We start from the raw sequence: 72,089 nt of genomic DNA, 5'->3' as shown, positions 1-72,089 counted from the left end.
TAATTTTCAACTTCTAATAAATATTTTTAAAAAAATTAAGAGATTTTGAAATCATAAAATAATTTAATACTTCACACTATTTTAGTAAAAAAAAAGTATAATTATTTACTACTTCGTCGGTAGAAGTCGTATGATATTCTATTACTTATTCTTATTTAAATATTAATTTAAAATTTATCCTCATTTTGATAAATTAAAAAAAAAAAATTAGCCCCTTTTGATAACTTTCCCTCGGCTACATCGAGGGCAATCCTATGCTTTTTTCAAATTGAAACAAATCCAAACCGTGAAAAGGGGTTGTATATAATGTTTTAAATTCTGATTACAGTTGTTGTGCCTTAGAAAACTTTTATATCGTGGGAAAATGCGACTCATGCGGCCGCAACTGCGGTTAGGATATTTTGACCTTACAGCTGCAATTGTAATTGTGAAACCCTATTTAAAATCATGAAGGTATCACACCCACAACGCTCAAGTCAACAAGGCAAAGAGAGACAATTAAGCAGGTTTGGTTAATTTTGGTCTCAAAGCGGGAAAACAGTACACATTTGTAGACAACTTTGTCTTTTGTTCTTTCCCCAACACAACCAAAGAAGAACAAAGTGATGAAAAAACTAAAGCACATACATTCCAATCAGCCTGAAGGGGTTCAGAAATCAGAAACAATTAAAAGCTTAAAATATTTCTCGTTAAATTGGTCAAACAATTAATTAAAACAAACCCCTTCGTCTGCCTTCCGGGTGCAACGGGAAAAGCTCCAGAGTTCTATGTTCCTCCTCTCTTTGGTCTTCCAAGTACTCAAATGCCCAGCTCCTACACTTCTTCAACGGGCTATCTTCCTCCTCTCTTTCTACTATTTCACCCTGCCCATTAATCAAAACATTAAAAACCATGTCATATAACATATATATACTACAATAATACATCCATGAACTAATTTTTCTTAATATTAATCTTCCAAACTCATGTACAATGATGATAATGAAATTTGAACCAAACAATTCTTGCAAACTACTTGATTCCTAGGCCAAACCTAGTAGTTTATATAATTGAATAGCGAGCTTTTTTTTTTAAGGTGTATTCAGGTATCTAGTTGAGAATTAAGGACTAATTAATCCCACAATAGGAGATTTATTTAAAGAGTTCATCATTAATTTCTCCTAAAAGATGTTATTTCATACACACAATACCCAGAGATCAAACCTTTTGATTACATATTTAAGAAACATAATTATCTGTCAATTATATCACAGTGTAATTGAATAGCTAGCTTGAGCCTAGAGTTTCGTTACACATTATGACAAGCTAAGACGTATATATATATACACACACATACCCGTTTTGTCGTGTCGAGAGTGGTTATTACACTACAACTAAAGGGGTGTGACACTATTGTGGTGGGAGTAGTACGAAGACTATGAGCAAGGCCTAGGTTGTTACGCTTCTGCTTCTGTCTCTCGCGTGCTTTGTGGTTTTGGAACCAGTAGAACACGTTCTTCCCTTCGATCTTGCCGTACTTGCTAAGCTGTGCCGTGATCTGCTCTATTTGTTGAGCATTCGGAGTTCGCATACCTCCTCTATACAGCATCTCCAATATCCCTATCTGTTCTTGCGTCGGATTCCACCGTGTCCCTCCTGGAATATGAGTTTCCACCTGTATCATGTAAAATTTATAATTAAACCTTTTTTTTTTGTTGTCCAGACCACAGGTTTCCTAAAAATAATATACTTTTGTATCATATATACGTGCACGTGAATTAATTGCCACCGGTATACTATTATATATAACATGGTGTATGAATATATATTATTTTAATTTGTAGGAATCCAAGATAAGTAGTGAGTGTTTATAATAATTTACGGATTCTACTCAACCAATTCAACTAAACTCCTTAGATATGTGATATATTATGGAACAAATTAAATTAAAGGGAATATCAATTTCTCATTAAGTAATTAGAATATAGAAGAGATTATTAATGGACCTGCCCATGAGGTGAAGATGGGTCTCTCTTATTATTATTATTATTATCATCGGAGGAGGATCCAATTCCAAGTTTTCTGGAGGCACTTTGAGGTTTGATGAAGCTCTTGAGGTCTAAGGTTGTAACAGGATGATGATGAGGTGGAGAAATGGTGTCGTCGGTGTTGGAAAGCTTGGGGGCAAGGGGGCGTAAGCGTTTGCATCCAAGTGTGAGGGAGGGTTCGTGCTCCCAGAATCCACGTGCGAACTGATGCACCTTCATGCTTAATTAATTAGTTACTTACTGTACTATATCATATATATGGTGGAGAACTTGATGATAGGTTGCTCGATGATTTTATAGAGAGGAATGATGATGATGATGGTGATGAAGGTAGTACAAGTAGAACAAACAGTGATTAAAGTGGACAAAGTGGGAAATGAGGTGTTGCCTGCAACAACCAAGACCAAATCATGAGGTGCAGTTGACTTGGGAATTTCCTACTGTATAATATTAAACTAAAAGGTGATTCAATTCTAATCAAAAGTAGAATTATTATTATTATTCTTTTTTTAAAAAAGGTAACTCACAGTAGGATTCATTTAGAGTTATAAAAAAAAATGTAGTATAATATGTGATGAATTTTAACTTAGAATTACTTGCTAATTAAGCTAGACTGATCAAATAATTCTGCATCAACTTATTCACATGTTTATGGATAATTATTTATGAATTTTATACGTACATATAATTTAGAGGGTGAATTCTGATACAACAGTACAGTTATGTCTTAGTGGCTAGTTAATCATGATCTCATGAATTTTTCGATTTAAATTCTGAAGCAGACATTTTACATATATAAGAGTAAGATTATATATAATTTTTTTGGGTCGATAGTAAGACTATATACAATATTAATGACCCCCTCTATATACCTTTGCATAACTAGAGCTTTTGGATATTGGGTATGTTAGGTTTTTTTTATACATATAACTTAAAAAAATATATTACAAAATTAAAGTAACAACTTTTGTTAGCTTCATTTTGTGTTCAAAGGAGATTTTCTATTTGATTATGAATGGAATGTCATATGAGAGAGGGCGTGTGTGTGGGGACATGAAACTGTGGATGGATATCATGGGGTGTGTACGTGGTATATATGATGTGAGTGTATGGTGTATGTTGGTGTGTGTTGGCCCGTCAAATCGGGTCATTTTTTTTTTCTTGCTTTCATGATAATTAAGGTGTCCTTTGCTTTTCGGTGGCTTCTGTGCCCCTCTCTCTTTCAAGGCGTTTGCTCATCAATTAAAGTGAGTGAGGAATGCAAAAAGATTCCTCCAATCCCAAAACTTGAAAATGAAAGTCCCCTTTGATCTCTCTCTGCTTTTCACGATGTATATAAATGGACCGGTGAGAGGTCGATTTGGATATGGACATTTATATATATGGTGAAGTGAACTGAATGCCGTCTCTGTCTCTTTGGAGTGGTGAACTAAAGAATGTTCAACACTCCAAGGAAACAAACTCATTCAACCGTATTTGAATTCTGAATGGCGATATTATCATTTAGGAAAGAAAAATATTTCTTCAATATAAAAATGAGTTAATAAAAATATTTCTTTATATTTTTTTATAACCAGAGGCTAGGGGTATATAGGATTTTATTAATTTGACATTCAATTAATTTCTCTCTCGTAGTTAATAACCATTTGATATATACTACATAAAATGGTATATACTTTGGATCGCGACTCCATTCCTAAGTTAGATATTGAATCCTAGCAAATTCTTACTTAAGGCCAAGGGATACAAATGCGAAACGGCTTATCCACTTTTGGGTTTCTTTATATTTTGAAATGATATATATCCGCTCCTTTCCTTTTGCTCCGATTCCCAATTACTACTATTTCATACTTCACATATATTCATGAATATATACCATATATAATATATAGGCCATGCAATGCATCCATATTTCGGCCTTAATATTTTTGCTTTCTTCAACTTTTTACCCTAATGTTGATTCTGTTGGTGTATTGTTATATTTTACATGTAGACTCTAGTGAAGTCAGTAATATTGCATGTTGCTGTTATAATAATAGGCAAGCAAAATACGTTGATGTGGGGCATGCATATGAACATTTACGGACATATATATTGTATAAGTTAAACATTTGAGGAGTGTGCAGTAATTATCTTTCCGTACGTGTAGGCTGTAGCTTATGATTGAGTCTTGAGCGCAGCTAGCAATTTGGCTATCACATAATATTTCTTTAAACCAAACGGAGATCGTGTGCGTCGGTAAATATTCTTCAGGTAATTCAGGTTACGTTCGAATATTATTACATTTGAATCCTTTATGATAAGTGTGAACAGAAATGGAGTAAAGTGAAAGAGTTCGATTAATAGGGTATAACATTTTATAACTCTATATAGAAGTTTTTTATACTGTTAATTAATAAAAATAACATTTTTAGTTTTTTTTTTTTTTTTTTGAATCAAGAAATGAATTAATTCAAAAAAAACGATAAACACAAGGCGATCGCAACCGATCCAGCCCCAACAAGTCAAGAAAACAAAAAGATCAAGGAATTGGTTCTAAACTAAACCAAAACCCCAAAAAAGAAACTATGTCATCAACTCAGCAATATACATCCTATACCTCTTTCTATCCCACACTCTATAGATTATCGTATTGATAATCGAATCCTCAACTTTCCTGTTATTTACATTTCCACCAAAAACCCTATGGTTTCTATAAGCCCAAATATGATATATTGTTTCAGTAAAAGCACATTTGAGTAACATAGCACGCCATCCCTTTCCTTTACACTTCCTAGTAATCCAATTCAATTCTTCTGACCAAGTACTTGGCATATGAATTATCTGCAACCAATTAAGAACCGCAGTCCAAATAGTCTTCAACTCAATACAACCAAAAAAGAGATGTTCATGGGATTCCATAGAGGAACAAAAAGCACAGTTAGCATCAACATTCAAACCAAATTTTATCAGGCGATCTTTGCTAGCAAGCCTGAAGTGACACGCCTGCCACAAACAAAAAAGAGCCCGCGGTCTGGCCAGATTGTTGCACATTAGAGTCCTCCAACTCATTTTCTCACTTTCCTCAAACAGAGCCAAATAAATTTTTTTCATTTTAAAAACATCCTGCATTCTGGACTGATATTGCAGCAAAAGGGGCCTCAACTTCATCATGCTACTCATAATCCAAGAGTGACTCTTCTTCAAAACCATACTCCAAATTGATTGACCTTGAATATAGTACGTGTGCAACCATTTAATCCAAAGATTATCAGATTTATTACAGACATTCCAAAGTAATTTCAGGATACTGATTTTATTCCATATAGCTAAGTTGATGATGTTCAAGCCACCATTAATCTTTGGACTGCAGACTTTTTCCCAAGCAATTGGAGACTTCCTAGAAATGTTGCTATTACCTATCCACAGAAAACTCCTACAAATAGCATTTATTCTCATGATCACAAATTTTGGCAGGGGCAGACATTGCATCCAAAAATTGATTGTAGCAAAGATGACACTTTGAATAAGTTGCACTCTACCAGCATAAGAGAGAAGACCAGCACTCCAATGAGTAATCCGACCAACAATTTTATCTATAAGAACTTGATAATGCTTTATGTTGAGTTTCTTGCTGGATAAAGGAATACCAAGATACCTAAAGGGCATTTTTCCTTCTTTAAAACCAGAAATCAACAATAATTGCTCTTTGACATTAATATCAACAGATCCGCAGTATATGTTGCACTTTGAAGGATTCACATGAAGGCCCATAGAACGAAGGAAAGTGTTGAACTTGTCAAGCATAATCTGCACTGAACCGATATCACCCCTGGAAAAAAGGAGAAGGTCATCCGCAAAACACAAATTAGTTATTTTCATCTTCTCACATTTAGAATGATAATTAAAGTTAGGAATTTTATCCAGTTGGCTTAGAATTCTGTTGAGATACTCCATAACCAGGATGAACAGCAAGGGGGAGATAGGATCCCCTTGTCTAATTCCTCTCCTAGCCTCTAATCTTCTAGTGAACCTGCCATTGATATTAAAGACATAGGTGACAGATCTGACTGCGATCATGATCCACTTGATAAACTGATCAGGAAAACCAAGCTCTCTCAAGATATGCTCCAAAGCATCCTAATGCACCGTATCATACGCCTTTTGAAAATCAATCTGCAACATACATTTAGGAGTACCATGTTTCCTCTCATAGCCCCTAAGAAGCTCAAAAGCCAGCAGAACATGATCATGAAGTTGCTGACCTGGAACAAAGGCAGCTTGATTCTTTCCCACTAAAGTGTCAATAACTTTACTCAATCTATTAGTTAACACTTTAGAAATAATCTTGTAAACAGTAGAACAGCAAGAAATAGGCCTAAAATCTTTAATCATCTTAGCTTCCTTATGCTTGGGAATAAGAGCCACCACAGAACTATTGAAACCTTTATGAAGCCTATTACGAAGGAAAAAGTCTAGGATAGCTTCTCTCACATCACTACCAACTATGCTCCAAGCATCTTTGAAAAAACCCACACCATAGCCATCAATTCCTGGAGTTTTATTCACATCCATACCTTTTATAGCTGTATCAATCTCAGCATTCGAAACAGGGCCAATGAGCATATCTCTTTGAAATTGATTTAGAGTATTGCCATTCCTAATGGCAGGAATGTTCAGACCAGCCAGATTGCTCTCACGAGAACCCAAAAGAGCACTGTAGAACTTTAAAACTTCTTCCTCGATATCCTCATGAGAAGTTATGCAGCTCCCATCCTCTTTAATCAGAGATCTGATAGCATTATGCTTATATCTACCTTTGATAGTAGCATGAAAGTAGCTGTTATTACCATCCCCCTGACGAATCCAATTAATTTTAGCCTTTTGTCTCAAATCACTGTCCTCCAACTCATTGAGTTGAAGAAGCTCAGAAGTCCTGTCCTTTACCCTGTTAATGTTATCCACATTGAATCTATCTCTGCATAGATCTTCATGAGCTTGCTGCAAGTTTCTTCTAGCTTCATCAATTTTCTCCCTTAGGCCATTTAGAGGACTGCTGAGGTTTTTCATAACAGATTGAAGTCTACTGAGCTTAGTCCAAAGTTTATACATAGGATTACCATGTACACCCAAGTTCCAATTCTTCTTAACTTCATCATGGAAACCATTCAACCTAGCCAGACTATTTCTGTACTTAAATCTACCCCTGAGCCTGCTACTTTGATCTTTACAACTGAGAAACATAAGGGCATGGTCTGAAATACTAGGAGCCAAAATTTGTAAAGTGGAATCAATATGCATTTGCAGCCAATTGAGATTACCCAAAAATCTGTCAATCCTAGAGTATATGGTATTATCAGCTTGTTTATTGGTCCAAGTAAAGAAATCTCCACAAGTATCCATTTCATACAAACCAACTCTAGACATCAGCTCTCTCAAATCAACATATTCAGACTCAGTTACATCTCTGCCACCAATTCTATCTTCAGCCTTTAGAACATTGTTGAAATCGCCCAAAAGACACCAAGGATCAGCCTGCTGAACTCTGAGATCTTCGATATCTTTCCAAAGCTTCCTTCTATCATCTAAGTGATTAAGAGCATAAATAGCCGTGTACCAATGCAAGAAATCACCATTGGGATTATAGACACCACAGTGAATCAGCTGAGAAGTACTACAAATGTGCTTGATCATAACTTTGCTATCATCCCAAATAAACCAGATTCTCCCATTTTCATGCTTATCATAGTTATCCAGATACTTCATATTCAGATTGAGTTTATTTCTAAAAGTAAGAGCTTTATTCTTTCTTACTCGAGTTTCAAGAAGAACAATAATAGTGGGGTTGAGACTCTTGAGACGGGAACTGATCTCTATCGTCTTACCAACCTTATTTAGTCCCCTAATGTTCCAAGAAATCATCCTGGCACTTCCTCCTGCACCACTAGAGAGTCATTCACAACTCCTAGTAGGCCAAATCCATTAGAGCAATTCAATTCAGAGGTACCTGTATCAGTAATTATCTTCTTTCCAGCTTTCTGCATTGTACCTGTATCAGTAACTGTCTTTTTTCCTGCCTTCTATACTGTAGTCCACTCTGAAACCAGGTCCTCAGTATTAGTAGTGTTGATCATCTGTGTCTCCTTATTGCTAGGCCCCCCTTCCTCTTGCTCATTACTTTTCAGAGTAGGTTTTGGTACCCAAACTTTCTCTTTTCTGACTTTAGGTTTTTCACACACATGTCCAAACTTTTTACACTTTCCACAGTACTTCGGTTTCCATTCATACTCCACAGCTTGAATTAACTCATGCCCTTCATTATCAGCAATAGTGATTTCCTTTGGCATTTCTTGGGTGATATCAATCTCCACTAACATTCTAGCATAAGAGATTCTCAGCCTTTGAGCTGTGCATTCATCTGTAACTATCGGTTTTCCCAGTATACTACCAATTTTCCCCATGGTTTTCGCACCCCAAAGGTATAAAGGTAATTGAGGAAGCTTAATCCAGATAGGGATTGTTCTCAACATTTTTAGTTTTGCTTTTAATTAAGTTAGTTATATATATATATATATATATATATATATATATATATATATTAATTATAAAAGTAAGGAAAACTTAGTTGTTGATTAATAACAATAACAATGAATAGGGAGAAAAAAGTAAGAACAAACAAATACACAATTTTATAATATAAAAATAAAAACACAAGTTACTTTCTTTTATTTATTTTCTAAGTTGGAACGGAAGAAAAAAGTGACGATGTATGGTTGAATTTTTGGTAAAGACGGGTAAGTGTGTTAGATTTTATCTTAAAACAAATTGGTATTAAGTGAAGTTGCCCAACAGATAAAAAAGCTGTATTTATTGGGCTTGGTGCGTGAACGGTCCCAAGGTCTATCATGTTAGATTTCATCTTAAAATCAATTGGCATTAAGTGAAGTTGTCCAATAAAGTGGTGGACTAAATTAATGTAATTTAATTAATTTGTTTTAATCTTCTTCATTTTAGGATCTTCTTCCATCAATTAACACAAGCTGAAAAACGAATGATAATAACGCGACACTCAAAAATCAAAATAGGCGCACGAGAGGCACATTCACCGCACACGTGTTTTAGTCAAAATACATGATCACCAATCATCACAATCATGCACCTGCAAGAGAAGCGTGAATTATTCCTTTTTCACTCCAATGGTTATGATCATGAATGCTCTTGTGCTACTTGTTTGCCACTTACCAAGCCAGTGAAGCCAGTGAAAGTACTTCACTGACCAAACAGAAACTTTCCTCTTCCGGGCAATACTATCGTGTATATAGTAATTAACATTTTTGTATATATTTTACTCAAGTCCTCACATGCTTTAACTTCAAAAACAAAGATTCAAACACCATTCATAACTGTAATAATCACTTAAAACTAAATTTATAGCTGTCTTATGAAAGCCATTCTAGCAAAATTATTCACAAGCGAAACATATCATTTGCATTTTGAATGAAGAAAGTAATTAAAATAACACCCATTTGCAAAGATACCACTTGTAGGTATTTTGGTGATTAGGGTTATTTTGGTGATTGGCCTAAAGATAATCAAAAATAGATTTTGTCTCTTTTAATAAAGTTGTATTCATTCACATGATTTCAAGAGAATTGAATTCCTTTATATATATATATATATATAAAGAACTCAATTATCTAACCACTATGTTGAACTTTTGTTGATTTGATTATTAAGGTCATAAAGACTGACCTTATTCAAAACAAAGACCATTAGATGTAAGAAACATTGGAAATTAATGCTTAACAATTTTCTTATGGAAGAATCCTTAATAACTGAAGAATCTCTTGAATGTTATTTTGTTTTAAACTACAATTTGGTCCCTTCGATTTTTTTGTTTCATCAATACAGTCTCTTAAATTTTAAAATTTTACTTTAATTTTTAAATTATATTAGACTAAGTTGGTCATTATATCAGCTTCACGCACCAACTTAATTAATTTAGTAAACAATTGTCTGAAAGGTTAATTGGTCTAAATGAGAAATTTTAAGGACAAATTTTTAATTTTTTAAATTTAAGAGACTAAATTGAAAAAAAAAGGTCAGATGAGAGAACAATTTTGTAATATAACCTACTATTTTTCTTATGAATAAATCAAAGTTGCCAAAAATGCTTACTATTTTGTGCTTTGAAGTTTCGGAATCTATTCATTTATTTTATTTTTAAAAAATTTTATACAACCTTCGTTAGATAGAGTATTAATTTGTTGAGTCTTTTATAAACTACCAATCGTGCAATTTTGGCCATCAAGTTAATTAGAGGGAAAAAATAGATTTTAAAAAAAGTTAACTTTTTCTTAGTTATCGTGTTTTTTTAGAGGCAAATCAAAACAATATTAATAAGCAAGCTAGTTGCTTATTTATATCGTGTTCAAACCTGCATTTTGATAATTTGAGAAGATATAAAGAAATATTGAAAGCAAGGGAGGCACTGACTAAAAATGTAGTCAACTTATCAGTAGATTACATATATAGGATGTGTTAGAACGTACATTGAACTTAATTGTAGGATGATTTATGTAGCTTGGCTAGACTGGTAAAAGGGTATAGAAGGTTGGGGTTTGTATTTTCACGTTAATTACTAGTTAATAGAAAAAGAGTAAGATGGGGAAAAACTTAACCACCAGTAACTTTAATCTTTTTACCTTTATTTCTTTAGAAGGGTGTATATGATTAGACAAGAAGTTATCCTTGCAGAAACTGGCTTTGATAAAAAAAAAAAAAAAGTTTAGATAGATGGTTCCCTTTCAAATATCAGATCCACGTTAAACCCAAATTTTGAAGGTGACGAAAAAGGAGATTCCGAAAGCACACGATGCCAATATAATGTGACTTTCATGTATATCTGATTGTCATAAATTTTTAGCGTTGTTCAAGAATAGTGACTTAATGAAAATAATGTTATGGTGACGTTAAATAGTTTTTTCTAAATATATACGATATAGTTTTTTTAGTAGAATATATGATATTTTTTCTTTACATAATCCTACTAGTTAAAATAAGTTTGATAAGGCTTTTTTGGCATTAGTTTGGTAAGGCTATTGTATAACTTAAATTGGTTTCTACTAGGTTTAACAGTACCATTTATAAGTACAAAAGATAAATACTAATACAAAATTATAAAAAATAATGAAATAGATATAAACAGTCACAAATTTATTATTTATTATTTATTATTTGTAACAAAAATTAATAAATTGAATAATTATTAAGCCACTTTCTAATATTTAATACGGTATTGTTAATTCGTAAGAATATATACACTTCTAATTTTATTTTAAGAACACAATCTTTCCCCACTTTAATTCTATTTCCTTACAATTGAATTTGAGCTCAAAAATTTTGAAAAAATTATATGATTGTATAATAATTTTTTCTATATTACTTTTTACAACTAAATTAAGATCATTGTTTTATTTTGTTTTTTTATTCAAATTAATTAAGATATAACATTTGATTAAAAAGAATTATTATGTTGGTTGTTTTTTGAATGCATTGCCTTTATATGTACACATTGAATGAATTTTACTACCCAATTTATTTTATTTTTCATTTTCCATCATTTTGGTAGCAAAATGATGTTGTTTGGCAAAAAATTATAACTTTGGGTCATAAAATTAGTGAAAACAAAACCTGAATGGTAAAAGTTCGCAAAAAAAAAAAAGATGATAAAATATGAAATTAAGCCTTATGATTGTATATTACCTTGAATAATTTTGTTAAATTTTAGAAAAATTAAACATCAATAAAAAGGTGATCTTATCATTCATATTTTAGTATATCTTGAAAAATATATATTATATAAATTTTGATTTTATACGAATGAGGTATTAACTAATTTTTTATTAATATAAAATTTGATAAATATAACATCATACCACATGTTTAACACATACTTTTACTTGTAGATTATTATCTAGTATTATAATATATATAAAACAATAAATTGATAAAACTAAAAAAGAATTTAACAAAAAATAAAAAATAAAAAATTAGAAATTAGTTAAACAAACAAAGCTCAATCTTAAATTTTTTAAATCAAGTCAAACTCACTCTTATTAGAATTGTTTAAATAAATGACTGAAGTTTGAGTCATCCAACTTTTTTAACAAGCTAAACCTAAATTTATAGTGTCCCACTCGATTAGGGTCATTACACCCCATTGGTATCTTCTGAATATATATTTTTCATATTGTACACAATATTTCTCTTTTTTTTTAGTGTCTACACTAACCTCCTCAATTAATTGTTTGAAAAGTATTGCTCTAATGTCCCTTATTTATTACACTATCCATCCTTAACTTTTTGAACCATAAAGGAGGCTATTGTAAACACTAGGGTCAAATATATGTTTTGTCCATATACTTTCAGTCAAATTTGATTTTAATTTCTGTAGTTTTAAATTGATACTTTAAAAATTAAGTGGATTCAGTTTCTATTTGGTCTTTCAGTAGTCATCGTATAGGGATTAAATACAACTATTCTTTTAAAGTATAGGAACCAAAAATCAATTTAAAAGTATAGGAATTAAAATTAAGTTTAACTTAAAGTATAAGAACTCAAAACATAATTTATCCTAAACATTAAAATAAGTAGAATTATTATGTGCAATAAAACCTTAAGGAATGTGATTTTTTTTAATTGTGTTTACTCCTTTACAGATATGATTTTTTTATTGGCTAAAATATATTTTTAGTCATTTATATTTTAGATTAAACCCATTTTAATCATTTATGCTTTTAAAGTGAACTAAAATTTGAAACAACAATCATTTTTTATTTCACAATACCATCTTAAATCCTATTGTGACTAATTTGAAAGGTGAAACTTATCACTTAAATTCATGTAAATAAAAACTATAAAAACAACTAATGTTGGAATAAAAAAAGAAAATAAATGTACTAAAAATTGTTTGAAAAGTAAATCTAATATTAAATTATTGTCTAATTACTCGAGACTCATTTTTTTTCGATTTTTGTCACACTTAAATTTTCTTTTATTCAAATATCAGTTGAGTTTTATAGTTTTTATGTAAGTAAATCTAGTTTATGGGACTAGTTTTGCATCTCTAATTAGTCAAAAAATGTTCAAAGTCGTATTCCAAAATAAAAATATATTATTATTTTGGTATAATCATTTTGATCCACTTTATAAAAATAAATGATTAAATTAAACTTTTTAAAATATAAACGACTAAATCAAACATAATTTAAAACATAAATGAGTAAAAGTATATTTAATTTTAGCCTATTTAATTTGAGATGTTTTTATTTTTATTTTAAAGTCAAAATATATACATGAATGTTTTCTTGATATAACTCAACTCTGATCTCAATTCTCTCCTAGATTGTGATCCTTGTTAATCCATAGTTCCCCACTTGGAGTTTTAATACTATTCCGTTTTGTAGTTTTCCAACTTTTTATTATTATTTTATTATAGAGTCTACGTTGTTCTTTGTTAGATTTTCAGTGTTTCAAGTCGTTTATTTGCACCAAAATATCTGCTGTTATTAATTATTATCTTTATCTCATTTTTATTTTAACTACATTGTCACTTTTAGAGAGAAATTTTATTTTTTATCTATCTGTTATTTTAAAAATTTATGGTGATATTATTATTACTACTTGGGTCATGTTACTAATTATAGAGATATAACTTTGGTTTCGCCCCTTCTTTTTATCTTATGACAGATGTCCAATTTTGAGCGTCAAAAATCGTCCCATAATGATATCAAAGTTGACAATTAATTAAGTGGATTATGAGATTGAGGCGATATTTTTTGGCCTCACATAATACAGATCTGGCTTCTGATTGCACCACAATAATGTCATTTAATTTCCCTTGAATCACGACAACACAAGATTTTCTTTCTCCCGTCTACCTATGCAAAAATGTCATACCATTTGACTGAGGTATGTTTTCGGATCGATATTCCAATGTCATGCCTATTTGTTTACGTACATATAAAAATAGGCCATCATGATTTTGTTCCTATTTTTCATTTTTTTTTAGGCAAATTTATAATTTGGTCACTTATTTATCTCAAAATTCAATTTTGATTCCCGTATTATTTAATTCACGAATTTAGTGTCTCATTTTTTGTAATTCTATTATTTCAATCCATAATCCCAAAATTGAATGTTTACTGGCCAACGTTGATCGCAACATATTGCATTTTTATTAAATATTGACCATCACGTATCACATGTTTATTGGACACTAATTTCGTACACTTAATTAATGTTAACTTCCAATAAAATTGCAACACGTGACATGATGATTAAGATAAATAATTAATCGTCAATGTCTAATTTCAGAATTAAAGACTGAAATAACGAGATTGAAAAAATTTCGAGATTAAATTCATAAATTAAATTATAAAAAGATTAAAATCAAATTTTAAAATAAATAAGAGACGAAATTTATAATTCTGTTTTTTAAGGCCGGTGGTGTTTCAATTCTAGGTAGCCCCTGTGACAGCAAATCTGTTATATACAACTAAACTTTTAACCCATTATAGTCCATGTCATCATATCACTTCTGTTCATGATTATTCAATTATTATTTTTTTTCCAAACTAAATAAATAAGAGATAAATAGTGAAGAAAATTGCTTATACCAAATCATAGACCATCTCACACCTCAGGCTCTTGACAAGCTAAACTACTTAACCTAATATCTACTTGTTGTGTTAATTTACACGCCGAGTAATTTACTGTATTTGTGACGATGGAACTCTCTGCATTAATAGAGTAAAGAGGAAGAAGAATAATATATTTTCATTTCTTGATTAAAATGTTGAGTGTACAATCTTTTTTATTTATAGAGACTAATACAAAACAGATTTAAAAGAAGAAATAGAAAAATAAATAATTATCAACTAATGTAGATTTTTTTTATAAAAAAAGAAGACAAGTAACTAATTATCAACTGAATGAACTGACGTAACTAACAAGTTTATATATATTCTAACACTCCCCTCAAGAATCAAGATGAAAAAATATGTTTAGAACACTGAACCTTGGACATATGGCACTAATTAACAACAGTGGCTGAAACAAGTTTGGTAAACAAATTTGCTAAACAAAATTTATCAGCAAATCAAAACGAATCTATATTAACAAGAAACAAGCACCAGGGGTTCAACCCTTACAATAGGGCAATAGGCTATAGAAGCATAGTATATATAGTGAGCTATGAACTACTCATACACTATATATACAAAACTGCATAATTATGCAGACCCAAAATCCAACCTTTCATATTAACAGTAGCCCAAAATATACCCCAAAGTGCATGTCCAGGTGCCCCAAATTTGCTCATTGATGTGCAGATTTTTTTGTAATATGTCGAATATATAGAACTATTCGCCATCTTTTTTCTTACAAATTCACAGTCAATCTTTTTTTTATTTTTATGATTACGATACTTATTTCTTGATGGGAGGACTAAAAATAATGACAAAAAATAATTGAGAGATCAAAATCGATAAAAGAAAGTTAAAAGATTAAAAGTAAATTTCATAAAAAAAGATAAAAGATTAAAAATACTATTTATTACATTAAAAAATTAAAACATTTTACATGTGACTATCATGTTAATATAATAATCGATCTATGTAACAAGTCATATGATTATCAACATAATTATGGCATCTTTATTTAATGATAATACTTCATAACAAAAAACCAAAACGTAAAAAAAAACAACTAATTTTTGTGTATATATGAACTAAACGAACTTCATCAGAAATTGAGTAACAACTTTCACATTTAGCCCCCAAACAAAAATAACGAAAGAATGCACATGAAGGACACTTGGTGATGAACATGTAGCCATTTGGTTGTGGGCCTGGTTGTCGTTGCGCCGGGAAGATTTGTCGTTTAGGAAAATTCTTAGAGGTTAGAAATGTTGATGCTTTGGTTTTGAAACTAGGGCATGCTTTTGTCGGTCAAAGATAAAGGTTAAGGAATCGGGCATTGTGATTGGTGAAGTTGGGTCGCATGATAGGACGTGGATCCCACACAGTGGAAGAAGCGGTGGAAAATACCATCATTACTACTGCAAGACAACGCCATCATTTGCACGTGTCCATGGACCATACATTATATACATTACAATCCTACGCAAACTAATTAACATTGCATCAATGAGATTTTATCATGATATATTTGTGAATAAAGAGAAAAAAAATACTGTATGTTACTGTGAGAAATGAATTGGATATCTATTCTGGTGAATCACTTTTTACCGTGCTTGCTGAAAGAATTTTTTTTATTAGTTCTGTATCGAAGTCTTAGTGCATGACTGTTCGAAAGTGTGAGAAAGATACCTATAAATAATATTCTAATGTTCAAGTAAGGGTTATTTTTCTAATCATGTTTAGGTACCTCTTATTCATTGATTATTTTTAAGTAAATTTAGTGATGATAATTCCAACAAAGTGATGTTTGTTACTCGCATATGTTGAAAGATAAAACATAATGTTTGACATATATGAATATGTGATTGAGAAATATATTCTATTTGAATGTGTTAGGTGTCCTCTCAACTTAAGTATACTGTATAAGAAGATAGATACGTAATTGACTAGCTAACATGATTATATTTGGAAATTGGATGCAATTGCGTTGCGGTTGTTTCTGAACAGGTTACACAAAATACTATATGTAAATTTTAATTAAAAGTTGTCTGGTATATCTTTACACAATTATTGCGAACTCCAATGACTTTGTTTAAAGGAATCCGGATCTTCAAAGACTTCAGTATTCAAATACTTTGTCTAATAAAAAAAGTATATACACATTTAATTTAACAACCATCATGGCTAGAGAATGATCATCAGTTTGATGTGTTAAGGTTAGCAGTGTGTTAAATTGTTATTTAATTACCAAAACAATGAGTTGTTTAATTATATTTATCTCTGCTCATAATTTGTTATATAAGGTGTTTTTGCATGAATATTGATGCAGATTTTATCTGAAAAAGAAAGAAAAAGGAATCGAATCACTTTCACTGGGTATCAGACAATCAGTCGCGGCCTCGCAGGGGCACATGTGCGCACATTCGTTGTTCAAACTATAATTTTTTCAAAATAATTTATTATTACTATTATTATTATTATTATATATTTTTCCTTTTGTTTCTAGTTCATATAAATAACATTTTGTTTTCTTTGACCGTTGCTTCAAACTGGATTAGTTATGTAAAAAGTCAAACACTGAAGTATGTTCGTTAATAATTTAACAACTTATAATCTACTAAAATAATTTAATGTTTAAAATTTAATAATGCCGATACAAATCAAAATCTCTTACATTAATTGATATATATCTTTTATGGATGAATATTTTATAATACCCACTATTAGATTACAACTATACATTGTGCACATATCATACTCATAAAATAAACATAGCAACATTTTAAAATAAATAAAAACATTCACCATTTAATGACATACCCGAGATTATTGAAATAAATTTGAAATTGAATATGAATAGACGACAAATAGTGGTCCAAACTCCAAACTTAATTAATGGTCTCGTATTAAAAAGTATAATAACATATGCACCCAAAAAATGGTGACTCGAGTAGTATCTAAGGTTTAGCTTAGTAATAGAAAAAAGAACCATTGACAAGAGGCAAAGTTGTGGCTACTAGTATTTGTTGGGGAAGTAGCTTTTGATCTCTATAAGCTCCTAGTGTTCATTTTGTTTGGAAACCTTTTAGCTTGGAATTTGATGGAAAGTGATTGTCGATATGCTCAAATATATATCACACTGCTGTTTTTGCTTTAACGTATAATGCCAAATAAAGTGAAATGCCGGCAGCATCATTTTTTGGATTGAAATATATTCCCGAATAGATCTGAATGGGACATCTTTATATACACTTAACTCATGACTTTATGTACTACAGTGTCAATTTCCCTTTTCCTTTTTTCTCGAGAAAGAGAAAGTGAGTGAAGAAGAGGAATTAAGGGCATGAAATACTTGTCATTTCATGTAATGGAAAGTGGAAACAAATGCAAGGGAAAGGGATTTTGTTTTTGGGAGTAAGGTGTACGTGAATGGATGACAGTCCAAAGACACTTATTTGAGGTGATAGCAATGAATGATCCTTTCACTGTAAAATCTTTTCTCCTTTCTTTCCTTTCTTTACATCCCTTTGCCTATTCTTCTTCCTTTTTTTCTTTCTTGTTATCATTATTACGTTTCTTTTTTAAGGTTTTCCTCCTAGGGTTTACACAAACTCCAAGAGTTAAACTTCTGACTATTTTCCCTAACCCTAGCTAGTTCTTCATCGGCTCATGTTAATTTTTCTTTTCTTTTAGGGTAAAATAAATAATAAAGGTTCAGTTTTAAAAAAAAAAAATTGAAACGAGTAGTGAGGGTCAACATCATAGATTAGAAATAGACTAAATTTAAGCCACTCACAAAAACTTAACCTTAAAATGAGTAAAGTTTTTCTTTTAGCATATGTTTATTGTGAGGAAGAAAAGTAGAAAAAATAATAATTAAAGAGTAAAATAATTATGCTATTTGGTAAAATAATGAAAAAGAAATTGAACATCTTTCAGCTATGTGTTTCCCGTGTTGCGTGATGGCTCAAGTGTCTTGCACCTATAAAATAAGCAATTCTGCGACCATTTTTGAGGATTTCGTAATTCTTTTGATTGGTTCAGATTTTCTCTGTTTTTGTTAGTTTTTAGTACGAGAAAAAGTTGAGTTTGGATTCCTAAGATTCTCTAGTTGAGCTGTTCCCTAAGAATGGATGTGGAACTTCATGAATTGCATTCATGGATCTTCCGCATTCTCCTACTTGTGCTAAGTTCTTGATTTCGTTTTTAAGTCTTTTTGTAATTATCGACACAATGAGACTCTATTCTAAACTTCGCGAAACACGTTATGAAATTCTTAGCCGAACTTAGCTTTATCGAAAAAATTGGTTGATCTATGTGATCTACCCTACAATGGGCTAGGTGAATCTACTAACCGACTTCTTTTTTTTATAACTATTAAGAATCTACTGACAAATAAAAAGAACCTTATTTGTATTGATAAATTGTTTATGAAGCTAAATTTATATATTAAAAAAATATGCATGCTGAGCTCCATCACTTATAAATATGTTTGAATATTTGATTTATTAAAAATTTATTTATTACTATGAGATAAAGAAGATAATGTTGTAGAAAAAGTATAAAAAAAACAAGATCATAATAAAAGAGGGGGGCGGGGGGGAGGAGTGGTTCGTGTGTGTTGTTTAGTTTGCCTTCAAAAAGCTAATTGGGTTAGCAGCCCATTAACCCATTTCTTCAGAAAAATACCAAACCAAATCCACTAACGACCCACATACTTCCCAACTCATAAAATCCCTATCATGTATTAGGCTGTTGTTTCCTGTACCCCCAAGTTGCTTTCTGCACTCCTTTTTTGCCTTCTGAAATGATTAATCCGGAATATAAAATTACATTTCGGATTAATTACAGATATTAGCTTCCGGAACTGTCAATTCAGAAGGTAAAGAAATATTACCGAAAGAATGCAGGAAACAACTTGGAGGTGCAAGAAGCCACAACCTGTATTATATAATAATAATCGAAGTATGATCCAACCATTGACCCCAGCCATCAAAATCCAACTCAAATCCAAAACCCCCTCACTTATATCAATACAACCTTACTCATTATCCATTATGCTACCCAACTTTCACTCTCACTGTTTGCAGTCCACTGCTACAGAAACACTAAATTTGGAGCCTCAAGGTCAGCAAATTAACAAGGCGTGAGGTTCCCTTTCTGGGTTGTTAGAAAGTGTTGCATAGACTGCCTCAATTCTTCAAGTACAACATATATACTTCATAGCAATTGGTTTTACAAGGAAATCTAATATAAATATCTGAACTTATAGCTCATCTCCATATATAACCTATGGAGGCGTATAAACTTATATATATATATACCTTAGTGTTTGTGTGCATAACAAGGAGTCCAAATTCTTAGAATTTAGTTTCAACAGATTTTAAGGGTTTATATTATCAAGATGATAGAGCTGTTGATTTCCTCTTTCTTCTGTACATTTCAATATTGTAGATCAGTCCTTATCCTTCTTTTCTTTTTTATATATTTATATAAATAGTCCTTATGCCCTTGTATCTTGTAAATCAGCCAATACATATATAGCAAAGCAATGAAATATTTATATATTCACAAATAAATTCATTTTGTCTGTGTCCACGAAAGCAATGTCACTCATTGCAAGCTTTTACAAAGAGGAAGGGAGAGGGACCAATACGAAAGGAGATATTAGAGAAGGAGAGAGCATGGCGAGAGGATGAACAGAAGGACAAATAGAGGGTTCAACAAGATAGAGGAGAAGAGAGCAAAGCTTTAATATCTTTGAAAACATTTCTCTTGTTTTGGGTTTATGGTTCGGAGAGTATTTTGTAAAAATTGAGAGGAAAGTTTGAATTGAAAACTGATTTCAAGATTTAGAAAGAAGTCAGTTTGCATTTAGATTTGTGTATTGTAAGGTAATCTAGCTCATCGATATTTGTCCTATATTATATATTAAAGAACTTGATTGAAAACAATGTATCGTGACTATTCATACGATGTTCTTAATTTTTTTTTTCTTCATATTTGTTTGTAATATGGATTGAACAGAGTGTGAGTAATTTTTGTTTCACTTTGATTTAGAATACTCACTGTAGTTGCCGATCATTTGTTTGAAATAGTATCAGTTAATTCAACGAACAAAAATGGCCATAAGCACAATTAGTAATCCTCAAGACTTGGTTACGGTTGTGAAAAATAAATTAGTTAAATAATCATTATGTCTGTAATTGATTATTGTTATAAATAATTAATGAAATTTTCGGTTTTGTTGTTGATGTTGTAGGGGGTTATTAGCTTCATAATTTTCATCTGAGACAAGCTAATTGCTCTGTAGATTTTTACCTGAAAGATGCATCCTTCTCATAAATCATGGATTGGGATGATAACAGTATTGGAACCATGAAACTCAAAGAAAATGATAGAATCATAAAAACTAGTTTAATATCATTCAACTTAATTGAAATGATTACAATCTAGTTCTTGTCATTTATATTATGGTTACAATGAATTTAGCTACAAATGAAGCCAAACAAAATACTTGTTTAGGAGTCCATGACAAAATGAATTGGCATGATTCTCTCTCTATCGGTTTTCAAAAAGCAATTGCACTGTGATTATAACCTTGTAGTCATATATAGATGTGGGACATTATTCACGTGATTGACCAAGACTTCAGGCCTTCAACACATAAATAAAGCCCGTCTTCACCACCAAGCAAGTGGATCAACTAACATGGATTTGTTCCTGCTTAATTAGAGGTTTTGAGTTCGAATCATAGGTAAGTAGATGTGTTAAATACTTGGAGAAAGAGCTTTGTCGTCCATAATGATCTTGTCTAGCTTGAACATGATTGTTTCCAATGAAAGATAAGTGTGGTTTAGAAGATAAAAAAATATAAAAAAAAACCTCATGTCTTCTTCTCAGTGAATTTCTACTCCATGTGATTGACCAAGACTTGGAACCAGCGACATGCTTGAAAATTCATGTTGCATAGCATGCACGGCATCTGTATCTTGTATGATATGCTCAATTATCAAACCCACTAGGGTCAATCAGCTAGCTTCTCTGGTTCTGAACACAAACCTTGCTTGCTAGAGAAAGAACACATTACACAGTGCCCATGCTCATAATAAAGATTCGGAGTTGGCTACTAGAGCCAAAGGTATGGAGTTTTGTGTGCTTTGTTTCATCTGTTGTTGGGTTGCTCTGTTACGCTCTCAGCACCTCTTTCAACCATTTATTTGGAAAGTGGACTTGGTGGAAGACATTACTTTATATTGTCTTTAGTTTCATCGTGTGTCTTGCGGTCTTATTCGCAAAGGCATGGGAGCGCTCCACCTCTACCTGGCTGGAAGCTCATATGGCCTTTTTGATTTTGTTCTTCACTTCTGTATACTCCTTTTTCTTTGATAAAGAAGTGAAAGGAAAACCTGATGCTTATAGCCTATTTTCCTGTGCTGCATTTGCTATCATGTCTCTGAGTATGTCAAGACTGAGTCACTTTGGATTTGAGGTTGATCTCCTATATTTTTTCAGCGGAGTTCTTACGATACAACTCATGAAAATAAAAATATGGTTAGTCGTCGTTGGTGGGAGTTTCAGTTATTCTCTCATCCTTCTTCGTTCTACTTTGGGTGCTTCACCGACGAGAATCGAGTATCGTGGACTACAACTCAGAGATGATCTAGTCATTGAAATTGATTCACAAGGAACCAGTCACAGTACATCTCAGTTGCATCCTGATGTTATGATTATCACGCAACAAGACGCTCATGTCCCTCTTGAATTCCCAGTCAATTCACTTTCACAACAAGGCAACAGTTTCAGTGATAACAACATCATGGAACGGTTCATGGGTTGTATAGAGGCGCTTAAGAAGGAGAACGAGAACCTTATGGACACAATTTCAAAACATGTCAGCAAATACCTTAAGGCTAATGTTGTCAACGAGGACCAAATTCATGTGTGTGAAATTGATGCCGATGATAACTTGGTGGTGGATGCGTTGTTGTCGTCGGGAATAATCATCAACGACCTCCGTGAAACCGTTAGGCTGATGGTGGCAGCAGGGTTGAAGGTGGAATGCTGCAGAGCGTACCGTAGCTGTCGCAGGAAATTCCTGAGAAAGAGTGTTTCGAATTTTTGGTTGCGAATGCAAGATCTCAACGTGGAGGAGGACATTGACAAGCTGATGATAGAGATTCAGTGTTGGATAAAAGTTCTGAATGTAGCTGTCATGATACTCTTTCCCAATGAAAGGACACTATGCGATCGCGTCTTTGAAGGGTCTATTTCCTCTGTGGAGAAGTACCATGTGTCACTCGGAAATGATGCTCTCTGGGGTGACAAGAGTTTGAACATTTTAATGAACTTGGTATATTTTTCTTATGCTGATAAGGAGCAAGCCACTGTTACTCCTGTAGGTGGAGGGGTTCATCAGATTACCCATTGTGTGTTGGACTATATGAACAGGATAGATTGGCAAAAGCCTTTATCTCTGTTTGTGGAAGTAGACAGGATAATAATAATGAAGCTATTAGAGACTTGTTTGGAAGCCATCTCCAAAATTTACAATAACCCTACTTTGGGTTATATTTTCATCATGAACAATTGGAGGCAAATACAACTAGCAGCAACACAACCCCAATTGAATCCTATTTTTGGCGACTATGGGTTCAAAAAAAGCACAACAAAAGTTCAGCAAAACCTTGAACTCTATCAGAGAAGCTCGTGGAATAAGATTGTGGACATTTTGAAGGTGGACATTGATGAAGTAGAACCTAATGTTGCGGCCGAGGTAATGAAAGACAAGCTCCATTCCTTCAATGAACACTTAGATGAGATATGCAACGTTCAGTCTGCTTGGTTTGTTTTTGATGAACAATTAAGGGAACAACTAATAAAATCCATAGAAAACATGGTGTTGCCAGCATATGGAAACTTCCTCGGGAGGCTTCAGGATTTTCTTGGTAAGCACGCTTATGAGTACATTAAGTATGGAATGTTTGATGTTCAATATCGACTCAACAATAATTTGTTTCTTGTATGGGAGAAAGAACTAGAGTGAAAAAGGATACTCTAGCTTTTGTAGATTCAGAACACAAAAATTTATCTATCTCACATGTAGTTTCAAATATATATATATATATAGATCAATATATATATATATATATAGATAGATTATATATATAGATATATACTGTATGTTTCAAACAGAATCAGAAATGCATGTGTTTCCTTTCTATTTTGTTTCCATGTTGAAGATTGGCTTGTCTCAAATTCAAGTTTGAGTAGATTTTCGTATTTCTTAGTTGGAAGAGAATGACAAATGATACCTAAGTTTTGGTAAATTTAGACTACAGGCTTGACTATTCAAGTCCAAGGTTGCAGGAATAGACCTTTTAATTTGTTTTATTCGTGAAAAAGGATCTGGTATCAAGAAATTTGTTAACAGCTTGTTATGAACGCAAAGAAATAAAATCACCTATCACTATCATAGGATTCCCAAGTATTCCAACCACTGAATGTGAATGGCAATTGTTTTTTTTACCAAGTTTCTTTTCATCTAAAAAACGAGAATTTTCCAAGTTGTCTAAAGTTGTTATGATCTTAACTACCTTTTTTCTTTTTACGGCAAAACTGTCTCATATTATTTCATTAAAAATGCGAGAATGGATACATGTATGTAGGTGTAAAATAAAAAACATGTCTACGAGGATAGGATCTAGACACCCTTGTAGGGAATGAGCCACTTGATTGGCTTGTCGAGACGAACAAACTCAACTGAAGAATTTCAAAAACACCTGAGATCTTCACTGCACTTCTCAAGGATGAGACTGAATTCATTATTCATGAAGTTGAGTGATAAAAGAGTGTCCACAACATATTTGCAGTCTAGCTCAAAGATGATATGATCAAGATTTAAGCTTGCAGCCCATGTAATAGCCGCATGAAAACCTATTGCTTCAGCTTCTTGAGGTGAAGTAGAACCATGGTGTCATTGCATATACAAATTGGCCAAGGTTGCCCCTAATTAAAGCAGCAACTCCAAAAGAAAAATTGCAGCATTTTAGGAGATATAAAATTGGTCTATTGGTGAAAGAAGAAGGAAAGGAGGAAAGAGGTTGTGAATTCGAATCCCTTTACTAATAAAAACTAACAATACTAACAACTAAAATTTGCCGATAAAAGAAAAAATAGTATTGCAGCATTGTAGGAAGGCATCCTCTTCTATTCTCCAAATAAGCAACTCCATTCTTGGAGGAATTTTAAGGGACCAAATGGACATCCAATTATCATCTTCACAATATGATTCATTGTCAACCAACCTTTTCATGATTAAATAATAATCACAGTTGACTGAAAATTTGCCATACCTGCTAAGCAAGCTTTCCAAATCAGAGTATCCTCATCATTATTTAAGTAAGTGGCCATGGACAAAATCTGTTGTTGGGCATCACGGTTATTAAAAATCTCATTAATAGCATTCACATTCCAATTTCCAGTGGATTGATCAATTATGTCACACACCTTTAAGCTTTCCAAACCAACAAGAGGAGGAGTTTGGACATAGGAACTGTCATTTGATTCTTGCAAACACGACCTCTCTGTCTCTCCCTCTTACAACATCACAAGTTTTAAGAAATTAAGTACTAGGTTCATTCAAGTAAATACAGAAGAAAGAAAACTAAGGAGACTTATCGGATTTAATTATATATGTCATAGAATTGCTCTATCGTGCAATGAGCTGTATAATCATGATGATTATATATGCTTGAGGTGACAATTAAGACTATTATATATGTTAGTCTTAATTGGTAGAACTAGAAATTTCATGATATTTGTACTTTTTTAATCCTGGCAACATTCAGAGCAGCGAGGGCGCTATGAATATTACAAGAGAATTTTCTTTTTCATGAAATTCCATTTTTTTTTGGTATTCTATACTAGATGTATGTCTGGAACTTCCATTGTTCACACTTAATTTTGTTTGTTTCCTGCCAATGCTGATCAGAACGTCTAGTAGACATTTAAAGAAAGAAAAAAAACTTTAGTATTGACAGGGTTTTTTAACCCCAGGTAAATTAATGGGAGTATAAACTAAGGTTTATGCATTTTCCGTGGTTTAAACTCTTGATAAGTTTGAAACTTTTTACATTGGATTTTCTAGTCTTCCTTACATGAGTTCAATTTGTTCTGATGTAAAAGATTCTCACCTTATGTAATGTTGGTATCTACATCGATCCTAGAGTAAATGTAAAAAATTTGTTTTAACTGAATTAAAAAAGTCCAAGCTGCAATTGTGTTTCTTAATAGATGATACTTAGTCTTTCAAAAAAAGTTCCAAGAAAACGAAAAAGAGTAAGGTATTAGGTACTTTTTTTTTTGTTGCTGATAATTACTCAAATTATATGGAGGACTTTAGCTAATAAAATAATCGATTACATATCAAGTTTACTCATATATATTATCATGGTTAAAGTATAATTTTTTTTACAATTTTTTTTCTTCGGTTAGGGATCTATTATTGCTGGATAGAAATAAGGACTTGAGTTACTTCTTTAGTTTTTGGTAAGAATGCATGTAAAGTTATAGCTCAAATAAAGAACATTATCATCTGATTTAAATACAGAAAATTATTTATTCTTCTTGTTAAGGATATTTTTTCATATTTTTTTCTATAAATATATATTGTCTACTACAGTTTACAATAACAATTTAATTATATTTAAAATTAATTTAAAATTTAAAATTAGACAAAAAAATATGCATTTTATTGTTTATAAAATTTTAAAACATGAATAACCATAAATATCATCCAAACTAAATCGACAGTGTTACTTTATAAAATATATTACATATTTCAATTTTATTAGTTTTAGTTCTTATTGGTTAAGTTTTACACCGTTATAGTTAAATATATACAATTATATTATATATTTAATTTTTTAACTTACCCGTGCGTATGCATGACTACTGTACTAGAATAATAGTATTTTTCTACTACCGGTCTAAAAACATAAATACGCATGTTGTACATCAATAATAATATTCTATAATATCCTCAGAATCTATCTCATGACTTAACTAATTTTGTTTACGGTTGCTTGTGTCTATTAAGCTAACACCAAATATCATCAATATGTTTTAGTTGTTTTAGTTGATGTTTTCATGATTAAGTTATGCAATTTCTATTGTATTTCACCGCACTTTTCATTATATATTGTATATTATAACGTAAACAATGAGGTATTATAATAATTATATTTAAATTACATATTTACGCTCAAATTCTTACATCCATTAAAACTTTAATACACCCCAACTAAAATCTACCCTATTTTGTATTATTAATTTTGGTTATTAATTTATCTCAAATTATAGTTTTTCTAACATTCAAAAAAAAATTACTCCTTAATCTATTCACAATGTCGCTACCAAAAAAAAAAAATAGTGAAGTGACCTATACCAGTACCTAGGTTATTATTTTGTGAAACCAACAATTGCCAAAAATTAACAATGTCTTCATTGATATTTTCATTATTAATTTATACAACTCTTACCGTATTTCAGTGTCCTATTAATTAAATATTATAATATCGTAAATAACAAGTATAATGATAACTATATTTACATTTAAATTATTATTAATCTTGTATCTATTTAAATTACATTAACCCAACTAAGTTCTATTAATTTATCTTAAATTCTAATTTTTTAAACATATAAAAAATTATCTTTTTAATCTAAGCACAATTTCAATACTAATGCAAATATATATATATATATATATATATATATATATATATATATATATATAGCGGAGTGAAGTGGAACGAACCGTGCAATTGTATTTTTTTTAACAAGATTCAACTTCTCCTCTTTTTTGTATTATCCTGTGTTTTACAATATTATTTAGAATTATTTAGTGTCTTGAGTTACAGTAATTGTGTTCATATATATACAAATAAAATGTTTTCTAAAGGCTATTTAAAATATAAACTAATAATATTTAATAAATAACATGAATTTAGTAATAGGAGAGAATATATAATTTTTTTTAATAGGATTGCTGATAATTGTATTCTCTAATTAACTCATTTATTTCAAGACAACTATTCTTGTGCAAATTCATTCAGGCTTTTGAAAGGATGTTGCCAATTGGCTGTAGGATTTTAAATTGTTATAACTTTTAATAGTGTGAAAAATTATTGTCAAAATATACATTATATAGAGTACATGATTGTAATTACAAAATCTACAGTGATGGCAAAGTGCTAGCTTGCTTCTGCCACGTCGGTTTGAGGTGAACAATCTACAATCCTTACTTGTTAATTAAGCAAATCATTCTATGCATGACGCATGGCCATGAGCAAAAAAGAGGAAGCTGCATTGTACAAATTAAAGATTAAAGATGACAACCTAGTCAGTCAGTAAGAGACTTGTGAATTTAACGATGTTATTTTTCCATTTAAATGTAGTATATACTTACATCTCACAGTTGTTATTGAAAATAATAATCTACTATTAAATTTCTCTTTTTTTAACCTTATTTTTAGACATTCTCTTTTTTAACCTAAAAAATAAACATTAGGAACAGTGTAAAATTTTAAGCGTATATACGTATGTTCTGTTTTTAGTCTTTTCAATGATTGTATTGAAAACATTGGTGGAAAAAAATATTTAACATGTCACTAATTAACTACTTTTAGTTACTTGGATATAAAATAGTTTCATCATTTTAGTCAGTGTTCTAGCTACAGTGATTGGCAACTTCCATCCTTTGTTTAATCAGTGTTCTAACTTACATATGCATTAATGGCAGATTGTATATATAGTGGGTGGAGATGGTGACATACCTGTGCTTTTCAGTTGGAAGAGACGTATCTCCTTTTTATTGGTAGGGACCAAGGAGGACAGGATTCATGAGGAAAGAGGAGCACCTTGAGTTCAGTTGAGACCAGCATAAGGTTCAAATAAGACATAGTCTAATTAAGTAGCTGTGAAATACTGAAATGCACTCAAGTATACTCCGTCGAATTGGAATTTGTAAATTCACAAATGAAAGGGAACATGTGTATGATTTCTTAACTGAAATTTGAGGATATTTTCTTGGAAGATTCGATGTAATCAATTGCACGCGTAAGGTGTGTTTGTGGCCGTGTTAATACTAATCTATGTTATAAATAAAAGATTAAATTAAGAGAAAAAAGTTATGTATTTATAGTGTAAAAAAATTTAGACACTTATTCAATCATAATTTATTATGTAAGATAAATTTATTAACTTTTAAAATAATTATCATAAAATAATTTAAATTTATAATTGGTTGACAATATAAATTTGTTTTACACTATCATAACATATACATTAAACTCTTAAATTTATAGTTTTAAAAATCGGTCTAGTAACCGAGTCATTGGATTAGTAGTCAAACTAGATCGTTCACTAGTTGACTCGCATGTTCCGATCTATAATAAAATAATATAAAAAATTTATACGTATCTTAAAATATTTAAAAATAACATCACAAATTAATATAATTCCATAACATAGATAATTAGATACCAAAATGTAAAAAAAAAAAATCAATTTTAAAAAATGATCCGAGACCATAATTTCACATGCAACTCAACCACAATTGCAACCACTTCTAAGTCAATTTAACTCAACAAAAAACACAATTGCAGTCATACGAAACGCTCAACAATGAATGAAAAGATCATTTTAACTCAAAATCACACACACAAAAAACTAAAAAAAACAAAATGAAAAAGAAAAAAAGTAAATTTAGTTGGATTCACTTGCGGCTCTATATGGAAGCAAAGCTTTCCGAGTTTATTTTGATGATGCCAAAGACTCAAGTCAAGAATCAAGAGTCAAACAAGTTTCAAGAATCAAAGAGTCGTTCAATCAAGGATCAAGATTCAAGAGAAGACTCAAGATATGCAAGAATTTCAAGAAAAACATCAAGATAAATATAAAAAGATTTTTTCAAAAGAAAAGATTGAATAGCTCCATTTTGTTCAAGAGAATTTTTCAAAAAAAAATCTTTTACCAAGAGTTTTACTCTCTAGTAATTGATTACCAGACACTAATCGATTACCAGTAGCCAACATTATTTTCAAACTGATTTAATCGATTACCAATGTTTTCGAACGTTGAGATTTTAAATTTTAAGAGTCACAACTTGTGACTATCTTTTAACTCGAGAAAATTTTCTACAAGAAAATCAAACACAAATTCTTTTGTTAAATAAATTATTCTTTCACATGTAAATACAACAGAACCTTAGACAAATGTGTCAATCCTTTGGGTTAAGACTACAAGAACTAACATCACATATTTTAATTAGAACAAAATATGTTTTTGGTCCCTTAGCTTTTGGTGATTTTTGTTTTTGGTCCCTAAAACAATTTGATTGATTTTAGTTTCTATAATTTCCTTTGTTTATATTTTTAATCTTTGTCATTAAGTATCACTGTTAAATAATAACATGAGAAAAATGATAATAGCCACATGACCTACTATTTTAACATGGTATTGCATTTCAAATTTTTAATAAGTTATGTTTTTAATCCTTCATTTTATTACAAAATTCACTTTTGATCTCTTAATAGTTTTTTTTGACTGATTTTAGTCTCAACAATTTTTCAACCGATCTTAATTTCTAACAAGTTTTTTTTTACACCAATCTTAATTAATCCCCCAACTTCTATATGCCATTTTTTTTAGTTTTCAACAAGTATCATTGTTAAATGATGATGTATAGCTACATGATTTACCATATGAATCATCATTTATTCCTAGTTGTAAGGAGAATTATTATGGTGTGTTTGGTTTAAGAAGAGAAAGTGAAAGAAAGAAAAACAAAAGAAGTGAAAAAAAAATAGTTATGTAAGTTGTTTGGTAAGAAGAAAAAAATGGAAGTCAAAATATTTTTCAATAAAAAAAATGTAACATAATAACATAATTATTCATAATAAAGAAATGAAGCGTGAGAAAATAAAAAATAAATTGATCTTTTCGGTGTTTCCATTATCTGTCGCTCTAGTATTCAAAATAAATAAATTGATTGCACTAGTTTATGTAAAAGCCACATAACCAAACTATCAATGCAAAAATATTAAGGATAAATAGTAAAATTTATTCCTTCCTCAAAGAGAGATGCTGATAAATTGATTTATGAAAAATGAAAAATTTAAATTTAATCTTTAAATATATAAAAATTATAATAAATTAATCATGTAACTACTTTAAGGATAAGTTGATTCTAAAAATTTACAACTTAAATGTTAAATTCATTATCAAAAATATATTTTATTATCAAATTGATATTTAAACATTAAAATAAATGGTCTTGTATTGTCACATTTGCACATTTAGAAACTTAATTTGTATTTTTCATCTTTTAATTAGAAATTAATTTATCATTATATTTTGATGACGATATTAATTATTTATCGAAATATTAATGAGGAGGAATACATTTGTTATTTGTTATGCTAATAATGTTTTACTTGATTTGTTATTCTTTCCAAACCCATCGGAAGAAGCATAAAACAAGAAAAAAAAAATGGGATTAAATGATTAGGAGACATTGAATTTATTCAAAGCAGTAATTTTTACTATTTATGAATATTTATTTAATAAACAGAAAACAAAACAATAGGATAAGGTCACATGTTTCACAGCTTCAAGTCCTCATAGCTGGATCGTGATTTTCCTATCCTCAAAAAGGAAAAAATCCTTCCAAAATCCTTCCTTTTTTTAGTCGGTTGTGGAAGAAGAGGAATTCGAACAATTATCGTGTTCATATATATATACACAGAGAGAGAGAGTCTCGTGACTGAAATGTTAAATTAAACCGATAAATCAATTAATGCTTACTCGTTGAAAAGTCAACATTCACGTATGAGCAAACAAAAATTAGCTATCCATTCAATATGGGTTCAAATCCACTCTAAAAAGCCCTCTTCGTACCAGGTAGGTAGCCTTTTTCCTTGGTTGCTCCTTTTAAGCTAAACTCCATCTAAGTCAATGGACTCTTAATTAAAGGGTACCCCTTAACTTAGATACCTCACGGATAAAATATTTATCATACAATATTGCATACTTCAAAAGTCAGCATCCACCTCAAATGATTTTCACTTTTGGACCTTCCTAATTAATACAATAGCTTTTTTCTTATCTAACCTACATGCATCGTGTAAATCTTTCCTTTCACGTTGGCCAAACCGACGAAAATATCAAGCCTACCATCGTTCAAGTTTATGAGATGAGAATCGATGCCAACAAATTAAGACTAACCTATCAGAAGATGAGGAAGGATAAATATATCGTACCAATAACTGAGACGAAAATGGACGAATGTACTTGGAGTAGGTTTGCTAAAAATACATTTTCAACCTTAATCCATATGCATAATTTCTTTCTTACGAAATAATAATATGGGTGGAAGAAATTAAACCCTCCTTAATAAATTAATGGAATATTGCATGTGCTTAAGAAGTTTTCGTGATTTTTTCAGTAATTTATGGAAGGCAATATAATTATGCTGATAATTAAAGTTATACGTTATACTAGATGCATTAAGATAATAAAACGTCAATGCATCATATATAAGCTTTTATGAAATAAATATTATATTATTAATGAATAATGAATATAATAACAACATTTTATTAGTTTTTATATGTATACGTACCTCAGTGGATTATATGTTTATGCAACAACCTCTATTATCTCCTCTCTACATGACTACTTAATTATTGGATCTTTCGGAGTTATATACGGACCATTCTCATGCTAACTGAGAAATATTAAATTTAACTTTGAGAACAAGTTATATTTGCACCAAATTTGTGATCAAACTTTTTTCTTCTTCTCAAAAACAAATGAAAGACGGAAGCAATTTGTTATTTCAAAAACACAGAGAAGAAAGAAGCAAATCAGATACACAACTAATACAAGGCTACTTGTAAGTTCAACTTTCCCATGACAATGACAAACGACAATCTCTCTATCTCTCTGTGAGAAGTGAGATTCTGAGATCCACTAGCCTCCACCCTCTTGCGAGTCTTGCTCGTTCTTTTTTCTTTTTTTAAATTATAGAATAAATTATAAATTAATGTTTATATTTTTTTCTAAATTTATCATAAAATCGTTATAGAATTAATTAAGAAAAAAAATATTGTAAATATACTAACTCTTTTATATATATTCTTTTGTGTGGTGTCCACCACCTGGTCAGAAGAAGCTACTTTTATTGGTGCTTTCTACTCTGCCTTATCACTTTATGCACTTCAATTTGGCAAAGTGAACATTCGTATTTGCCTGTTTATTTTAATGTCCCACCGCTGCTAGCTCCCATCTTTAATTTCCACACTCACGATTTGCGCCTTCACGTATTTAATTAAATTGACCGAATCATCAAGATAGCATGTAATAATAAAGCGAATAATCTTTTACACAAAAACACAAGCCCATAAATTAAAGAGAAAAAAAGAAGCTGAACGAACCAAAATTCTTAATTCCTTTCCCTTTTGCACGAATGAAAGAAAAAGGAAAAAAAAAAAAAAAAAGATACATTCTCCAGCAACAACAAAACACACAACTCAACGAAGAATATAATTAAACCATGCATGAACATATTCTTTCCATCTCACCACGAATACTGTCCATTTAATGTGTTAATCGTTACGTTACACCTCATCAAAACCATATGATAATATATATCAATAAGCAAAAACCCTAGAAAATAACAATACTGCTTTGATTTGATATTATGATTGAAGATAAGAAGAAGGATATATATAAATTAAAGGGAAGGGAAGGGGTTAATTAGTTTCAAGCCCCAACTCCGAGGCATCATCATCATCATCACCTATATACATAAAACTATAGTATATTGATATAGGACTCAGGAAATTAAATATTGATCGATATCAATCTTGAAGGGATTCGAGTTTTGGAAACTCGTTCAAGTCGGGTTTGAGAGAGTTGGTACTTGACGCGTGGTGGTGAAGCGCGGTTTGGAGAGCGTCGACTCTGGCGCCGACTTGCGTGGCTTTTCGGCGAATGGAATCAGCGGACATGTTCCCTGCTGCTGCACCGTGCTGCACCGAATCATTGCCCTCCTCCTGGTCGTCCTGGAACAAGAGTTCGGGGAAGTTAAGGCGTGCGGTGGGACCTCGGAGGTAGAAAACGGCTGTGTCGTAGGCGCGTGCGGCGGCCATGGGTGTCGTGTACGAACCCAACCAAATCCTCGACCTCTTGTTGGGTTCTCTGATCTCCGCCACCCACTTCCCCCACTTTCGCATCCTTATTCCTCTGTACGGTTTCATCGTCTGCTTCTCACAGGGGTGTTGATTCTTCAGCTTATCCGATGTGGGACTTCTTCTGCTCGTTTTTTTCTTTGTTGTTGTGATCATCGTTGAATTGTTGGAACAACGGTGATCTCTTTCTTCCATGATTGAATTAACTTAACTACTATGTACCTACCTACCTACCTAACTGGCTATATGCCTATATATCAGGTGGTATATATGTATATATATGTAACTGATTAATAAACTATATATGCTAGCTGGTACCTATCTTATCTTTGTTTGCAATCATTTACATGTGTGCGTATGTATATATAGGGATGCATAAACATATGAATATGAAAATAGTACTTTATAGCAGTTGCGAAGAGGAAGGAGAACGACTTTTAAGTGGGGTTCCGTTCAGACTCAGAAAACACTTTGTTGCCCACAGAACGATGATGGTAGGGGTGCATCCGTTCTATTTATATGAAGATGGAAAATGACCATTGACTACTGTGACTTTAGTGGGAGTATATAGGAAATAGAAAAAGAAAATTATGTACAAGTAAAATAAAAGTTAAAATTAATTTAGAGTTCAAAGTTTTTTTTTTTTAAGAAATGGTTGAAAGGTTTTTTTTTATAGTACTATATATTATCCCATCTCATGTTTTGTTTTTGCCACCAAAACAAATGTTATCCCATCTCACAAATAATTTTTTTATGCTTATCTAAAATTAATTGATTGACCGTATACTTTTTTATATTTTTAATTTTTGTATTGGTAAATTAATTATTAATTTATGTGTTTATTAAACATTTATAAAAATTAAAAATATGAATTTTAACTTACAGAAAACTTACTTTAAGTTTTAAAAGATTAAATTTTATGTGTTATTGATGTAAAAAAGTTAATTTGTCAGCTAATTACGAACTATTATTCGTATAATTTTTTAATAACTATAAAATTAATAAATTTACCATACAATAGCTTTAGTTTATTATTAAATGATAATATAGATTCTCTTTATACTTTTTAGTGCATGATTTACTCTATAAATTATGTTAATAATATATTTTAAATATTTTAATAATGAATGATTAATATCTATTATCCTATCATTTAGAATCGTTAATTACTTTTATAATAAAAACTTAAAATTCATATATAGTATCCATTAAGAATATGATTGGCTGACAGTTTTATTTTGATAATCTACATCAATTAAACTCTTAATAAAAAATATGCATAGTATATTATATTTTTAAAATATAAAAGTATTTAATTTTTATATTTAAAAATTAGGGCAAAGAAGAAGAAAAATATTGTAAAGCAAAATAAGCAAAATATTAATTATGTGCAGCGAGAGAATGAGCATGTGTCCTGGGATAGAGCCACCACGTGGAGTTTCCGTGAAGATAAATTCGAAGGTGGCCGACACAACCCCTCACACCCCATCTCTGTCTTTGAATCTGAAAAGCCATTACACCAACAAAATACACTCTTAACATAATAAATCAAACTTAATTAATTAACAACCATATACGTTCCTTATTTGTGTGCCAAGCGTTTTCACTCAATTCATATTCATGTATATCGAAATGGAAAAATGCTTTTTTTTCCTATGAAAGGTTCAGGTTGGGTTTATTGCTTATCAAACAAGCAATTGCTGTGATTAACAATGTTTGTTAGTAGATAATAGGGTGGATTTTGTTGTGGAATGATGATTATGGGTGTGTTGTATAAATGCTATGGGTGGGTGGGTGGCACAATGGACACGTGGATGAAATCTAAGGGGGTGAGAGAAGTCGGTGGTAAAATGAACGGATGGATCTGAAAAATTGATGGGATGTTAATAGAAGATGACTTTCCGTCCACGCAATAATAAATGAGCCCACGTGTAGCAATACTACAGTAGTCACTAATAGACGTAGAACGTGAGAGGTTCTCGTGTTTTGTTTGCTTCAGAAGCCACAACAATAAGCCGTGTTTGTACTTTTTGCTAATTAACGAGAGAAAATACTTATGTAATTTTATGGAGGAAAAAATAATTAATATATTTATGAATTAAAAAAAGCCTTTAAGGATAAATAAATTTTTAAAAAGAATTTTATAATTAGGAACGACAAAAATAATTCATGTGCAGCCTTCGTCTCATACGAGATTTGTTTCAAGTTTGAATGGAGACGCGGAAGGATCGGAAGTCGGCGATGGGGATGAGTGGGCCACCGAAGAAGGGAGGCCACAACTACAATGGAGCACAGTGTTATGAAGGCCAAGGACCTGAACTTAGAGGATCTGTTATGAATGCAGAAATGAAACCCTAGAATTTGAGGACTAGGAGCCTCCAAGATAATGAGAAGGAAGGAAAGATAGTAATATTATTATGTCTTTCATTACATCTCAAGCATCTATATATAAGCAACAAGCTAAGGTGCTGCTACAAGGCCAAAACGTGGGAATAAAAGGAAAGTTAATATTATTATTCTATCCCTTCATTAATATGTCGTCGAAGAAGACGATCATAAATTTGCCCAAGGGAGGAAGACATTGTTCATGGTGGCTTGAAAGGAGGATGGTGCATTGCACAAGAGAAAGGGCATGACTCAAAATTCAAAGTACTCGTGATGGGGTTCTGAAGGTTGTCTTACTCACATCTTCCTCCTTCATCAAAATCTAATGATATTCTTACAACAAGTCAAGCTTTGAGAACTAGCAAGTTCCATCTAATTTATACAGTAATTCATCAATTGTCCGTATAGGGAAGCATTGTTAATGAATTGACAAGAGTATCAATGCATATTAAATAGTAAAGTTAAAATGAAAGTTTAAGTATCATATTTATAAAAATTTTGTTTTATTTGTATTTAGGTAGATAAATATTTGATTAATAAAAGAAATTAAAGAAAATTTATTTGAAAAGATTATGAGAAACACAATTATTTAAATTGGCAGAAAATTAAATTAAATAAGAGAAAAAATTAAACAATAATTTTAATTAATTAAAGACAGAAAAGCTAAGAAAATTCAATATTATTGTAGAAGGAAATTTAGAAGATGATTTGACATTATTAAATAATTTAGAAGATTTTTTTTAATTTTATTTTGGTTTGGACAAATGGTTTCAAAGATAACCTAAAGAAAGATCATGAGACGTGAGAAGTGAGAATGAGAAGGAAATAAGATCATTCAACAATCACTAAAATTAACCCTTACACAGCTTTTGCTAATTCGTCTATTTAACAATCCAAACTTTCTACTACATATACATAATATTTACATACATATCCGTTCAATTTTTATCTAGCTCTTTGCCATGCCTAATTTCCTAAATATTGATGGATCAAAATAACATTTTTTTTTTTTATAAATTTGAGGATGCTATGATAGATAGTAACTTTTGTCTCATTTTGTATGCAGAACATTTTGAAAATTTTATTTTATATTTTTATATGTATAGTCAATAAAAATTAAGCCAATAAACAAATTAGTAGTAATAAAGATCAAATGAATTAAAGTCAATAAAAATGTTTTTAAAATAAGAATATAACTCATTAATGTTAGAGATAATTAAAAAACATATAAATTTAGAATAAATTTAATATTATTAACTAAATTTACTAATTTTGTTAATTGTTATAAATTAATCAACGATTTTATAAACAACAACAAAAGGACTAAGTAATTAAAAACATTAATAGGTACTAAAATTTATAGAACAATGCTACTTTTTTCTTTTATTTCTCTGATAAATTTTCCTAGTTTTTTTATATAAAAATGTATTCAATGTCTTAAAAATATAAATCATATCTAATACTTATCATACTAAACAAATAGAAAAAATAGGAAAAAGTGTGGCAGAAAGATTTAGATCTAATAAGTTTTATAAGAAAATTTGCAATTATTTTAAGAGAAAAAGTATTATACGTGTAAAAAAATTTATATTATCATTTAATTACAATTTATTATGTATAATAAAATTATTAAATTTTATGATAATTATTTTAAAAATTATATTAATAATAATTTATGATTAAATAATAGTATATTACACGTTAAACACTTATTTTAAAATGAATCAGGCATTTTTAATGATATCCGACATTTCATAATAATTAGACTAATCATTATCCATACGTTAGCATCTTTACGATCAACGCATTAATTTGCGAGTGCACCGAAACCTGATTTGTGTACGGGACTTTAAAAAAATGATCTCCTTTAGCAATCAACTACTATTATTTTATTTATTATCTGTAAAAAAACTATTATTTTATTTGATGAATCTTAACAATATTTTTTAAAGTTTAATATATTAAAAGTATAAAATAATTTTATATATTATTAATTTATAACTTTTTTTCTCTTTTATTTATTAAAATTTATTAAAAATTATTTTATCTTCATTTTTTATAGAGACTAATAAATTTATAAATAGATAAAAAAATATAACAAATTTATGAAATTACATAACTATTTTTTTTAACGTTTACATAACTATATTTTGATACTAATAATACAATCAGATATATAATTTTGATATAATAATATATAATTAGATTCTTTAAGATTATAGATAAAAGATAAAATGAGATCTTAGTTATTAGGATTGGATAAATTGTACTTGGACCGGTCAAATTGGGGGGGTTAGAATTAGACCATTAGACTCAGTCCAATGAAGACTAGATGATATATAATTAAATAAAACAAATGCATAGATAATTAAAAAGATAGTTATTAATCTTTCTTAAATTTTTAAATATGTAGACACATAAATGAAAGTAATTGTTTTTTAGTCTGAATCTTCCAAAAAAAACTTATCTGAATTAAAATATTTGATAATAAACAAAAATATCTTTAAAATTTGTAGGGTTTAACTTTAAATAACAACAATAGTATTATAAAAAGAAGGTTAAATTATAAATTTAGTCCTTCTATTTGTTTCAGATTTCAATTTTGATCTCTCTATAATTTAATTTACGAATTTAGTCCCTCAGTTTTTTGTAATTCTATTATTTTAGTCTCCAATCCAAAATTGGACGTTAACTATAACTTGTCAACGTTGACCGTCACACGTCGCATTTTTATTGGATATTAATCGTCACATGTAGCGCTTTTATTAGACGTTAATTTTGTGTACCTACTTAACATCAATGTCCAATAAAAGTGGAACACGTGACAGTCAACATCTAATAAAAGTACGACATATGACAATTTACACTGACAAGTTACGTCAATGTTCAATTTTAAAAGTGAGGACTAAAATAATAAGATCGTAAGAAATTAGAAATTAAATTCGTGAATTGAATTATAAAAGAATCAAAATTAAAATTTGAGATAAATAAGAACTAAATTTACAATTAAACCTAAAGAATTACATAGTGCAAAAATTCTGACTTGAGTGGCGATGGGGCAACAATTCACCAAGAGTCCAAGACCTCATCCAAGCTTTAGTTATTCCGGTGCATAGCCGCTCGATCCCTCAAGGATTTCCTCATCAATTATATTCTGTCAAAAAAATTATATCAATTATAATTTGAATTGGAAAGCTAATAAGATAATGTCAATAACGAGTAAGGCCCACCAAATTAAAAGATGATCATCAAACGAATTGTAAGTGTCGGATATTGGGTCATCATCAGCATGACTTGATAGGGATTTAACAAGTCACACACCCAGTGCAGACACCATTTTCTTCTTTTTCAATTATCAAACAATAAGTGGATACAGTTTTAGTTGTATATCATGCATTTGGAACTCTTTTTGTGTGTCTTTAACAAAATACTAATATTGATTTCTTAAAAATAATTTTATTCGTGCTTTTGAGAGACATGTTTTTTTTTCGCTTCATATATTTTACAAGTTTATGAGATATACTAGTAGTAGTAGCCAGTAGGTTGTTTAATTTATCACATATCATGCTGAAATAATTATGGTCTTAATTTCAAGCATGAATATCTACGTACTCTTGTTTATTTATGGATTTGTTATTGGACTCCCCTTAGACCTGGCAGCTAGGCAGGTGGGGATGGATTTGACTTTTTCGTTTATGCCCCCTTCTCCTATAAAAAGTAGGTCGTGCTTAGGTTTGAATATAAAAGATGTGAGAATAAAAAATTTAGCCTTTATTTTTGTTTTTATTTTCTGATTTTATTTTATTTTATACTTTTTAATTATAAAATTATTACATTATTTTTAGTCTATACATATATTTATTGTTTTTAAATATTCGAAGAGGAAACACTACCAAGTAACTTTTTTTATGTTTTCTATTTTATGTATAAATCTTTGAAAATAACAAACAAATTAAAAATAATGTGATAATTTTATAATTAAAAATAAAAAAAGCCTAAGTCAACATCTCTTAGATTTAATCACATATTTAGTCATTGTAAAGTGATTTTAGTCTACGAGTTTCAACGGGCCTTTTCAATATTATTATAATTATATCATTTTGCTTTCTTCATTGATATTTCAATTCAGATAAAATAAATTAGAAGATTTTTAACTATTCCCGCTACCATTATATATTTTTTTTATAATTTTTTCTACACAACAAATATATGCATGATATATATGAAACATTTTATTGTTATATTTTCAAAATACAAATTAATTACTTTAATATTTAATATAACAGTAATAAAAATAACAAATTGAAAGTTATACATCTAACTAAAAATTTAATTTATTTCTTAATTCTTAAATTTTTATTATTCATTAATTTAATATATCATTTGAATTAAATATAATTAATAATTTAATATATAATTTATTTTAAAATATATAAGTAAATTAAAATTATAAAAAATGTATAGCAGATATTAATTATCTGCAAGTATTCATAAAACCCGACAGGAATAAAAATAAATATTAAAATTTTAAACCATCGTTTCTTATTTCTGAACACATACCCATCCTGCCTTTTGCGTGGATCAGGGGAGTCAAATTTGTTTCTGACCCAACTTCTTGTTATATCAAACCTTAATATTACTTACTGACTCGATATAAAAAGAAACAAGGATAGTATTATATGTAGTTAAACCGTATAATTAAAGAAATATACAACAACAATTAAGTAACTTTTGTGATATATATTTTAAGATAAATAATATAAATATAATCATGTGAGATAAAATATTATTTACTGACTCGATAAGTTGTATTATTAATACATAGTAATTATTTAAAAATAACCCTCTTAGAAAAAAAATATATGACATTGGAATGAGTTGGGACGATCCAAAACATAACTCAAATATACTTTTAAAATACATCAAATTTAATTTTTTAAACCTGAAGTGGACAAAAGTTCTTTCCAACTGAACCATGTTAGTGAGACAAAATGAGCCATAAACACTCCTAATAAAATATTCTTTCACAATGATAACACTCTAAATTCTAATGTCAGGTATTTTTAATGAAAATGAAAAATCCAATTCTACATAGCACAAACTACGCACATATACCACATACTACATACAATAGAAGAGAAAAGAAGAACTACAACATACTGCATACATACGAAGCACGTACATCTCAATTTCTTATTTGAAGTGTTGGCATGTGAAACACGTTTTTGACACCAATATATTTTGACATTTGTTCGATATTTTTTATTAGATATTTAATTTAAAAATGATTTTTTATTGACTTTAACATTTAAGTTGGTAGTGTGTCACCTTTCCACAACCCATTATTTTAAAAAACATAAAATGTCATACCATCAATATTTAAATATTTTGTTATATATTATTTATATTTTATTTTATTAAAATTTCTATATTTACGTGAATGCGATGTTTTCATATCTTAAATTTTAGACATTAACTGTCTTCGATTCTATGTCCGATATTCCTTGTGAGAATATGTGCTTCATAGTCATTTACCATCGAAGAGAAAAGAAGAACTAATAATGATATAAATTAGCTGATGCAGTGTGCAGTTCATTCTGGCTACTAAAGTTATTACAATGAGAATTACCAAGTTATCTTGATATAACATCATGATGCATTTGACATTACTATCTATCTGTAAGACTACATATAATTATAACCATAATAAAACAAATACCATTAATTATCAAAGGTTAAGACATAAAATAAAAACAAAAACTGCATGTGTTATGTGTTTGCATTGGTGGCTGCAAATGGTAAGGGAGCCTGCAAATTAAGAACAAAGCACTTTTCAAAGCAGTCATATCTAAATTATATGTAATTTTTATTGGAGATAATTCCGTTTAAATCGAGGAGATTGAAATTGAATTATTATAAATAATAAAAAATTTAAATATTTAAGATAATTATATATCAAAATTTAGAAATTTGAAATAATTCTAAACCAATTAAGCAGTCATATAACTCATTAAAATAGTGGAAACTAGAAAGTAGAAAAAATTCTAAATATTTAACATAATATAGTGTTTATTTTCGTACTTTTCCAGCGACAAGACAAATTTCAAATCGCGCATTGCGTTATCAGAATTCAGAAATGTAATAACCTGTCCAGTTCCCACCCAGGTTCCGGTTCAGTTTATCCATCACTCACACTCACGAATATGTGTATTTGGCCTATTTACATCTTGGTCACACAAATCTTATCACTATATATAGTTTTCAAATTAATAATTTTTTTTTCTTTGATACAATAGTATATTATATATATATATATATCTTAAACAAAATTAATAAACCATCCAGTTTTTTTAAAAAAAATACCATGTCTATAAAAATAGTGTTACATTAGGATCAAAATAAAATAATTAAAAATATAGAGAGTTAAACTTTAATTGAAACTGAAAGCAGAAAGACTGAAGAAAGAATAATGGAAAAATAATAATAAGATAGATTTTTCTACTGTTTATTTTTTCTTCAGGAACCAATAGAAAATAAAATATGCAAAAATACATGATAGTCATAAGTTCTTTAATCTGTCAATAGACAGAAGGAAGAGGGAAGATTACTTCTATGAAATAAAATGATTAATTTATCTTTATTTTTGTACACTTATTTTTTTAGGGATATTTATGTTATTACTTGATAACTTTACCTTTTTCAAACTAAAGAGAATATTTTTTTCTTCATTTCTTTCTTATCAAACAACTTAATTATAAAATTAACCATCCTATTTTTTATTCTTTTTTCGCTTTTTCTTTTAGTTTTTCTTTTCTTTCATTTTCTTTTTTAAATCAACCATGCCATTAGAACGAGAGAGGTCATGCTATGAATTAAAAAAAATTGGAATTCATCATCAGCCAAAATGAAATATATCTCTTTAATTGATTTTGAAGCCTATTATTTTCCGTTTTTATTATAATTTAATTCAAAAATCATTTTGAGTAATCAAAACAAAATTATCAGTTATCAAAGTTGGTCTTCTCATATAAAAATAATTATAACTACTGACACTTTTAGAAAAATTGATTTTATAACAAAATACTTTTGAGCTTCATGAAAATATCATAAGATGTTTTTTGGAAGTGCATATAATATTTGATAAAATTAGCTTATGAGGTAGTTGAAAGCTTGTAAGTTATAAGTTAGGAGGTAAAAGCTTGAAAACTAACTAATTTAATTAAAAATATTTAATAAAACTAGTTGATAAGTTAATCAATAAAGGTAAGATAACATAAAAGGAAAAAAATTATTTTTTTAGTATTTGAATTTTATTTTTAATAACTTATCATCTTAAAAAGTGGGATAGTATTTTTTGTTATTTTTTTTGGAAAAGTAAAATTAAATTAAATAAACTTTGTTAAAATTATATTGTTTAAAATTATTTTTTAACATTTAAATAATTTATTAATAATATTATTTTAAAACAAAAACAAAAAATTATTTTTTCTTTACAATTTTTCATAAACATTCTTTTTTATTTGTACAATAAGAACTGCGATGTATATGTTTATTACTTATATGACTATGAAATAATGGTAAGAATTGATATAATTTAAAGAATTTTTATTCTTAAGAAATAATATGTTAATGATAGTTGACGAGTTCATTGTGTCATATGTGTAAGGATGTGAAGTTATATTTCAAAAAAGTTTTAGACAACGAATAAAATAAAAAAGATAAATTTTAAATTAAATAAAAGAATAAGTAAGAATAAAATTGAAAAAAAATTAATAACTTATAAACTACTAAAATAAGGTGATATACCTAACCAACTTATCTTAATAAAAAAAACCTTATAAACTAGTCACAATAACTTATTATAAACTCCTCAAAAAGTCTTACCAAACATGGTTAAAGACTTAAAATTGTTAACTTGGATTGCTATCTAAAATAAGACAAACAATATTAAAAGTGAGTTTTATAATTTGGAGAGGAAATAATCCAAAAAAGTACAAGTAAAGAAAATAAACTAATTAACGTACATATAACTATAACATATTTTATATTTTCACCATTTACACATATCAAACATATCTATTTTAGGTTTTCCTATTCATAATGTTTGACCTGCATCATTTTCTCAAAACTTGATAATTATATATTTGAAATCTCCATCGTTTTAAAGTAACTGTTTATAATTTTAAATAATTTAGAAATAACTAACATATTTTAAATCCTATGAGACGTTAATTACTTACGTCTTTCAAAATAAAAATAAAAAGAAGCATAATAAAAAAATTATTAAGGTCTTTACGTAATTGGATTTGATAAATTTAATTATATTAAATTAGTATTTAATGATATTAAAACAAAGAATGAATCTATTTTTAAATTCAATATTATTTATAACTTTTAATTTATATTATTATTATTTTCAATCATTTTCTATTAAATTAGTGAATTACATTTTCTATATAATCTTGAGCTAAAATGATATTTTTTTGTTCTCTCTGAAAACTCGTCGTTTGAGGAACCCAATTCTGCGTTTTTGCTCTCAGCACTAGTGTTCTCTCTGTTATCTCATCTCTCTAACCCACACTACACCACCGCGCCGTCGTTTGAGTGTTTGACGGTGACATCCCTGTTAAATTTCTCTCGCGGACTCGCCGTCACTGTCTCACGGAGGCTACTGGAGCTGTTTGGAACAGCGTCCAATGGCGTCCCTTTCTCAATCTCACCGTATCGCACTCCCTTTCTAAACGCACGCGGCGAGGTAATCTACTTTCTGTTTCTGTTTGAGCTTATCTTAATTGCTTTACTTGGGATTGTCTATTCAAATAAGGTTTTCTTCTTTCCAATTGAGGAATTTTCTTGGATTGCTTGTTCACTCTTATTTATATACAAATAAGTGTTGGATTGACTTAATTAGTCTTAATGCACTAGAAAACACCATTCTTGCTTGCTTGCTTGTAATCTAAATAGTCACCGGCTCGGTTTTCACAACATTGCTAATTACCACTAATGCCAATTCTCGCGAAGGTTTGTCTTTACTTTCCCACGACATACATTCTGGTATTCTTTAACTTAGATTTCATGACTTTGAGGTTGCTTTTTTAAACAGTGATGATGGCGAGACTCGCTCCCCCTTTCAGTATCTTCACACAATCCCATTACTGGCGCCCACTTCTCTCTTCTCACAACGCCAAACACGCCCTAACTGCCGCTACTAACTTCTCCATCACCTCATTAGCTCGAACGCCCAAATCACGAGATGAAGGAACAACCACCACCATTAAGCTTTCGAGCAAATCCAGAAGAAAAGCCTTCTATGAGTCCCCAGAAGGAGTCTTGTTGCGCAAGCTAAACGAGTGCTCAAAGGACGGAGATGTCATTCAAGCGCTTCGCCACTACGACGAGGCTCGAAAATTGGGGGTTCTACTCAGCCTTGATCACTACAACAAGTTGCTCTACCTGTGTTCTGTTGAAAGTGCTGCTGGTGTTCCCCATTTGGGTCTCAAAAGGGGGTTTGAGATTTTTCAGCAGATGTTGAATGACCGAGTTCAGCCCAATGAAGCCACTTTTACCAATGCTGCTAGGCTTGCTGCTGCCAAGGAAGATCCTGACATGGCTTTCGAATTGCTGAAGCAGATGAAGAATGTCGCGATTGCTCCGAAGCTGAGATCGTATGAGCCAGCTTTGTTTGGATTTTGCAAGAGGGGTGATGCCGAGAAGGCTTATCTAGTTGATGCTGACATGGTTGAGTCTGGGATTGTGGCGGAAGAGCCCGAGCTTTCTGCTCTTTTGGAAGTCAGTGTCAATGCCAATAAGGAAGACAAGGTGTATGAGGTTTTGCATCGGTTGCGTGCTACGTTGAGGCAGGTGTCTGAATCAACTTTGGGGATAGTTGAGAACTGGTTTAACTCAGAGTATGCTGCGAAAATTGGGAAGGAGAAGTGGGATGTTAAGAAGGTGAGGGAAGGGATTGCGCGGGGAGGTGGAGGATGGCATGGACAAGGGTGGCTTGGGAGTGGGCGGTGGAAGGTGGTGAATACTCAGGTGAACGAGGATGGCGTGTGTCTCTCGTGTGGGGAGAAGCTTGCGAGCATTGATATTGATCCAAAAGAGACTGAAAATTTTGCTGCCTCATTGTCTAAATTAGCTTGTCAAAAAGAAGCTAAGGCAAACTTTGTTCATTTTCAGGTAGAACAGAATTCACTGTTTTGTTTAGAAATTGTTTGGTTACTTGAAAGCTGAATTTGGTGAAGGGAAATCCTTTTTTCCTGTAGGCTACCTTTGACAAGGATTGTATAGTCTAGTGCCTTTATTTTCAAGTCTTTGTCTTCAATTAGGTTATATATAAAAGAATTAGCAACGAAATAGTGACTGATATAGCAGTTTAACTTCTGCAGACATGGCTTGAGCGGCATGGTCCGTTTGATGCTGTTGTAGATGGTGCCAATGTAGGCCTTGCCAATGGGCATAATTTCAGCTTTTCACAGGTGAGCGTGAAATTATTGAATTTATTAGCACATTAGGAAAGTAACCACTTAATGGTTCTTTGCCCTTGGTTGTAGCTTAACACTGTTGTTGAACAATTACGTCAAATAAGCCCTTCAAAGAGATTGCCTCTTATAATTTTGCATATAAGTCGGGTACATGGTGGTCCTGCTCAGAATCCAAAAAACAAGAGACTTATAGAAAATTGGAAAAAAAATGGCGTTCTTTATGCTACACCTCAAGGTTCAAATGATGACTGGTAATGCCGTACTTCCTTAATATTTAAGTTAGATTGAGTTGCCTAATTTCCTTTTTTTCTTATTTTACATTTCCAAAGAACCTAATGATGTTGATTGATCCATGTAGCTGACTCCATCTAGTGGGATAGGGGTTTGCTGTTGTTAATTTGTTGTACCACACATTTAGAACATTGATATGAATATAAATTCTCTATAGTCCTACAATTCAGTTGTACTAAAATGGTGTTTTGTTTATCACAGGTATTGGTTATATGCTGCTGTTAGTTGTAAATGCTTACTGCTAACAAATGACGAGATGAGGGACCACTTGTTCCAACTATTGGGTTCTAATTTTTTCCCGAGATGGAAGGAAAAACATCAGGTATTCTAAATTATCCAAGAATTTCTTATAACTCTGTCCTGATTCCAAATGCATTCATTATAAGACTATTCTGAATTCTGCTTGTCTTCTGTATCCATAACCATTGACTACCCAAGGTCAGCGACAAGGATCATAAAACTGCCCCTTGAGAAAAAAGAAATTATTAAATGGGCTGTTGCACATTGTCCTCAATTTAATTGTCAAATGCCAATATGTCTTCACACAACAATGTTTGCTTAACTGTAATACTAGGTAATCTAATAAGGAATTAGGAGGTCCTGTGTAGAATAAGCTTATGAATCCTACTACCCTGATACTTAAAAGAACTTGCATATATAGCATAATTCATCATGCTTCTGATCCAAAAAACTGCATTTTTTTGGGATGATATAGTTTGATTGAGAAATCAAGGGAAGAAGGTAACTCTATACTTGAGTTTTGGATTCAAACTTTGGAACAAATGGATTTTTATAGGAGTAAAACAAAGTAGATGCATTGTAATTTGAGCAAGAAACAAGAAGAAAAAGAATACTTGGAAGTAAAATTGGGGAAATATACCATACTATAGGTTTTAGATTTAAATATCTGTTATCTATATTACGGAATGATGGCGAAATCAATGAAAATGTCACATACAAGATGTAAACTAGATGATTAAAGTGGAGGAAGGCATTGGGCTTTAGGGTTAATTGTGATCAAAGTACCTACCAAACTCAAAAAGAAAGTCTATGGTAGTAAATGTTGGACTTTAAAGGGGCAACAAGAGGAAAAGGTGGTAGATTTGAAGATTTTAAGATGGATGTATGGTCACACATGAAAGGATAGGAAACAAAATCATTATAATAAGATATTGGTGTAGCACCTGGTGACGGATTCATAAATTTTAAATTGTGGGAACAATATTCATATATGTGGGGGCAATAGTAATATTATAGATTGATTTTTATTACAGCATTTAAATTATAGGGACAATGTATAATTATACAAGTATATGATATTAAGAAGAAAAAAAAAAACATGTTCGTGCAGCTGCCTCCAAATTTCAAAAAGTATATCTGTCCTTTGTGGCACCAATTAAAGAAAAAAGATAATAGAAAATTGGTTAAAGGGGTTTGAACATGTGCAGAGAAAGTCATTGGAAGCATCAATGAGAGTAGATTGCATGATATCTAGCCCTGTAAAAAGGGGGAGAGGGAGCTCAAGAAGGGCATTGGAGGAAATTGTTTGGAGGGATCTCAAGATAAATAATATCCCTGAGAATTTGTTTTTTAATGACATTGTGTAATCCATGTAGCTGACTTCACCTAATGGGATAAGACTTTTGTTATTGTCGTCGTCTAAAACTCACTAGAGTTTGTTATGTATCTGTGCTAGAATCAGTTCTCAAGAATTTTAGCCTTTCTTGATGCTGGATTACTGATGTATTTGTCTTTTGCCAATGATTTTTGTATTAGGTTTTTTACTCCAATAATGAAAGGATTGATGATGCATTTTTTGGTTTACAGGTTCGAACATCAGCCTCAACTTGTGGACGCTCCCTAATTATGCCTCCCCGTTATTCAATAGTTATTCAGGTGAGATGATAAACCGACTGCTTTTGTTGTTCTGTTGAATATAAAAAAACAGGTTTTCACCAAGCAAATGGTATATTGGTGGCTATAAAGTTATTCTTGCTTAGCATTGAAATATAATTCATATCTGTGTACTCAATCTGATTTTGTCCAATTCTGAGGAGCCTAGGGTTTGTCTACCCCCACTTGTATTTGTAGCTCTTCTATATTGAAAGGGAAAAAAGTGATTGACAGATAAAACTGAGCTTTCCAACTTACTTATATATGCTAAATACAATATTACTGCAGGAATCAGCCAGTGGTTGTTGGCATGTGCCAACTGTAACTACTGATGATCATGAGATCCCAAGGAAATGGTTGTGTGCCACAAGATCCAGAAAAGATTCATTACATAATCTATGAACATACTCCTCCAAGTCTGATTGCACATGAGGGAGCTGTATTTTCATCTTGGTTTGTTTTCAGTAGTCATCCCAGTTTTTTCTCATCCTGAGTTGCAGTTCATAGCAGCTATGATGAATGCAAGGCATAAGATACAATGCTGCTATTATTTCCCTCATTTTTGAGAAATCTATATTTTTTGTATCTCAATTGTTTTTTCCTTTAGCTCCAGGCTGCCCAGAAAAGCAGAAAGTTTCTCCTTCCTGTTGGAATATCTTTCAATTTTGTTTAATAGCTGATATATGCTGCCAGTATTCAGAAATAATGCTTAAAAGGCAAGTCTAAGCAGCATGCATCAGATGGCTTGGGGGAGTATCGTATTGTTCCGTGTATTCTGCTCAAGAGCCTTGAGTCAAGTGGTATTAAGTTATTTTAGGAGCTGATTGATCACAGGATCGAAACTGAGTCCAATTTAGCTTTACCTATACTTCAGTCTGCCTATGTAATCTGTATACCTCATTTGTAACAAAAATAGAACAACATTGTTGTGCAGCTTGTGCTAGCATACTTTTCCTGAAAATAGATTTGGTGTTATTGATGATTATTTGGGCCATTGAGTTCCAGACATGGATGTATAGACAGGATTCATACAAAATTTTTGGCCCCTTCACTTTATACATTTGATTTGATGTGCATCATGTATGACGAAGCACTGAAAAATGTTGTTTTATACAATTTTGGGACATTTGTTGTCCCTTAGGATTTTTATGAAGTACTCCTTATCCTTTATATAAGATCCTTTTAGTCAATTCATATTCTTTAGTTAATTTGTCAATAATTTGTACTCTTCTTTCAAAATTATCTTTTAATATTTTTTGTTTGTTTGTTTATTTAAAGGCCATATATACACACCCCTTTAAACTAGTTAACCGTAGTGTGAGATATTGATTTGTACGGAAGAAACTAATAGCATATTTGGTTGTAAGTTGGCATGATTTTCCATATTCCTTTTAAAGCTAATAAATATTGCTTTTGCATTTTTCGGCACTTAGACATGGTTTATCATGTCATGACTGTGTTACCAAAAACACAATAAGTCGTATTATAATTATTATCATATTTGCTTCCATGAAAGATATAATTCCCTTCACATGATTTCAGGAGATGTTTAGGTTATATTTTGAAAGATATTTGATAGAAATTAGAACAAGGTGAAATGAAGCGTGCAAGTTAAAAGAAAATTTACTGGTGTCAATTTGCTCCCCACACAAAATTAAGCAGACACTAGCTGTGATGTAAAACAACAAAATATAATCATATTAAACTCAAGTCAAGCATGTAACACAGGACACAGGAAACTTCAATTGCCGTTGATCAAGCCAAACAATAATCTATTTTTGGTACTAATAATTACGGTTGTCATCTTATGTTATCCATAACCTATATGCAAGGGCCTATTGTATCCTGGCTATCTATATCTCTTGCATCTGATCGTTACAGCAATGTAATCAGTCTTCCCATTATCTTATAGAGCCAAGGAGGGAAAAATGAAATGGCTCACACTTGAGAGCAGAAACACACCATTGCACGCCAAAAACCTTAAGCTGAACATTGCTTTAACAGGGAGTTAAAGAAACATGAATTGCAAGCAGCAACTTAAAAAGCAGACTTCATTCCACCATGGGAGCAATGAATGCAACCCTCTATATTCCAATCCATTTCAAGATGATAATACATATAACATTTAATAATACATCATATCCTCAATTCAATCTCTATTGGGTAGTATAACAATTGATTCCAAAATGAAAACAGTCTTCGCCAAGCTTTTAAAATTCTGGCTCCTATGGGCAGTTTTGCTGCATTTCTTGATATTGTGAGAAATTACAGACAAATGCAGTCCATACCCTGACATTACAGCTGAAATCGCGACCACTAACCGTTTTTTAAAAACCTTGGTCTAATCTTCATCCAAAAAAGAATCAAAAAATATATAAGCCATCTTCCTCTTCTCCTTCATCATCATCATCATCATCATACAACAACATATACTCTTGCCCCAATTCCTCATCCTCACCATCATCATCATCTTCCAAACCAAAACCATGTTCTTCTCCCTGTTCTCTTCTCCTACTATTCTCCCTTCTTCTCTTGGGCACCAAATCACCAACCTCCCCATTCTCCACCCCACTCCACGGCACCCACAAATCAGCGTGGCGCCCGAGCGCCCTATCCCAATCCCCGACCACCACGGTCCCCAAATCCGCCTCCCTGGCCCTCCTCAACATCTCCGAAAAATCCGAATCATCTGAAACCAAAAACAGCCAATCAATCCCTCTACTCATCGAGTGCACCATTTGCCTCTTCAAGGCCCAATCCGCCGCCTGAGGCTTATCCTGCACAGTCTTCACAAACACCCCCGCTCGCCTCAGCTCCGCCGCCAGCCCGTACCCGACCTTGGGCACTACAAGCGTCCTCGCCGCATCGTCATACTTATGGTTCCCGCGCAAAAAACGTTCTTTGAAACGGTGCCGTTTTTTTCCTTTCAAGGACTTGAGACGGTTGAGCTTCTTCTGGCGCTCACGCTGGTGGAGCTGCTTGAAGTGTTTTTTTAGGTCGAGGTGGGTCTTGCACTTGCGCCCGCACACGCCGCACGTGTAGGGCTCCGGTGGGGTGATGATTCCCTTTCGTTCGAGGATGTCGAGGTTTTTGCGGTCGCGGCGTTGCTGGAGGACCCACTGGGGGAGGTGGACGAAGGCGTGGCGGTTGGCGTAGGCGGAGAAGTCGACAAGGTCGCCGAAGCGGGCGGCGAGGGTTTTGAGGGAGATGGCGACGTCGTAGGGTGGGCCGCGGGGGGGTTTGTTGTCGAGGTCCCAGAGGACGACCACCTTGGAGGCTTTGGGGGCGTAGATTCCTTGGCTGTTCTTCACCATGTCGATTTCGATGCTGTTGTTGTTGTTGTTGTTGCTGCAGCATTGGATGCGTGGGAAGTGACGGTTGTGAGGGAAGGGTTTGGTAGTTGTAATTGTTGTGAGGGGAATGGAAGGAAGGGTAATCTGGGAATGAAGATTGAAGTGGATTGTGTTTGCATTGTGGAGGAGAAACAGAGAATTCTTCATGTTTTTCTCATTCGCACCACTCATGGATACAAAGATAAGGGGAAAAGCCAAGGAATCTCTTCCTCTTCACACTTCAGGAGTGGATTTTTTTTTTTTGACAATTACTTAATGCACCTCCAAATATTCTAATATGTCCTTATACCCCTTTTCTCCCTCTCTCTCTCCCACCACCTCCTCCTCCGTGTTCCTTCACTTAGCCACCATTACTCTTGCACTAAACACAACACCATCATCACCAGATCCACCACCTCCTCCTCCGTGTTCCTTCACTTAGCCACCATTACTCTTGCACCAAACACAACACCATCATCACCAGATCCACGCGTCCAAACATGATTTCATTCCATCACCTTCGTGCAATTGCACACGAAACCCACCATTATTGGCGCGCCCACCATATGCATTATGGATTGTTCAATTCGTAATGCATTTGTACTGCGGATTGAATAATTCGTTATGTTTTTTTTGTATTACAGGTTGAGCAATCCGTAATGCAAAAAAAATACATTACAGATTGAGGAATCCATAATACATTTGTGTTACGGATTGAACAATCTATAATGCGATTGGAGGTACCAAAATTCAGCACCACACTTACTTATTTTCTTGACCAAAACTCAACGTCGCAATGATGCACACTTCACTCCCCTAGCTTTCTAGTCTCTCCTCACACTCATGTTCACACACTTCACTTGAAGAAAAAGGGTATATTAGAAAATTTAGAGGTGCGTTAAATAATTATCTTTTTTTGTGGGAGCTTACCAGGCTTGTCCTTATGCAGCCCAGTACATGATATTTGACTCTCTTTTTTTGTACAAGTTTTTTTTAAGTGTTGGAGGGCACATGTTATTTGAGGCGTTCATTTCTTGCACTCTCACTGTTACACTATTGCATCCTGTACCTCCTATTGTATTAAAAAAGCTCTTTCTAGAATACAAATTTATATTCTAGAATGTAGTGTGTGAAGTGTTGAATGGAAGAGTGAGAGTGCACGATACAATAACCGTTATTTTGAGTGACAATTTATAAGACTATAACCTCTGCTTTCTGATTTACAAATTTTCTTATATTTAATCTATGTTTCACCTAGCAACTATTGAATTTATTAGTATCCCTAATACTCCAACAACAACGACAATGAGTCAATGACAACAACCGAGACACAATCTCTTAATTAATTAAATTATATTTAATAATTTAATGGTATTATTAATAAATATATTAAATTGTTTTTGCTGAATTAATAAATATATTAAGTCTAGGATTCAATTTGATCAAAATAAAAAAAAAATAAAACATATGTAAAATAAAGCATTAGGCCAAATTACAAAAATTTTAAAAAAAGAGAACTAAAATTGTAATAAAAAATAGAAAGATCAAAATTGTGACATGTGAATCATTTTGTGTAGGTTTATTTTAGCTTAACTAAAAGTCAAATTTGAATCTTGAATATATAATTCTGTTAAATATTTGGAGATAATTATAGCTTAAAGTGATTCTATCTTACTCAACTAAAATTGTCTTTCATAAAAGATACTGATGATTTATAAAAAAATTAAAGCACGATCAAAATTACAATTCAGTCTATTTCTTATTATCCTAACGTGTAGTGAAATTTCTCATCATATCGTCTATTAATATTAATATTTTTTTTGCTTAATGAGAAGAAAATTCTAATTTCACCCTTATACAATGAAGCCAAATAATTTAAAAGTCGAAATACATTAATTCGAAATTGAAATGCATGCTATGGCCTATGTATAAGAGGGATTCTCACTTTAGCACTAAATTATATCTTGAGAATTTCTCATCTACCAAATGAGAATTTAGTTGGGCAAAAAGAAAAGGCACCAATAAGTGCAGTGGCTCGTACATAATACTTGATCAAATTGCATCCCTCTTTTTTTTTTTTTAGCATATATTGGGTTAAATATTTTAAAAAAATCACTTATTAATTAATGATTTTCCGTTTGGTTAGATTTTATCAATATAGTTTTTTTTAATGAAAATTAAATTGTTAATATAAATATTGTGAACTTATATTAATAAAAAAAGTATACTATATTAATAGTGTATTGTATTGATGTAATATATCGATTTCTTAATCCAGCAAAAAAAAATATTGATTTCTTATGTTAATAAAATTATTTATTAGTAGGCTTAAATATTTTTTTTCATGTAATTTTATATTTTTTTCATTTTAATCATTACAAAACGTGTTTATTTTACTTTTCGTCCTTAAAATATGTTATATAACATTTTTTTATTGTTCAAAAGTATTTTTTTTACTGTTCAAAGTGTTGTCTAAAGCCTTTTAAGAACAACAAATAAAACAAATACATTTTATAAGAACTAGATATTTTTTTTTGGTGGGACGAAAATAATAAAAAAATATTAAATTAGCGGGACAAAAATGTGTTTAAGTTTTATTAGTATAATACATAATTTTAATGTAAATTTACAGCATTTAATATCTATACTAAAAATTTATTTCATGTTAAACAAAATTTATACTAGAGTTAAATTCAAATATAATGTTACTAAATAGATTTTTTTGAGTGGAGCTCATGGATTTGAGTAGTTTCTTCAGTATATAATGACAAGTCTGACAAATTCATTAGGTCTGCTTATGGGTTGATGGAGCAACCCAGATATTTAATTTTTAATGGTAATATTTTATTCGGAGGTAACTTATAAATATAAATTAATATTGAAGTTTGCGGTAAGTTATTTATAAATATTATAAAAGTTTGTGATGAACTCTGAGTTTAGAATAATATAACATCTCCTTCTTCGTACTTTATTATTATATTGCAAAGAAAGGATACCTTACAATGCAATTTACAGTGATCAACCAAATATCACATGCAGTTCAACTTATAAGAAAAAGTACATATCTTTAACTTATCATTGAATTAATTAAAAGCGTGAAAGAAATTCTCATTGGCCAATCCAACACGATACATTACCATCTTACGAAATATATATTATAAAGCCATTAGCTATAATTTAAGCAAAGATGTTCACTTTTCTCAGCTGCATCAATTTGAAAAACCAATTCAATTATGTCTCATAATCAGATTAATTGGTCAGAGAATGATTATTAATTATTTTGGTTGATAGCTGCTTTGTGCCATCTGTTTTGAATAAAATCAATATGAACTATATTAGAAAAATATTAAACTGCTTTAGATCAGTAACGTTACTTCAACTTCTGAAGATTAATTAGTAAACGTTGGTTTACATGTCTACCAAAAAAAAAATTTGTTGGTCTTGATTTCTGCACAAGAAGATAAAATTAGGTCTAAAATTATATTTTCAGATTTACAACACGTTGGTCTATATGCATTTACTCGTCACTGTACCGCGTACCGTGCACAGTTTTTCGCATTTTATTACATATAAATTTCCCATCTAACATAATTTTCTCTGTATATATGTTTATTTATGATAGGTAATTTGCGTCAAATAATGTGTGTCGGTGTCAACTTTTGTTCAATTCTATTTTAACTGCATGCATGATACATTGAATTTGATGCTGTATCTGCAACTTCAGTACCCCAACAATATGCATCCAATAATGTTAGCATGAAGTATTTTTCCTTTGCTTGTTTTTGTAATTTGTTTTTTTTTCCTGCACTTAGTTTGGCTCCACTATGGCCATATTGAAGTGTCTCACTCAACAATGACTTTGCCATCTGGAATGAGACTATGAGAGTCATTATTCATGGAATAAGACAAAGTTTACATGTGGAAATGTTTTTCTCCAACCTCCATCTGGAAACATAGAACACTGACTTATGATGTTTAGGACGGTGCACTTAATGGCAGAGAGACTCGCACACTTGGAATTCTTTCCCAACAATGAATGGAATGTTGGAAATCCACTCGTAAATTGAGGGTATATTTCAATAACTTTTTTAAGGCAATTGCTACAAAAATGGAATGATTTTTTTTCTTTTTTGTTTAAAAACAAAATTACTATTAACATTTAATCATGTACATATTCAGTATTCTCATTATGATTTTTATTGTACCTCTAACATAAATTTCAATAAAAAAAAATCGTTTATTAATTCTTTAGCTAGTGTTTCTAGAATATTGATCAACATTTATTAAAAATAAAAATGAGTAAACAGTACTAATACTTATTAAACTCAAAAAAAATTATTTATTTCAAAAAAATGGTACAACTACTTTCCAAATACAAAACTTTAGTTTATTTATTTATTTATTCTTCCTTTTATCAGTTTATGTCTGTCATAGTGTTATTATTCCAAAGTGCCATTGCCAATTGTGAACTTTCACACCTTAATTGTTTTTTTTTATACTTTTATAGAGGGTGTAGATAATGAGAGAACCCAAAATCAGAGTTCCGTAAAAGCACCCATTTTGCATTTGGAACTTTGCACTGAATCAGATAGAGAAAGATTGTAATGAAACGTAATGCCAATAGCAAGATTATCTACAAAGCATCACATATAGTATTAATTTTGTTTATAATATGATTAGTGGAAAATCATTTCTACTGATGACAATTTGGCCACCACTAGTGAAGGAAGTGCATGAAATGGAAAGCACAACAACTCATGCAATGCAGCCCATGTTAGTTTTTTTTTTCTCTCTCTCTCACTCTCCTTTGAAAACTAAACAAAACAAAATACTAAATCAACAAACGCGTTTGCTCTCAAATGAGAAGTATTTGTCGGTTCCAATAAAATTAAATTAAAAGATACTGACAAAGAATTCATACTCCAAGGAAAACTCAACCTTATGTGACACTTCACCTTTTTTGTTTGATAACATAACTTAAGTACATGACATATCACCTCTTATTGCATGCTTTGATTGAACAAGTCTTAGTCAATGCTCACCATACCCCATTGCCCCCTGATCATTTTCTCCTCTCCTTCATTCCTTTACCATTACTCCTCCAAAGTCCAAACCACACCCTTCATTGCTAGAACAATAATCTATGCATAAGAAATTGAAAAGGAGATAAAGCATATTTTTTTCTTTTAAAAGATCATAGATGGGTCAAGTGATACATGTTGCGGTGGTGGCAGCATCCTTGGGATGTGTTTCAACCCTTTTGATGGTTTTTATATGGCGTTTGTGTCACCACAAGAAAGAGCACAGAAACTTTGTCCAACCCAATAGTTTGGCCAGAATGGAGAGCCTCCAAGCAGGAATTGCAAGACTTCATCAACAACCAACAATCTATCACCAATTTGCTGATCACAAAAACAAAAACAAAGGCAACTTTTATGTGTTTCATAATGGTGTCTCTAGAAGAGGACATTTGTTTAATTGGGATGATCATCCCTACCTTCTTGTTGATGCTGTGGAAAATGGTTGGTCTAGATTTGCTTTTACTAACTACAAGAGCAACATGCCATCTCCTTCAAAGAGATCAACCTCAACCCTTTTAGGAGCATGTGCTGCTGGTGAATATGGAAGGGAAACTGAGGCTGAGATAAGCTGGGAAGTGTGTAATGGATCAGCTGAATATATGCAGAAGATTAGGCTCAATCCTGGGTTGAAATTTAAAAATGTTCTTCACACAAACAACTTTTCCAATATGACTGTTGCTTCTGTCATTAGGACTGCTCTGCCACTTCCTGGCCCTCCTTTGGGGAACTATGCCTTCCCACAAGAGGCCTATTTTGAAATCACCATCTTGTGTTCTTGTGTCGATGATGATCATGAATCAGTTGTCGCGAAGAGAGAAGGTGAGAAGACAAAACTCCTCATTGAAGATGGTTCAAATGGAACAGGTGAATTGGACAGTGTTGAAGAAATGAAACTTGGACAGAAAGAGGGTGGTGGAAAGAGTGGTGGATCTGTGATGTTCTCATTGGGGTTAACAGCTGGAGGGGGTGTTCCTTTGAGAGTTCCAGGTAGCTACCTTCGGAGCATTGGATTCAATTCCAGTGGTTCTGTCTTTCTTGAAGGTAACTGAATTACCTACCCTTGTTTTATTGCTTGACATGTTCTTTTTTATTTACCATTTGAGCAAAGAAAGGCTTCAAGGCCATTACATTTCCTATAGGTCCTAAATTTGTAGACAAGAGGATAGGGTCATTATTCATTAGGTGGGGTAGTGATAAGTGCAGTACAAATTCAAAATTAATGAGTCATAACTCTTAAAGTTTTGGCTTTGTGCTTATGTTTTAGAAACAGAACAGCTTGACCCAATTAAAGACACATTTCTAATTCTCACCTAAAACATCTACATCAAAGGCCCACATGAAATGTTTTAACAGTCCACATTCCACAATATAACTACAATGTCGTACTTAGAGCAGACTAGACCAGTTATAGTTGTGTTATAGTAATGATTTTAATGGACAAAATTTAAGTGCTTTTTTTTAAGTGATTTTAGTGTTGTTCTCCTGTTAGAATTTGAGTTTTACCTTGATAACTTATGCTAATATTCAAAACAAACCTTTATTATGTGGATTAAAGTGGAGCCCTAATTCTAATTGAAAAACAGTATCATAAGCATACAAGGAGCTGCATTTTAAGTTTTGTCTGATTTTAATTTGTATGTTCATCTTTCCACATAACAATTTTACAACCAATCAAAAGATAAAGATAATATTCAAATAACTTCTGCAGGGCTTTCATTGTTTATTTTTATTATTTTAATATATCTTGAGTTTTTTTATTGGTTATTCTTTTAGTTATTGTGTTTATGATAAATTCACTCACTTGTACCAAGGAGGTCTAGCTCAATTAGTTGAGCATGGTGTGAGTATAGTAAACCCCCTAGTACTGTCTTCGATTCTTACATATAAAAAAAAAAACCACTCACTTCTACATATATAGTTCAATATTTTTGCTGATTTATTCATGTTCCTTTTGACACATCTAAATTGTGAAACTTGGATACAGGAATGAAACTTGTAATGGAGTCTGAGAAGGCACAATGGGTAGGAACTGATAGGGTAATTGGTTGCGGGTTTGATCCAAGGCAGAAAAAGGTTTTCTTCACATTGGACTCAGAGTTGGTGCATGTCATTCACTGTCAGTCAGAGGAATTTGGCACTCCACTCTGTCCAACTTTGGCTGCAAATATAGACATTCAGGTTTTGGTTAATTTTGGACAAAGTGCATTCAAATATGCACCTGCAAATGCACAAAGAACACCAAATCCATGCTTCATAGCCCCACTTGTGAATTCCCCTGGTGCTACCCTTGGTTATGATGACAGCAAGGAGCTCTTCTCCATGGGAAGGATTGATTCTCAGTGGCTTAATCGATCCGCAAACAAAGGAAACATCCCCAATGGGAATAATACTCAAATCTTAGATTTTGATGAGGCTGATCTATTTGAAATAGTCTTGGATGGTTCAGAAAAGTCTCAAAACACAGTGTCATAGCTCATAGCAAAGGAGGCATAATTCAATGTGGTTGTCTTGTCTCAGGGAATTAACCTTATTTCTCCTTGCTCAAATACCCTTTGATCTCTCTTGGACCCTTTTTCTTTCTCCTCAAAACATAGTGCGGTAACTGGAGAGGATCTAGGTCCATTCAAACATGGGTATGGTATGGCTTTGCTGCACATACATCACCTTCATCTGAGAAGCATATTCGGCTGCCATAGGGGCTTAATGAATCAGTCGTATATTGAATGTAGAAAACACACCGAAAGAAGTTCATATACATGGCTGACTTTATTGTCAAATGTGGAGAGTTTAACACTGACTAACTAGTCATAACAGTTTTTTTTTTTTTTGTCTCTTCTTTTCTATTCTTAGCTCTTAGAACATAGTTTTCTTCTTTGGTGGCTAAGCACCTAGTTTTGCTTTTCAGAAGAAAACATTTCCTTTCATATGTAAATAACTAACTATGTAATCTGATGTAGTATATTACACTTTCTGGCTTTTTCTTTCAACTTTCTACAAACATTCTAATTGCAAAGCGGCACCATGATGAAAAATGTTATGCAACAAGAGCAAATTTTCATAGATATTATTTACAATGAAATCTTTCTTATCGGTTTTCTCTAATGTTCTTCTTTGGTCTCTTTGATCTCCTTTTTAACTTGACTAAAAATATCCAAAAATCTATCGTGGCTTCGTGAGTGATCCATGTTCATTATATTGATGAATTTTATGTTGGTCGTTGAGGGCCTAACACAAACCTTCCTCCTTTACCCAGGGTTGAGACAGGTTTGGGACTGACTATGAAATCATAAGCGGAGTTATGACAAAAAATGTTACAAGCAGGAAAAGTGTTTCATTCACATCGTGGCTATTAATAAAGCCACGAAGAATCCTTATTATCCTTATTGATTAAAAAAATTACAAGAAGAATCCTGAAAGGGTTATATTTGTATGGAGCAATTTCCTGTTACAGATGATTCGGCAATTCATGAAGCCCTTTTCTAAGTGATAAGCATTTTTTCTTTTGTTGTTGTTGACAAGATTTGGCTCTAACAACGAAACTTTGAAAATGCAACCAATAATAGCATTTAGTTTAGTGAGTTTCTGGCATTTGACTAGCGATATAAAACAATATTATCAAAACATATTTACGTGTCACCAAATCTTTAAGTTTTAAGTCAACATACAAGGGTGTGTGTGCCACGCTAACTCGCAATAATCATAAACTATAGTCCTCTTAAGGATTCACCCCTCTCGCTCAACATAATCTTCATAACCTCATTAAAATAATCTTAATTCCACAATGATATGACAAACATCTTTCAACCAATCTTTGTTGTGTGGTGCATTTAATTAAATTAAACATCGTGAGGTTCACTAAGTATGACTTTCTAGGAACCACGGCACAGCACTAAGAATTGAACGTATTTAAGAAATAATTTAGGAAACAAAAAGTATGTCCTGAGACTATAGTATTTGCTATTAATCATACCCGAAAGGAAATTAGCTAGTGATAGAACCGATGGCAATATCTACGTGTTGGCATGTGAGCCTTGAGGAGCCAAGGGAATACGGAGTACCTACCATGTTTTATCAACTCCTACCTACCTTAACCAACAATGATTGGTCGTAGTGGCCGGAAGTGAACTATAATCCCATAAGAACTTTAATTGTAATATGATGTCATTGATGTGTTGATGGTTAGTCTCACAACTATGTCTATGGAATAACCAGTCAAAACCCAGAAAAATCCCTACCTTAATCACGTGTATGACTCTTAATCATGCATTACTATACTAACTAGAAACTTTTTTTTTATCCATAGGAATCGAAGACAGGTACAGGAGGATTTACAATAATTCACTTATTCTGCTCAATCAACTGAGCTAGACTTCCTTAGTATACTAATTAGAAGCTAACGAAACATGAAGCTCCACTAACTTTCCTTGTTCCTTCTCTCAGTCATTTTGGAGCTGAACACCATTTATATGGTCTCTCTGCACAAGATGTGATCAAGAAATCATTGAAGTCCTTACCTCCTTAAGTTTGCTGTCCATTGGTCACTATCAGTCAAATGCATGCCCATGTTCTGAAATTATTTTCTCATGATATTAAGTTGCTGCTTGGGTTAACGAGGCTAGCTCCCACCCATTAGAGTAATGAGTAATCACACAACTGAATCTCTTTAAATTTGACAATGTGCTTCCTTATACTCATAAATTGCAGGTCGTGCAGTTACTTTAAACTACAGGTTAGGTGATTCTATTCATCATTATATTAAGTTGATGTACTTAACAATCCAAGAAAGGGTTTATGTTTTCTGTGTTTTTAGTGCCGTAAGACCTTCAAGATAAGGCCTTCTAAAAGTTATTCTTGGTCATTAATTAGAAGCCCAGTCCTACAGCATGTTTGTTAAGGATTTTACTTTAACCCTATATCCATTTGCAAGTTTCCACACACTCTTCAAAGAACTTCTTCCTGAACGAAGCATAATTTCATTCGGTGGAAAAACAAAGCCATGAAAATTTCTTTGTTAGAGGAACTAATGCAAAAGAATAGAAAAACAATGAGAAATCTTAACACCAGTGATGTTTGAAAAAAATTGAGCAAAATCCATCTAATTACCTTTTCTTCGTTGCGAGTTTGTGTTGACCACATTCTAGTTAGAAAATTAGTTAAAAATAAACCTTCCCTTGAACATGCCATTATGTAATTTACGTGAGACTTTAAATTTTCTGCGGAAATTGAGAAACAAGTTTCTACTTCACTGCTAAAAAGTCAGAATGTTTTTTTTTTCTTCCCCTTGCGTGCAGTACTTCTGAACCCATTGATCAGAGATTATTCTTTCTAACAATTTCTGATTCTCTATTTGCTATATATCCAGAATAATTGTTCTTATTGTTAGAGTGGGTTCAATTAATAAAAGATGGCAGAACAGTGCACTAGTTATATAAAGCTGTGCCCGATGAAGTATTAGCAACACCATCCCAAACATTCAACTCACAAGTTCTCCTTGACTCAAATCGTTAGAAATTTCATATGTTCAGTTATGACATTTTATTAGCTTTGTTATAACTTTGAATTCGTTGACATACTCTTAATAGGTAAAGTTGCCAATATACTCATTTTCAACAAAAGGTAAATCTTGAAAAGTTTCAAATTTTTATAGCCTCACAATCTTAATAATTAATAGGTTTAAATTGGTGGGTAAGTGCAATTAGAAATATAAGGAGATTGGATTGGATTGGAACGAATAAGACAAGTTTAAATATAAAAGGAAAACTTTGACTACGTATTCAAACAATGGTAACTGGTAAGGACCTTCGCCGGCTTTATTGTTGAATGGCTAATGAATGAAAAATGTAACATTGATACTTTTGATATCGGAATGTAATTCATAGGTATATTCCCCAACTCATGACAAGAAACACTAAATCCTTATTCTACTACTTTAGACAACCAATGAGCAACACGCACAAAATACTGTTACCCTAAACTGGAACATAAAATACTACACAAATTAAGAACTACGGGACTTTCTCTATCGCCTGGATTTCAAAATTGCTCACCTAAACACATGGAATCGAACTTATGTTTTGGTACATTAGATGAAAAAGAAAGATGTAGAGCGTTCAATTCTGACCACCCAGGACTGATGCTACAACCTTTTTCAATGATTCAGATGCCTTGAGCAGATCAGACTCTGAATGCCCAGCAGAAACAAACAATCTAATTCCCACAGGCAAACGGCATTTGTCCAATGTTGATCTTTTGGAAACAACCACAAATACAGATTCTTCTTTCAAAACCTGCAAATACACAACATTAAGTATGATCAAAATTGAAAGCAACAAATTAAAAACATTACCAAGCATCATTCCTTACCCGTTCCGCGATATTTTCAAGCAGATGCAGGTCATCTTTCATGGAACCTCTTGATTTCTCTAATCTCAAATAAACAATAGGTGACTCTGGATTACTTGTAATTGTGATGCCTGGTATTTTTGACAATCCTGCAGTGGCCAATTTATATAAATAAAATAATCATAGTGCTTAACCAAAGCAACTATATAAAATCTTTGTTTTCATGGGTGGAAAACAAATGCAAATAAATAGCAATATTCAAACTGTTAGGTATTGTACACAAGCCAAATAGACACTACAATTACGCTTGGGAAACCAGCAGTGAAATCAAAGCCCACCTTTTCTTAAAAAAGCAATATTTTTCTTCAGCTTTTTTATCAGATTGGGATTTTCCTCCAGGACATCAATAGCTGTAATTGCAGCACTTGCAAGATATGGGGGCAAAGAAGCAGAAAAGACATAACCAGAGCTACTCAATCGCTGCCAAGGTTGAAAACAGAGATATTAGAGCATGAAACGTGGATGGGAAACAATTGTCATCATCAAACAATAAATTAGTGACAGCACACCTCTCCATCATGCAACTTTTACACTACAGTTCACGCCTATAAATTCAGGAATAAATGATGAAAAGCAAATAAAACAGAAATTTTCCTTGAGAATAAATTCTTAATTTCCACATTTACAGATTTCAGTTTTTTGTTTTCAGTATACTAAGAAACCTAACACATTACTTGTATATGGTTATTAGTTATACATCACATATGACACTTTCATACTTGGTGATCTATAACTCTTGTACTTCCAGTGCAGAATCCTCCTTCTGTGGCTAATGCATGTCCCATAGAAGCAGTTATAATGTCTATCTTCTCAACCTGTAGCATGTAACCATAAATCACAAATAGCAATATAATTTTGAATATATGCACGCATGCATCTAGGGTGAGCACATGCACACTCTCAAAACAAATAAATCCAATACATACTGGAACTCCACAGTATTCAGTGAGACCTCTTCCAGAACTTCCAAGCACACCCAATGAGTTGCTCTCATCTAGCAAAACACGAAAGCGATATTTTTCCTTCAATTTAATGATCTCGTCCAAGGGTGCTATTTCCCCAGAATTCTGAAAATATTACAGGGAAAAAGATAACCAGGTATCAGTCAAGCACTCAAACAATTGTTTTCATGTAGGCAAGGCATGTAAGTGTAGACAGATGTTAGTATGGAAAGTACAGAAAAAATTACTCTTAGAAGTTGGGCTTAAGGCCTTACTTAATCCCACAAAACCAGCTTGTAAGGTGAGGACTATCCAAGCCTTATAACTAAGTGCTTAGGCCATATTACTAGGCAATGTGGGATAAAACACACCACTCACACCCAGTACAATGAAGGTGCTTGAGGCTGTCATGCAGCCTAAAGAAGCTGTAATCAAGACAGGCTAGGGGTGATTGCAACTAAGGCAGTTTTCCAACAATATTACAATTCAAAATGATTAAGAAAACAAAGGCAAGCAAACATAGTTTTCAAATGAATGGCATTACAACAGACACTGATATCATATAAGTCTAACAGCAACACTGCCAACACACATTTTTGTTTATTTGCAACGCCATTTTGGCTCTTATAAGAATAATGTGAACAACCAAAAATTTAGAAAATAAATGAAAAAATTGCAAAAGGTTGGTTGGCAACAAGTATAAGATTATTTCTCTCGAGAACCAATCACTAGCATTTACCTGAACAGCGTTAAGTTTTAGAAGAGTTGGCCATGATGCCTTCATCAATCATGTTCCCCATTTTTTTAAAAATGAAATCAAATTTTAGAATAAGGTACAGAAGGCATATGCATTGTACAGACTTTAAGCCCATGGGGCTCTACGAAGAAGTGTGTTAGAGATATAAAATTGATCACATGTCTTTGCCTAACAGCTTTCGTTTTAAGGAGAGTTGGTTATTTACACTTTCCTATTTATATGTTATAAAGGCACAAAAGTGCATACATTAAAGCATGTGCCAGATTTATAAGTAGTTTCAAGCATATAGATTTGTGTTCTTTTGAAAGCCCAAATAATTACAAGTTCATTGGATAATAATATAAAACAAACCATAGGACTGTAACTCTTTAAGGCTGGAAGTTTATTTCAATCCTTCATAATTATCTTCAATTTGCATTTGTTGATTGCCCTACTATCTCAGCAGCACTGGCAGTTCATACAGAAAAAATTACCAATATCACTGGTTGCAAGAAGCAGCATGCAATTCAAACAGCTGCTTGTTTTGAAGCTAAGGGTTATGATGTGAGAACTTCTTTGAAAACACAATGTAGAAGTGTAAAGCTGATCTATCATTCACATGATAGACAGGATTTACCTGGTAGACAGCTTCAATAACAATATAACGCCTCAAATTCTTGGCCTTCTTATATTTGGCAGTAATGTTCTCTAAAGTTTCTCTTAAAGAATCCATGTCATTGTGCTTAAAATACACCACTGTGCTTCTAGAAAGATAAAGGCCATTCTGTATTCCCCAGTGGACTCCCTCATCCCTGTAAAACATAAAAACTTACAGAACATCAGAATTAACATTAACACAGCCTCCATTGATCAGCTGGTATCAAGTGAGTAACTGAACGGAGAAGTGACTCAGTTTGTTCTTTATACCATTCTAATATAGAAGCAAAAGCAATGAGACAAAACCAAAGAAAATAATTTTATTTGTGATGGAAATGCCCACTAAAAGCATAAATAAATGTCATGAGGTAAAAAAACAGATGAAAAACTGAATATTACAAAGAAGATATTCAAAGACAAACTTAGGCATACTTACGCCACAATTACATCTCCTTTTTTAGAGAAAGCGGGAATTGCACTGAACATGGTGGAAAGTCCATAAGAGTACAGAATTGATTCAGGGGTTCCTAAAAATTTTGCTATTCTTGCTTCACAGTCAAGGTGGACATCTGGGAAAAAGAAAATTATCATAAGCATACAAGCATTTACTCAGAAACAAACTTTAAGATTGAGTCCTACCAATTGTCCCATAAAATCCACGGGGACCACAAGAACCAACACCGTATTTCGCTAAAGCAGAAGAACATGAGTCCTATAAGAAAAAGTAAATATAAATTAACTACATCAACCCAATGCCCCAAAAAAGGAATTTATTATGAATATGGAGATCATTTCCTTACAAGTAGCTTTGGATGACCTATAAACCCAAGATAGTTTGCTGAAGCAAAATTGACAACTTCTTTGCCATTAATTATGGTATGTGGCCCAGCAGCACTGCATAAAAAATCACATTATTTTATATTCGACTTTGACAAGTAGAAGGGATATCTGAAATCTCACTTAATCATAGGGGTCAGGGGAGTACTTGTTAATTTACAATCCTTTTATCAAAATAAAAGGCAAGAATTTTATAAACCTAGAGGGTTATCCAGTGCACAAGGCTCCCATTATAGTGTGTTTTGGTAGGGTCTGTCGCAACCTTAAACCAGTGAACTGAGCAGAGAGGTTGTTTCTGCTGCTATAACCCAAGACAATTATAAAAAATCAAATAATAAAAAAATAAACAACCAACACCACCATACCAAGGTGGAAAGCTTACCAAAGCACTAGAGCTCTCTCTCAAAAAATTTCATAAATCCAAGTCAAGAAAATGTAACCAATAGCAGTGAAGTTGACAAGAATAAAACATGATAGCTTCAGGATTTCATCAACAAAATGTTTAAGATATTAAAAGTAAAAAAACAAACAAGGTTGCTACAACAAAAGAAAAAGAAATCACCTCTCCAGCACTGGTGGTTCATACTGCAACTCTTTATTAAGAGAAGGAATAAGGGGTTCTGGAACCCATTCGTCACATAACTCATCAATTTCCTGCAGATATTAAGCATAAAATTTAAAAATTGACAAAATACAATAATATGATGAATCTCAGATCGCATTGTACAAGAATTAGCATGGAACATTATGCTTACAGATTTAAGTCATAAGTTTTCCTTTAAAAGAATACGGTAATTATGTCCTTTTGAAAAATAACAGTAACTTTAGAGATTCTACACAATAATCGGAAAAAAAATCTACATGGAAAATTCTAGTTATAATAAATTAAATACAGAAAGAGACTGGTAAATTTGAATTTTGAAAACATATCTTGATAGAATTTGATATTTTAAGCAGTGGCTGCTGACAGACAGAAAAAACAAATTGCTAATATAGATAGATAGATAGAGAGAGAGAGAGAAGACAGTGAGTTACAACTTACAAGTTGAGCACACAAGTTAGTTATTCTTTAAAAAAACAATAATTAACTCAATCCTCATATCAAGTATTCAAGATCTTAAAAAAATTACTATCTTAGCTACATTCCAGAAATACATAGAACAACTCAATATTGCCAGCAAAGCTACCAACATGATACCAATTACAAAAGCATAAGCCTCCTATGATAGAATTTCAGTATAGACATAAAGATTGCGTCACATACGATCTTCTATGAATCCATTCGGAGATATGTTTCTAAAAATATAACAGAATAAACAATCACCCAAATAGCAATTCCAAATACATCATAAAGAGAGCTGCTATTATACAGCCACGGAGAGCCAGTGATTAGTTCCAAACTTCACAAACTGAAATCATCCCAAATTGATTTGAAGGCAAATGAAAACAGAACATAAATATTAGAGTAGTTCCAAGTAAGCATCAGGAAAAAAAAGCATATGCTCAGCAAATAAGCATAGCTAAAGTCCATATCAAAAGAGCATATTTTTCATCTATAGGAACTCCAAAGATTAATCAGCCTTGCAAGTTTCAAATCCTCATAAAGAATAATAAGAGATTACCCCATGTCAGGCCCCTAGAACAACTAAAAACCATAATAACTGAATGTCCAATCCAACACTAGTTTACATCAAAGAGTTAGAATAAATTCTAAAATCCAAATAGAAACCAATATTCAGCTGGGCAATAAACTCATAACAACATCGCATGCAAATTAAAGGTGAAGTCTGCTTACATTTGATGAAATAGGAAAATAAAAGTCATTGTATCAGGAAAAAAAAATAAAAACAATTGATAATTAAAGAAATGTCAACTTTATTTTCACATAAAAGTTTACACAATCCATGCACCAGCTCTACATCACATTCAAAAAATAACTAAAAACCTGAAAATATAAATAAATAAATGCCCACACACACACAAACAGCGAGATAAAAAGTATTGTTGAACTAACCTTATTTGTTAAAGGCCTTTTAGGAGGCTTGTAACTTTTCTGTGAAAGCAAGAAAAGTATGACAACTAGCAAAAACACTTCGATAAACAAATGTCCTTCAAAACACAAGGCAAAACAAATGGAGAAAAATCAATCAATTAACAATCAACTAATCAATTCAATTACATTCATAATCATCCATTCAAAAAGAAAAAAAGAGCAAGTTTGAGTCGAGGAAATGAAAAAATACCACCGATATGGACTCCGAAAACTACAGCTCGCGCAGAAGGACCATCCGACGCAAACGTCACCCAATCCAACGTCGCGTTCAAGAAATTCACGACGGCTGAGGCCATCGCAGTCTCAATATATCGCAATCGAATCCGCAAGGCAACTTTAAGAGCCGCTCATGCATGAACGAACATTCACACTTCTAAAAAATTCCGCAACACTATCAAACCAATGCAACACACGAATCAAACATGAACATGAACGTGCTAAACGACAAGTTGTACCGACGAATCGATTGTGCTGGAAATGGAAAAAAAAAAATCCGCAGCACTCACAAATCAAATCAAATCACCTCACTGCAACACACACGAACCGAACATGAACATGAACGTGCTAAACGACAAGTCGTATCGACGCAACAACGGGGAAGCAAAAACGACATGACGTACCTGGCGAGTGGGAGAGGGAAACGGCGCAAGATTCAGAATGAGATGCGAATGAATGGAAGAGAAGAACGGAAAAGAATGGCAAGTGGGGAAATTTGATGGAGTTTTGGATTGATGAATGATCCGAGGGCTAGGATGATGCCACGTCATGCATTGTTACGCGTAACTTAACGGTTGTCATGATGCACACGAAGTTTTCTTCTCTCCCTCCTTTCCTCGTCTCTTCCTTCATTCGCTTTCTATTTTTCTTTTTCACCGGAAAGTTCCCCTCTTCTTTTCTTGTTTTCTTTTTGGGCTGCATCTGCGTTGATGTGGAAGACGATAACAAAATTAAATGACGTTGATTGGAATGTAATGAAATAAATATCTTATTTATTTTTTAGATATTTTATAATCTTATTTTAATAAATTTAGACATTTTATAATCAACCATCAAGTACAATAACTAATATGATTTTTATAATGCAAAATTTTTGTTATTCTTTTATTCTCGTGGATAAAAAAAAATTAATATGATATTAGGTGAGTCTTTAAAAAATATTTTAAATAAATATATTTAAAAAAAAAACATATATGATTTGTTTCTTAAAATAAACAGAACTTTAATTTTTTTAAATAAAAACAAAGTACACAAGTACGCTAAAAAAACATAAAGTTGCTTATTTTATTAAATAAGTGTTTATTTTAATAAATATGTTTAAACAAATTGACTTATTGTTCAAGTTTATAAAATTATTTCTAGTTCAACCTTTATATATGTAACTATTTAAAAATATTTGGACAAAAAAATTGTTACACATCATAATCTTATTAAATTTAAACATGATTGTCTCTTAAAAAATATAAGATGAATTATTTATTTAATCCTTGAAAGATGTACATATTATCAATTTCTAGTTTCTGGATTTTGGAACTCATCAATTTATTCCACAAAAATGTAAATATTATAATAAATTAGTTTTGTTATTGAGTCAACATTATTTTCTTTTAACGTGAGTGTACAATGACACATCATTCGAATATGTGATAAATTCACACATGCCCAAGGTGTTTCACATTAATGCATAATATTTTGGAATAAATTGACAGTGAAAATATGATTTTTTACCGTTGCATGTAAAGTTAATGAAGATAACAACTCTAAGTATTAAATATATAGAAGTTTATTCTTCTTCTTCATGTCGTTCAACAAACTTATTCTCTTTCATTCTTCTTATTTGATTTAGAGCTCCTTGGTTTGTGTGATTCCCCTAAACCATGTTAAATGGATGGTGGGTCGAATTCAACCAAAACTACAAATGTGATTGCACTAAATTGTGTTGAATAGGTGGTGGTTACCTCCCATGTTTTTTTCTTTTCATGAGGGTAAATGTTCTTTAGTGTTGTACTCGTTTGAAAAGAAAGAATACTTCGTTGGTTTCAATTTCATGAATGCCACTTATGTGTTTTCACCGGCACCTTCTTCAACCTATGTGTTTATTTTCTTCCCCAAACTAATGCATATTGCTACACGCCTACAACCACTTCAATTATAGGTCGATTCAATTTGTTACTTCTATTCATTTTCCCATTCCATATTAGAGAAACTCTTTCTTGAGTTTGCAAATGTTAATGATTTGTGTAGCAATGTTGTGATGATCATGCAACTTACATGCCACACTTGAGCCTTCTCTATAAAGATCATGCAAAATCACTAATTGAAGATGATGCCAAAAGAATTAGAAAAGGTGGGAGTGCATAATACTTGAAAAGATTAATTAATAATATCTAGCGTATTTGAGGGGGAAATTGCAAGAGGGAGTGTATTAATAATAAGAGGAAGTGGAAATAGCAACCCCAAATTGTAAAAAGAAGATCCATGGCATTCATATAGAGTAGTGGGCTGGGAATGTAAATACTAGTTAAAGAAGGGTGTTGCTAAGTGCACCAACCATATTGCTTCTACACTAGCAATAAAATTTAATTCCAAAAATACCCGTATATGGTTTCTTCTTCCTTTTAAGTTTTTTTTATGGTAACACATTCATTCATTCATTTTCTCGGTTTCTTATGATTTTTTCATTGCCATGAGAGGTGCATGGTGCCGCTTCGGTCGAGGTGAAAGTGTTATAGAGGTACGTCGGTGGTGGTTGTGGTGGTGGTTGATTTGGTTGTTAATGAAAGTACGTCAGAGATATGTTAGCGTTATTTTTTTTTTTTTTGCGTAAAATATGGATTAAAGAATCCGTAAGTTATATAAAACTTATGAATTCATTAATCCATAAGTTTTATATAATTTACGGATTGGTCAATCGTATGAGTTATACAGATTATAATCTGTATAACTCATATGGATTGGTTAATCCGTATGACCTATACGGATTTATAATATTATTTTTAATTAAAAGAAATATTTTTTAAATTTTTTTATT

The 72,089-nt window shown here is 31.7% G+C and overlaps 6 protein-coding genes and 1 pseudogene across 11 annotated transcripts; 3 read left to right on the top strand and 4 right to left on the bottom strand.

Moving 5' to 3' along the window:
* Nucleotides 1-490: 490 nt before the first annotated feature.
* LOC114393104 (WUSCHEL-related homeobox 4-like) lies at nucleotides 491-2,280 on the bottom strand. Its single transcript, XM_028354365.1, has 3 exons — nucleotides 1,986-2,280; nucleotides 1,337-1,654; nucleotides 491-863 (listed from the first exon to the last, which is right to left on the bottom strand). The coding sequence occupies exons 1-3, from the start codon at nucleotides 2,244-2,246 to the stop codon at nucleotides 711-713; spliced, it is 732 nt and encodes a 243-aa protein (XP_028210166.1). The 5' UTR covers nucleotides 2,247-2,280; the 3' UTR covers nucleotides 491-710.
* Nucleotides 2,281-21,512: 19,232 nt separating this feature from the next.
* On the top strand, nucleotides 21,513-23,951 carry LOC114391977 (exocyst complex component EXO70B1-like). The gene has a single exon (XM_028353000.1). The coding sequence runs from the start codon at nucleotides 21,810-21,812 to the stop codon at nucleotides 23,754-23,756; it is 1,947 nt and encodes a 648-aa protein (XP_028208801.1). The 5' UTR covers nucleotides 21,513-21,809; the 3' UTR covers nucleotides 23,757-23,951.
* A 9,481-nt stretch (nucleotides 23,952-33,432) lies between these two features.
* On the bottom strand, nucleotides 33,433-34,461 carry LOC114392644 (ethylene-responsive transcription factor RAP2-1-like). The gene has a single exon (XM_028353855.1). The coding sequence runs from the start codon at nucleotides 34,159-34,161 to the stop codon at nucleotides 33,637-33,639; it is 525 nt and encodes a 174-aa protein (XP_028209656.1). The 5' UTR covers nucleotides 34,162-34,461; the 3' UTR covers nucleotides 33,433-33,636.
* Nucleotides 34,462-44,836: 10,375 nt separating this feature from the next.
* On the top strand, nucleotides 44,837-50,192 carry LOC114393647 (proteinaceous RNase P 1, chloroplastic/mitochondrial-like). The gene is made up of 7 exons (XM_028355020.1): nucleotides 44,837-45,106; nucleotides 45,455-46,533; nucleotides 46,743-46,832; nucleotides 46,908-47,089; nucleotides 47,331-47,451; nucleotides 48,957-49,025; nucleotides 49,311-50,192. Exons 2-7 carry the CDS (start codon nucleotides 45,457-45,459, stop codon nucleotides 49,422-49,424), a joined length of 1,653 nt encoding a protein of 550 aa, XP_028210821.1. The 5' UTR covers nucleotides 44,837-45,106; nucleotides 45,455-45,456; the 3' UTR covers nucleotides 49,425-50,192.
* A 502-nt stretch (nucleotides 50,193-50,694) lies between these two features.
* Nucleotides 50,695-52,566, bottom strand: LOC114391439 (annotated as a pseudogene).
* Nucleotides 52,567-57,351: 4,785 nt separating this feature from the next.
* On the top strand, nucleotides 57,352-60,422 carry LOC114392188. The gene is made up of 2 exons (XM_028353235.1): nucleotides 57,352-58,476; nucleotides 59,420-60,422. Exons 1-2 carry the CDS (start codon nucleotides 57,555-57,557, stop codon nucleotides 59,905-59,907), a joined length of 1,410 nt encoding a protein of 469 aa, XP_028209036.1. The 5' UTR covers nucleotides 57,352-57,554; the 3' UTR covers nucleotides 59,908-60,422.
* Nucleotides 60,423-63,220: 2,798 nt separating this feature from the next.
* On the bottom strand, nucleotides 63,221-69,965 carry LOC114393662 (long chain base biosynthesis protein 1-like). Of its 6 annotated transcripts, XM_028355043.1 has the most exons (14): nucleotides 69,682-69,963; nucleotides 69,568-69,588; nucleotides 69,252-69,452; nucleotides 69,023-69,117; nucleotides 67,571-67,662; nucleotides 66,972-67,065; nucleotides 66,811-66,883; nucleotides 66,608-66,740; nucleotides 66,152-66,326; nucleotides 64,764-64,904; nucleotides 64,557-64,652; nucleotides 64,116-64,257; nucleotides 63,799-63,926; nucleotides 63,221-63,722 (listed from the first exon to the last, which is right to left on the bottom strand). In XM_028355043.1, the coding sequence occupies exons 3-14, from the start codon at nucleotides 69,355-69,357 to the stop codon at nucleotides 63,546-63,548; spliced, it is 1,452 nt and encodes a 483-aa protein (XP_028210844.1). In that variant the 5' UTR covers nucleotides 69,358-69,452; nucleotides 69,568-69,588; nucleotides 69,682-69,963; the 3' UTR covers nucleotides 63,221-63,545. The 6 variants fall into 6 exon arrangements, with proteins under 6 accessions (XP_028210844.1, XP_028210843.1, XP_028210842.1 ...); XM_028355042.1 differs by having other exon boundaries at nucleotides 69,568-69,963; XM_028355041.1 differs by lacking the exon at nucleotides 69,568-69,588 and having other exon boundaries at nucleotides 69,252-69,532.
* Nucleotides 69,966-72,089: the final 2,124 nt, after the last annotated feature.

Source organism: Glycine soja, chromosome 17 (assembly GCF_004193775.1).
Source record: "Glycine soja cultivar W05 chromosome 17, ASM419377v2, whole genome shotgun sequence".
Classification (NCBI taxonomy): Eukaryota; Viridiplantae; Streptophyta; class Magnoliopsida; order Fabales; family Fabaceae; genus Glycine; species Glycine soja.
The sequence above is the reverse complement of the archived record's forward strand: the minus strand, read 5'-3'. Positions and strand labels throughout refer to the sequence as shown.

Bases quoted from the DNA above. Each gene is read 5' to 3' on its own strand.
- LOC114393104 (XM_028354365.1), bottom strand. From the start codon at position 2,246: ATGAAGGTGCATCAGTTCGCACGTGGATTCTGGGAGCACGAACCCTCC. The intron at 1,655-1,985 runs GTCCATTAATAA...TACATGATACAG, and splicing joins CATCTTCACCTCATGGGCAG to GTGGAAACTCATATTCCAGG. The intron at 864-1,336 runs GTATGTGTGTGT...ATTAATGGGCAG, and splicing joins CTCTCGACACGACAAAACGG to GGTGAAATAGTAGAAAGAGA.
- LOC114391977 (XM_028353000.1), top strand. From the start codon at position 21,810: ATGCTCATAATAAAGATTCGGAGTTGGCTACTAGAGCCAAAGGTATGG.
- LOC114392644 (XM_028353855.1), bottom strand. From the start codon at position 34,161: ATGGAAGAAAGAGATCACCGTTGTTCCAACAATTCAACGATGATCACA.
- LOC114393647 (XM_028355020.1), top strand. From the start codon at position 45,457: ATGATGGCGAGACTCGCTCCCCCTTTCAGTATCTTCACACAATCCCAT. The intron at 46,833-46,907 runs GTGAGCGTGAAA...CCTTGGTTGTAG, and splicing joins ATAATTTCAGCTTTTCACAG to CTTAACACTGTTGTTGAACA. The intron at 47,452-48,956 runs GTATTCTAAATT...TTTGGTTTACAG, and splicing joins GATGGAAGGAAAAACATCAG to GTTCGAACATCAGCCTCAAC.
- LOC114392188 (XM_028353235.1), top strand. From the start codon at position 57,555: ATGGGTCAAGTGATACATGTTGCGGTGGTGGCAGCATCCTTGGGATGT. The intron at 58,477-59,419 runs GTAACTGAATTA...ACTTGGATACAG, and splicing joins TGGTTCTGTCTTTCTTGAAG to GAATGAAACTTGTAATGGAG.
- LOC114393662 (XM_028355042.1), bottom strand. From the start codon at position 69,357: ATGGCCTCAGCCGTCGTGAATTTCTTGAACGCGACGTTGGATTGGGTG. The intron at 66,884-66,971 runs GTAAGGAAATGA...TTTTTCTTATAG, and splicing joins TAGGTCATCCAAAGCTACTT to GACTCATGTTCTTCTGCTTT. The intron at 64,905-66,151 runs GTAAATCCTGTC...TAATATTTTCAG, and splicing joins TTATTGAAGCTGTCTACCAG to AATTCTGGGGAAATAGCACC.